At 41.0% G+C, this 72,089-nt stretch overlaps 3 protein-coding genes and 1 non-coding gene across 7 annotated transcripts in view; 3 read left to right on the top strand and 1 right to left on the bottom strand.

Annotated features, from left to right (window-relative positions):
* The first annotated feature begins 14,104 nt into the window (after window positions 1–14,104).
* LOC135676616 (probable E3 ubiquitin-protein ligase ARI7) lies at window positions 14,105–53,915 on the top strand. Of its 3 annotated transcripts, none has more exons than XM_065187987.1 (15): window positions 14,105–14,392; window positions 43,936–44,060; window positions 44,707–44,809; window positions 44,951–45,041; window positions 46,753–46,925; window positions 47,488–47,592; window positions 47,689–47,777; window positions 49,297–49,404; window positions 49,510–49,600; window positions 49,729–49,818; window positions 50,079–50,126; window positions 52,123–52,194; window positions 52,293–52,392; window positions 52,476–52,602; window positions 53,282–53,300. In XM_065187987.1, exons 1-15 carry the CDS (start codon window positions 14,258–14,260, stop codon window positions 53,283–53,285), a joined length of 1,461 nt encoding a protein of 486 aa, XP_065044059.1. In that variant the 5' UTR covers window positions 14,105–14,257; the 3' UTR covers window positions 53,286–53,300. The 3 variants fall into 3 exon arrangements, with proteins under 3 accessions (XP_065044059.1, XP_065044057.1, XP_065044056.1); XM_065187984.1 differs by lacking the exon at window positions 53,282–53,300 and adding an exon at window positions 53,335–53,915 and having other exon boundaries at window positions 14,106–14,392; XM_065187985.1 differs by lacking the exons at window positions 49,729–49,818; window positions 53,282–53,300 and adding an exon at window positions 53,335–53,915.
* Window positions 53,916–54,443: 528 nt separating this feature from the next.
* LOC135676617 (uncharacterized) lies at window positions 54,444–63,426 on the top strand. Its single transcript, XM_065187988.1, has 9 exons — window positions 54,444–54,999; window positions 55,092–55,241; window positions 57,321–57,535; window positions 57,691–57,761; window positions 57,862–58,024; window positions 60,458–60,650; window positions 60,906–61,052; window positions 61,171–61,259; window positions 62,190–63,426. Exons 1-9 carry the CDS (start codon window positions 54,693–54,695, stop codon window positions 62,283–62,285), a joined length of 1,431 nt encoding a protein of 476 aa, XP_065044060.1. The 5' UTR covers window positions 54,444–54,692; the 3' UTR covers window positions 62,286–63,426.
* A 3,248-nt stretch (window positions 63,427–66,674) lies between these two features.
* Window positions 66,675–66,746, top strand: TRNAT-UGU (transfer RNA threonine (anticodon UGU)). Its single transcript has one exon. It is a non-coding gene; the product is annotated as a tRNA-Thr (tRNA).
* A 3,529-nt stretch (window positions 66,747–70,275) lies between these two features.
* The window catches only part of LOC135676615 (putative pentatricopeptide repeat-containing protein At5g59200, chloroplastic), a 2,976-nt gene continuing 1,162 nt past the window's right edge, over window positions 70,276–72,089 (bottom strand). For both annotated transcript variants that reach the window (XM_065187982.1, XM_065187983.1), the window contains exon 2: window positions 70,276–72,089. This exon is cut by the window's right edge. In XM_065187982.1, coding sequence (XP_065044054.1) covers window positions 70,907–72,089 — 1,183 coding nt within the window. In that variant the 3' untranslated portion in view covers window positions 70,276–70,906.

The raw sequence follows: 72,089 nt of genomic DNA, 5'->3' as shown, positions 1-72,089 counted from the left end.
ACCGACTTAATATTATCGAGAGATGTTTCTATGATTTGGTCTCCTAATATGACATGTCACACATATACATATTTAATATATATCTGCATCACATGCAAATATATATACATATCTAGTATGTGTATAAATAATCACACCAGATGATCATGGACCACAACCTAATGTGATTAGGCCCGAGCCAGTAGGCCTAATCACTCACATCAAGATCTATGTGTGCAACGGTGCATCTCCATGCCCTGTGATCGTCCATCTCGTGGGTCCCGCTATCGCATCCATGCTCCCGCTGCTCCTCCTCATGTGATTACAACTTAATCATAGGCATGCAGGCCCGACAATAATCGAGAAATATAATGGAGGCTCGCAGACCTCAATAATAATAATCACAAGTACACACATCACACGGTCCATGATCATCCGTCCACACATCATACATCACATGTATAAATAATCATCATCATGTAGGACTACTAGATAATAATAAAAAATAATAATCAACTAAACCTTTTAATTAATTAGTATTTTATGAAATCAGGGACATAAAGGAAATTTCTCAATTCCTAAGGGTATTTTCATAATTTGGACAAAAGACAGAAATTGGAATTTCTCAAATTCATAAGGGCAAAACTATCTTTTTGCCCAAAACCCTAATTCCCTCTTACTGCTACCGCCGCTGCCACCTTGCTGGCGGCGGCCTGTGTGGCGGGGCGAGGGCGCTGCCCTCGCCTGCAGGCGGTGCTGCCGCTGCAGGTGGGCGCCCCCGTGGGCGGTTCTGCCAGCGGGGCAACGCTCGCAGGCGATGCTGTCCCGCTGGGCGGTCGCCCCTATGGGGGGGGGTTTCGCCAGCTGGAGCCGCTGCCTTGCGGCGCCTCACCCCGCGGGAGAAGCGGCCACAGGCGCCTCTGCCCGCGGGCTGCCAGCCCCGCCGGACGCAAGCCTGCTGCAAGCAAGCCGTCGGCCGACTGCTGCAGACGCAGCCCTTGTGCTGCCCGCCTTCGGCTGCGCTGCACGCACGTAGATCGAGGGCAGCAACTGTTGCTGCCCTTCCGTGTTTTTGCGTCAACAATTTTGACGTAAAAATTCTTCCTAAACACAACACACGCAGTTCAAAACCAATCATTCGCACGAACAACCAGGCTTTGATACCACTGTTGGGAAATCTTGGGGGCGACATCATATGCGCAATGGAAGAACAAGAAAATAAAATCCCCGATTCCCAATGAGATGTTCGTCGTCGTACGAAGATTGGTGCGCAAAATCCGCGAAACTTAAAACTGTGTATAGAGTAGATTGTGTTACCTAGGGAGATCGTATATCCATGTTTCCTTGCAGATCCTTAGGAGAGGGTGAAGGAGGTCAAGCGTCCTCCTCTCTAGCGTGATCCACACAGCAGGGTTGCGACGACGCTCCTCAAAACTCCAGGCCTGCTCTGAGATGGAGAGGGAGAGGAGAATAGGAAAGGCAAGCAAAGGCTCTAGCCTATGAGGCTCTGAATCCCTCCTATTTATAGAGGTCCCCTATCAAACCCTAATGGGTCCTCCCATAGTGGGTATTGGATCTGCATCCAATAAGACAAGGGCTCCGTCGGATTTCTCATATCCGAACCTCTACTCATCGCAATGCCTACTATATGTGTGTGACCCTCTAGGCCCAATATCGAGCTGGCCGTGAGTCATACCTGTCAGAACTCCTTCTAACTCAGTGAATTATTATCTATGTAATAATTCACTTGACTCATCGACTACGGACGTGCTATGCCACTATGTCGTAGTCCCCAGACGATACAGGGGAATCTAATCTATTGGACCTGTCTGTCCTCAGTTACCGTGTACCTATAGTCCCTCATCCATCTAATATCCCAAAGAGCGTATATCGAGCATGGTGCTGTCAGACCCATACGGTTTCTACTCGAGTCTCGCTCTAATCAGATTCTCCCGGAGAACTCTTTCTCTCTCAACCCGAATGACCATGGCTAGGGATTTGTCTGAGCAAGAACACATGGGATATTCCTCTCATGATGCCGAGAGTGGATGATCCTCCATCGACACTCAATAGCCCTCGTAAGGTCGATTACCACTCCCAATGACCAACTGTACTAGATCTGGGATAGCCAAACCTAAGTTTGGTATCAAAGAGTGGAGCACTCATATAGGACATCCTTGGTGTCTCAAGTCTAAGGACCAGATACACCACTAGGACTACGGAATCGCTGTCTGACAATAAGGCATCATCAACCATCCAGCATTCCGTAAGCGGATTAATTAGTGAACTCATTCTCCAATGAGCACCTGTACTGTATCCCTAGTGTCCCTACACGAGCAGCTTTGAGACCAGCTGCATCCATCATATGGACGGGTATACAGCACACCAGTCTGTCCGGTTATCACGATGTCCCTCCCGAGTAACCTGTGACCAGGATTATTTAGGATCTGTGTTTAAAGGAGAATCGATCTCATTATCGTGATCTTATCACGATCTGATTCTCATTGCACAAATCCAAGGATATCACAATATATATGTGCATATATGCAATAGTTATAAAGTGATATACGCCAAAATATAATAAGCAAAAAGATTCTGTATCAAGTCACACGTGCCATCACTCACGTGATTGGCTTGCTGGGCACCTATGACTTGTAGGTACTGTAATATCCCATTAGTCCCACATCGGCAGTGGGCAATGTGTATGATTGACTTATAAGGGCCTGATGAGTGTACTATGTTAACTCCCGCTTAAGCATTTTGGTCCGCGGTTGAAGGACCAAAATAGAGTTATTGGCCAGTTAGCTCATTAGACTCGGGTCGTGACATTTGGTATCAGAGCCGACCTAGCATTTGGGCAGGGTGAGAGGGCTCGAGTAGGAAAGGGCTACTCGTGGATGGAGTTAGAGAACTCATCACGGCGTGGAGCCACCACTGAGTTAATCCTCACATGCATTATACTAGGGTTCGATCTGGGCATTTCGGTCCGCGGTTGAAGGACCAAAATGAAGTTATTGGCCAGTTAGCTCATCAGACTCGGGTCGTGACAGGTACTGCCAGGACCCGGGATAAGACATTTTTAGGCTCTAAGTTTGAATCAATTTGAGGCATATAAATACCCCTCTCACCCCTAGTTAATTTACATAAGCACAAAGAGCTTAAAAGTAGAAAAACGCTATTGCAATCACTTGAGAGATCCCCTCCTCTAGTCTAAGTTTAGAATTCTGTTTAGGAGGAGTGAGTGCTTGTAAAGGTTGTTTCTTGGTCTTCGCCTATTGAAGGAAGACCGATAGTGGATGCCGGTGGCCTTGAAGGAAGAGGAATCTGCAGAGTGGATGTAGGTCACGACGACCAAACCACTATAAACTCGGTTTACATTTCTATTTATGTAATTTACCTTTACTGCAAACTTACTTGCTTTACATCCATTACGCTCTTCCATACGCTTTCAATTCTAAGTATCTTTCCAAAATCGACTTTAATCAAATGAGAGATTTCGAACCGACGTAATTTGTACTATTGCACTAATTCACCTCCCCCCCCTCCTCCTCCCCTCTCTTAGTGCCGACTCGTTCCTAACAGTTGGTATCAAAGCCACATTTTTCTCATTTGATTTAACACCCAAGAGAAATGACTCTTTTCGGGTTTCAAGAGGGTCACTCTCTCATTCGTCCTCCCAGTAATTTAAAAAGCGCTAGGCGCCAAAAGGCGCCAAGGTCCAAAAACGCCCGAGGCGCTAGGCGCTCGCCCGAGCGAAGTGAGGCGCTAAAATATTAAAATATATAATATAATTAATAAATATAATTATTTAAAATTTTAAATAAAAATATGCTATTAAATTAAGAAAATCTAAGATACAAAATCACAATGTCACATTAACAAAAAGTTTCAAAATTCAAAACATTAAAATTTTACATCAAAGTCATTCATCATAATCAACATTATCGTCATTTTCACACAAATCATCTTCATTGAATTCGTCTTCTTCCTCTTGTTCTTCGATTCCTTCCTCTTCATCAAGATATGTTTCATTCTCTATGTCTTCAACAATAGCAGGAGCCGAGCTTGATGCTTTTGCACTCATTTTTCTCTTTGACATCTGTCTTGTATATGTTTGTAATTCTCCAGCACCTGAAGCTCTTGCCACGTCTCCCCACGTCAATCTATCATCTTCAAATACAAGCTCGTCTTCAGCATCTTGCAAGTTAGCACCCATTTCTCCTACTAACCACTCATTTGAGTCATCAATATCTTGCAATGAGATTGAATCAAATCTATTTTTCAAATCATGACGAGTCTTCAAAGCTTGATTATACTTTATGTAAACAAGATCATGCAATCGTTGATGTTCTAACCGATTTCTTCTCTTCGAGTGAATCTGTCATGTCATATAATTTAAAAATATATTAATACATATATCTAAATAAATAAATAAATTAAAATAAAAATATTTAGTAATACTTACATGCTCAAAGACACTCCAGTTTCGCTCACAATCCGAAGCACTACATGTCAAACTAAGTACTTTGACAGCAAATTTCTGTAAGTTCGGGGTGGAATTTCCAAATAGACTCCACCATTCAGCTGCAAAATTTATGTTATTATTAGCAATAACATAGTAACATAATATATATAATTAATTATATCAAATTATTAATACTTGGAGAGGTAGTTGTCCTGGATCGAACAGCAATTGGAATTCCAAAAAGACCTTCAGCATTTTTATATAAAGATAATTCATGAATAATCTTATCTTGAACCTCAATGCTGGGAACTAATCTTACAACACACTGATATAACCCACCCAAAACTTCTGCATCAAATCCAACAGATTTAATCTTATAAAAGAATTCAGGGTTCAAATAATATCCTGCTGCATGTAAGGGACGATGAAGTTGACAATTCCATCTTTCGTCAATGATTGTAAAAATTTTCTCATATTTTTCTTCATTTTCATTAAAGGATCTTTTAATCGTCTCCTTTGCTCTATCCATAGCCTCATAAATATATCCCATTGCAGGCTTATTTTCATTATCCACCAACCGAAGAACTCGAACAAGAGGGCCCATTACCTTTAATATATAAACTACATGATTCCAAAAGGATGGCATTAAGATGATATCAGCAGCCCTCTTGCCTTTTGCTTCTTTTGCCCATTTGCTTGTCACCCATTTCTCAGAGGTAAACATATTTCTCAGAGTATGTTTTTGACGATGCACGCTCTGTAATATCAAGAATGAAGTAGCAAATCGGGTAACACCATGTCTCACTAATTCTTTATTCCCTGTAAATTCTCTTATCATATTCAAAGCTCCAATGTGATTATAAAGAAATCCAACAACAAAAATTACCCTTTCTAAGGTTTTCTTGATTTCTAAAATCTTTCCAATATCTTCCAACATTAAATCAATACAATGTGCTGCACATGGAGTCCAATACAAGTGTTGTCTTTTTGATTCAAGCAATTTACCTGAGACAAAGGATAACAAAAATGATAAGACTTAAGAGTTTAACACACTTAATTGAAGATAAAATAATTAACAAAATCAAAAGATGAATATTACCAGCTAAAACATAGTTGCTTCCATTGTCGGTTATGATTTGAACGATATTTTGTTCTCCAATTTCTTCCACGAAGTTATCAAGTAAATCATATATCTTGTCTCCAGATTTTACAAAAGATGAAGCATCTATTGACTTCACAAACATAGTCCCTAAAGAACAATTAACCATAAAATTAATTATACTCCTGTGCCTCCTGTCAGTCCAAACATCTGACATAATAGAGCAACAATGTGTTGCCCATGATTCTTTATGACCCTTTAGTAAGTCATTTGTATAATTCAACTCGTTTTGCAGCAATGGAACTCGCATCTCATAATAACTTGGAGGTTTTAATCCTGCACCATATCTTCCAATAGCTTCAATCATATCCTTAAAACTGTCTAAACGAGTTGTACTAAGGGGAAGACCAGCTTGATAGAAGAAGCGAGTAATGTGCTGAATTGTTCTTCCTCTTATTTCTTTATCACAAGCATCACTTATATTTGTTTGTCTCAATTTTGAGCCTCCTGCTTGCCCTTGTTGTTTCTGGGATCCTTGAAGCATATATAGATCCATCGGTCCTTTTCTACCTTTCTTAGTACTCATAACTTCTTTTCCCTTTTTGTCCTATACTCTTTTTTCACTTGGGTTAATACTCGTAGAATAATCTTCTTCATCTCTGATATGTTCAACATTGTCTTCTGGTAAATTCCCATAAGATTCATTCTTTTGTGTCTTCTTTTCATTCATATAATTCAGCAACTCTTCTTTTACCTCAGGTGGACATTTTTTGCAAGCTGCTGCATTCTTGAAATTTCCTACTAGATGTTGTTTTGCACGAAAAATAGCACCTCTGGTAGTCTTATCACAGAATATGCAAGTCACTACATTAGGATCTTTCGGATCCTTCAAATAATTATACTTCCATGCAGGATCTTTTTTTGATACCATTGGAGACTCTATTGAGTTGCTTTCTGCACTTGCCATTTATGTTGAAACCTAACAATAATTTTAAATAAATAAAAATTAATAACATTAAAATCAAAATAATAAATAATTAATCTATTAACAAAAAATTAATCATTTCAAAATTCAAATAAACTTAATATTAAGAGTATACTAAGCCTGATGGAGAAACGAGGAAGCAGCGGCGGCGAGCGGCGGCAGCGGCAGCAGCAGCAGCGGCGGCGGCGAGCGGCGGCAGCAGCAGCGGCTAGCGGCGGCAGCGGCTAGCGACGGCGAGCGGCAGCGGGAAAGGGAGCGGAAGGCGCGAGCAGCGGGAGGCCTCGAGGGAGGCGCGAGCAGCGGGAAGGCTCGCGGGAGGGCTCGCAGGAGGCGAGAGGGCTCGCGGGAGGCGCGAGCAGCGGGAGGGCTCGCGAGAGGGCTCGCGGGAGGCGCGAGTAGTGAGAGGGCTCACGGGAGGCGCGAGCAGCGGGAAGGCTCGCGGGAGGGCTCGCAGGAGGCGTGAGCAGCGACAGCGGCGAGCAGCGGCAGCGGGAGCAGCGGCAGCGAGCGACGAGATCGCGATCGGGATCGAGATCAGGATCGAGAGCGGCAGCGACAGCAGGTTAGTGTTGGGTTAGGGTTAGGGTTAGGGTTGGGGTTATATCGGTTTAGTTGGTTCGATTGAACCAACTAACAACCGAACCAGGACCGAACCAGACCTAAAATTCTGGTTCGGTCGCCTTGGTTTACCCAGGCGCTCGCCCGAAGCGCCCAGCGCCTGGGCTCGGGCGAGCGCCCAGGCGGCGCCTGTTTGAAGCACGCCGCCTGGGACATTAGCGAGGCGCTCGGGCCTCGCCTCGCCTCGCCCGAGCGCCTAGGCGAGCGCCCGAGCGCCTTTTGCAATCACTGCGTCCTCCTATGTTCAATGAGACAGACTACACTTATTGAAAAACTAGAATAAGAGTTTTCTTGCTTTCCTTAGATTTGAATTTGTGGAATATTATCGAAAGTGGTTTTCAAAAGTCTTGTACTCCAATAAAAGAATGGAATGATTTGGAGAAGAAAATTTTTTCCTTAAATGCTAGAGCTATGAACGCTCTATTTTGTGCTTTGGATAAAATTGAGTTTCTACTTGTGAAACGGCTTTCGATATATGGCACACTCTCGAAATCACACACGAAGGCATTAGTGGAGTAAAAGATTCTAAGATAAATCTTTTAATGCATGATTTTAAACTTTTTCGAATAAAGCTAAGTGAAACCATTATTGACATGTACACCCATTTTACGGATATCGTCAATGGTTTAAAAGCTCTTGGCAAATGCTTTTCGAACCTTAAACTTGTGAACAAAATTTTACAATCTCTTTTTAAAACTTGGGATCCTAAAGTAATGGTCATTCAAGAGGCTAAAGATTTGAATACTTTTTCGATCGAAGAACTTATCGGGTCTTTGATGACCTAGAAATGACCAATGTGGCACAAAACAAATATAAAAATAATCTTCTAAAGAATAGAAAAGATTTGACACTTAGAACAAATGAAGACCACTCAAGCGAAAGCTCAAGTGATGATGAACTTGAACTTCTCATTATAAAACTTAAAAAGTTCATTAAATAAGAATTAAAAAATAAAAATAAACTTAAAATGAAGTTACTAAAGAAGAAGAGAGCACTCAAAGTAACTTGGGATGAAATAAGTGCATCCGAAGACGAGGAACCAACCAATAAATGTGAGGTGACAAACTACGCCTTAACGGCTTTTGACAATGAGGTAACCAAAACCCCTTTGTCTTATTTCGAAATTACTTGATGCTTTTTCATGAGTCATTTTTAAATTAGTTAGTAAAAAAATAAAAAATATAAAAATATAAAAATGTTATATCATGCTTCATTTTATTTTGAGAAAATGATCATAAAAATTGCATGCTTTATGATAAATAAACAAAATGTTAATCTAATACTTGTAGACCTAGTAAGATTAACCTTATGTATAGATTAACCTTATATATGTGTTTAAGAAGCATGAATGTGTATCTAAATTGATGATTTCCGAATGTGATTAAAAATGCTTCATGTTTAATGAAATCATGCTTGATGATTTAATAATGCATAATGATCATGCTTAATAAGTTTATATTTTAAAATTATGCATGATAATTCTTGTAATTTATGACTTATCGATTTTTACCGTAATGAAAGTTACTTTTTCGATTTTAAAAATGATGCATGTTTTGATTTAGCATAAATGAAAAAAGCATGCTTATATGAAATAATATAAATATCATGTTTAATGATTTTATATTTAATTATGTATGATGATTTGAAGTAATGATGATTTTTGGGTAATTTATGGCTTATTGATCTTGATGATTTCTATGATGAGATTTGCTTTTTCGATTCTAAACTATGATGTATGGTTTTCATACAAAAATACTTGAGCATACTTATATGAAATCAATCGCTTAAAATAAAACACATAAAAAAAAAATATTATCATTGAAATTAAAGTGATGAATCAAATCTCTTGTTTGAAGAAGCCTTATTTAATGTGTTATACTTTTTGGTCTTAATGATTTTTATGACAAAATTTACTTTTCGATCCTAAACATTGATGCATATTTTTATTTGACATAAAAAGACAAAGACAAGCTTGTATGAAACAAACAACTTCAAATGAAACACACAAAAAAGGAATATATTTTACATTTCTATCTTATTGATTTTTCGATAAAAGATTAATGAATCCATGTATATTATGCTTTTGTGAATCTCTTCAAAATAATTTTGATTTCACGATTTGAATGAGTTTTATCTTTTATGATATGATTTTTAAATATAATTTCTTGTGTTCTAAGTGATTATCTCATCACCCAATTAATTCTTCTTGATATTCTTCATGTGATGATATGAATGCATGAAATACTCATGATATTATTTTGATGCATACAAATGAAAAGTTATGATCATGGTAGGATATAATTTGATGTTCTAATACCATCATGATATGAAATATTTTTGATTTGGAATGATGCATGCAATACTCATGATTTTCTTATAATGTATATGATGTATTGCATATGATGTGAATCATGAGTAAAATTACCTTGATTTAAATTCAAGGTTTATCTCGATTATGACATATTGAAAAAGGATTAATACTTTATTTTTGTCATGATTTGAAAATTGATGTAAAGGGTCTTCCCTTCTTTTTGACAATGACAAAGGGGGAGATAAAAGATGCTAGCTTGCACAATTCAAGAAGAAAGCAAAAATTGCTAACTTATGCATCGTAAAGAAAGTAAAAATTAGCAATTCTCAAAAGAGAAGAATGAATTTGCAATCTTGAACATCACCAAAAATTGATAGATTGCCTATCTTAAGAAGCAAAAATGTAAACTTGCAAAATTTACAATCTTACACATCTTTAAAATTAATGATGATTTGGTGATTATGTATGTTGTAAGTTGGTGAACAAATGTGCTAGCTTATATGATGATAAAACTAGATATTATATTTATTTTGCAATGATTTGAACTTGTATGTCTAAAAACTTGATAGTTGTATTTCTCTTTTTTGTTGATGACAAAGGGGGAGAAGTATGATGTTATGCATAAGTTTATGATAACATGTTGCTTAGATTTTTGAATCCAAGAGTTCTATCAATATGACATATTGATAGGGGGAGTTTGTTTAAACTTCGGGAGTTTGTTTAAACTCCGTCATCAATTAGTTGTCATCATAAAAAATGGGTAAATTGTTGAATCTCGGATTTTGATGATGAAACCAATTGTAGTGTTGTTCTAATATACGTTTGAGTGATGCAAGGCTAACATCGATCATGAGAGGCAAATTGATTGAAGTAGGAGGAATCAGATGTTGAGCCGGAGTAAACATGTTAGAATATTAGATGTCGGGCCGGAAGAACGGTCGTCGACGTGTCGATAGAAGGCTTCGGGCCGAGAATTCAGGCATCAGGCCTAGAAGAGCAGACATTGCGTCAAGAAGATCAGAGATGTGCAGGTTAACATGTCGATTGGGCAAAGACCGCAAAAAAGGATGATGCACCGAAGGATTGGAGAAAGCGCCGGAAGAACCAATGACATGTCGGACAATATAGGATTTGCTTGTAATCAATTATATCTAGATTAAGTTAGTTTAGAGTCTAATTGAGTCGGTATAGAATGTAATTAGACCAACTCAATTAGGGGCCAACTGGGCCTAAAATAAGATTGGTTTGGGCCAAGAGAAAGACCCATTTTAGTGACTCAAGTTTGGGCTGTGTTGGCCAAGTGGAAGGCCCAAACAATGACCCAACATATGGCACCGTCGTAGCACAGTCTCCAAGATTATGTCAGGCGGTGGTACCGTCCAAACACAATCTCCAAAGCGATGGTACCATCAGACTGGGTGGTGGTACCGCCTATTGATAGTGCTGCAGACGGTGGTACCGCCCAGCACAAGCAGTGGTACCGCTAGGACCCGGGAAACCCGGGATGAGACATTTTTAAGCTCTAAGTTTGAATTACCTTGAGGCCTATAAATATCACTCTCATCCCTGGTTAACTTATACAAGCATAGAGAGCTTAAAAGTGAGAAAATACTATTGTAATCACTTGAGAGATTTCCTCCTCTAGTCTAAGTTTAGAATTCTGTTTAGGAGGAGTGAGTGCTTGTAAAGGTTTTCTCCTAAACCTGTGAAAATGAAAAGAGGGGTGTAAAAGGTGGTTGGTCTTTGTCTATTGAAGGAAGACTGATAGTGAATGTCAGTGGCCTCGACGGAAGAGGAATCGATGATGTAATAAAGTATATGAAAGAGTAATAAAATGCATGAAAGGGTAATAAAGTGCATGAAAGGGTAATATTTTTCTACACTTTGATTGCACTTTATTACCCTTTTATCCATGAAAGGGTAATAAAGTACAATCAAAGTGTAAAAAAATATTTAAGTGTTGGGGTGTAAAAGTATTGTAAAAGTACAAACAGTCATCCTCCTCTCTCTCTTTAGTTTTACAATCATTCAAGAAGAGGTGTGAGACTCGTAAGGATTATCTCCCAAATACGTGAAAAGAAAAAAGTATCGTAAAGAGATGGTTGGTCTTTGCCTATTGAAGGAAGACCATTAATGAACGCCGGTGACATCGACGGAGGAGGAATCAGACGTGGATGTAGGTCGGACGACCGAACCACTACAAAATTGGTGTGCTCTTGGTGTACTTTACTTTTGCTGCATTACTTCATTGCAAACTGTCCAATCCCCTCTTCTATACTCACAAGTTTATTCAAGTTAAACATATTCTCAAAACGATTTTTCATAGAACTAAGAGTTTCATCGTATGAAGTTTTCTGAAATTATTTAAATTGATCAATTTTATCCGCTGCACTAATTCACCCCTCTCATCTCTTAATGTCATTCTTGATCCTAACAATTATATTACTTCAAGTGAAGCATCGATATCATTTCCAATACAAGCTTTATCAAAACGATTTTTCTAAATCGTCGATATTTTTCAATAGCACTAATTCAACCTCCCCTCTTAATGTTGATTTCGATCCTAATACTATTAAGTAAGGTTATGGAACACTTATGTAGATATGATGACAGATGGGGTAAGCGAAACAATAGGTTTGACGAGTGATAAAGCCTATGTGACAAGAAGAGTCTTTGTTAGTTTTGAGAAAAAAAAAAAAAAATCTATGTGACAAGAATAGTCTTTGTACGTTTTGAAAAAAAAGTACTTAAAAGAGTCGAATAGTTATACTATTTCTATAATAACTTATGGAAACTTCACTTAATGAGTCTTTAATTTGTTGATAAGTTTACCCTTTACTTAGTTAGTGGATAAAAATTTTGAGGAATCATTATAATAATATCCACCTAGTTCAAATTCTATCATTATCAAAAGAAAAAAAAATACCCAAAAATAATAACTGTTACATTGTTTCCAATAAAAAGTCTTAATTGTCAGGGAACCCTTTGTGATAGGGAGGTTTGGGTATATTTTGGACCAAAATATCCAATAATGGGGCAATTATATTATTTCCAAACAACCTTACAACCGGTTAAATCTTCATTTATTAATGTCTAATTTTTGCACATCTCTAAAGAACCGTTCAGATTCATCAAAAAATCTTTGTGATAAGAAGGTTTCTTTGGGTCTATTTCAAGAAAAAAGAAATCAAAATATGATGCTACGAGGAACCTCACTCGTTAGCATCTATCAATTGTAGTGTGGCTCATCTTCATTCAAGTAAGTCGTAGCTTGATTTACTCAATCTTTTTTTTATTATTTTAATTCAATGGTATCAAATTTGTCCGCTTGGCTTTGGTACTATTTCAAAAATCAAATGATTATTGGTTTAAGTCAAACCGATCAATGTTAACGTATAATAGGTTAAACATCAATTCAATCCCAAAGCTTAAAGCTTAAGCAACTGAGTTATGATAAAAACCTAGTATATGTAAATTGATGTTTTTGATTCTTAACGATATGAGAACATTCTTTCAGTCAACCACTCTTTGTTTTATATACATGAATATCTTTGATAAAATATTCTCAAAATATCTTTGATAAAATTCTATTATATTAACGATGTATAAGACTCTCACATATGGAGATGAAACCCATCAACTATATAACTATGCACTAATAATTAGGATATCTTAACAAAAAAAAAAAAAAAAAAACAATGTAACTACTCCAATCTTGAGAAATGATATAGTGAGGTTGTCATATTATTTTTAAAATATCTTATAATTGGCTATAACTTACTAAATTATATCTAAATTTGTTGAGGTCTTCATGATAAGGAAGTTTTGTAGGTATATTTTAGGCTCCCAAAAACTCAAGATTAGATGTCTAGGGAGTTTACTATATAGAGCTCCCTTCTTACCATTCATAATCTCTTACTATTTATAATATTTTTTTTTTAATTAATAAAATAAATATTTTACTATTCATAATACTGTTAATTCTATTTTTACTCTTCTCTCTCTTTTTTTTTTTCCTTTTTCCCCTTTCTCATAACCTTACTTGAACACACATAATACTATTCTATTGGGCAGTTTGTAAAGATTCGAAATATGATATTTTTTAGGTTAATACAACTGACCTAAAAGATAATATTTTTTGGGCTATTATAGAATGTATATAACTCTAAGAATTTTAAATAATTATAACAGACATTTCAGGAGGAGGAGAAGAAGAAGAAGAAAGAAAAAAAGAAAAGAAAAGAGAATTATAGATAAGAAATGAAAAGATTTAATTGGAGTTAAGTTATAAATTTTATATATATATATATATATATATATATATATAATTTTGTTTATTTCTTTCGGCGAAGATCCTGGTGATGAGGAGGTTGCATTCGGGATTTGAAAGCAGTCAGACAGCAAAGCATCGCAAAACGGCGTGAGACCCACATGGTTGGCGAATGATGCCAATCCCAAGTGGTGGGCGCACCAACCCTACGGTGGAGAGATAGGGATTCCGCTGTTCCCTACCTAGGTTCATGTATACGAACGAGAACCCCGACACGTGGGACCTGGTTTCCACGGACCGTTCAGATCAGAGGCCAAGAGAGGTTTAGAGTTGGTGTTGGATAGGATCCTTCGCGGCATGGGAAAGGAACTTCCTTGCTGGTTAGCAGAACCCAAACTCTAATTGCTCCGCCGAGTTGGTCGTCCCGCCCCATCGAACCTTGATCTCTCGTCGCTACGTGCTCTTCGAGGGCCGTGCGATTCAGGGTTTCTCGGTGAGGACAGGCGCGATTAGGTTCGGGGACCGAGGAGATGGATCCCGAGGACGAGCCGCGAGACAACGAGTCCGCCGGGGATGGCGACTTCTGCAGCGACGATGGGATCGCCGACTGCGACTACGGGGACGCCGATTTCCCCGAGTCTCAGGAGATTGTCTCCCCTCTTAAGGTGCGCAAAGAAGAGATTTTTTTTGCCTTCCGATTAGGTGTGATCGAAGGATAGGCAAGGGATCCGCCGCCTTGTCGCGGAGCTTAATTAAGCTAGTTGCATAGAAATTTTGGTTTCTTGTGAAGACCTAGATCACTGTTTATTCTAAAAAAAACGTTTATTTTGGTTTGAATTTACTGTTGCAAGTAGTGGCGATACTTGAAACTGTGATCAGTATAAATACACGTAAATACCATGTGCAGTGTTCATGAAACAACGAAAACAAAGAAATTATAAAGAATTTCATCCTGAGTCAATTATAAGTGAAATCAACCAAGCCCATCCTGCTAAATGTTAATGTTGTATTCACATTCTTATTTAGCCAAAGTTATGGATAAGTTGCTATGCAGTAAGCTTGGGAGTTCTAAATTTTAAATACAATTCTATACTATGGTTCTATGTTGCAGCTTGACCACTTCATTCCACTGCCCACCTTTCTCAAGTTTGGTCTTATAATGGAGAAGTATTCCTTTGGGTTGAGTGATCAGGGACAATACAGCAGAGTTTTAGTCAAACTTCATTTTGGCCCAACTGGAATTCTAGTCGAACTCCAATTTGATCCTGGTCAATCCAAAACAAGACAAGTCCAATCTCGAGACCGGATTTAAGTCAGCTCCAAGTCCTAAATACATTAGGACCCTCCAGGTCCTAATCTAGCTATGACTCCATCCCTACCTCAGCTATAAAAGAGGGAGGAGAGCCCCATTTAAAGCATCCCCAAGTCAACTCAATCCCGATCCTACTAAGTCTAGGATTGGGGAAACCCTCCAACAAAAGACTCCTGCAGTTGCAAGGAACTGAGGAGAAGGTGTGCCTCCTCTTGAGTCTCCTCTTGAGCAAGGAGTTTGGAAGTTCATCAACCCTTCTTCCTCCCTGCAGTCACCTTACTGCAGAGATCTTTTTTGAATTGCTACAAGCCTTAATAGCTTCCAAAAAAGCCTTTGGCAGCAACAAGAAGAAGATGAAAAACAACCAAAGGCAGCCAAGAAGCAGCCCTAGCCTTCTAGCTTGCGCCAAGAGCCAAAAGAAGAGGGGTTCAGAAAAAGATTTTGCCCTTCAGTCATAGCCCCTTCTTCCTCAAGTTCCAATAGCCAAAGTCCTTCATCCAAAATTCGTCTAGTTGTTGCGAGAAGTTCCAAAGCCTTGCTATTTGCTGCTAAAACCTTAGAAGGAGGTTCCAGCAGCAAGAGAGATAGAGGAGACTGAAACCGACAGCAATCTCCAATCTGCCAAGAGCACCCAGGTGTTGTCCAAAGACAACTGGCATCCTTACCTATATATAAGTCTTACATCACACTTTTATTCTGTTGCTTAGTCCTTGTAGTTGCCATTTTACTTTTACAAGCAATAGAGGTTGTTTTCCTTTCGTTTTTACGCATGTTTCTAGTAATAACTCTCCATCAAAACTTTTATCTGAGAGGTGATATCGGATCGTCAAACTTGAACCCCACATGGATCAGGTGGTCTTAGAGCAATGATCCCTCTATTATGGATGGTTACCACTAGGCACGAATACAAAGCCTCTAGAGAAAAACTATGGGAGTTGGAGTTTTAATGATGCTCACCTGGTGGAAGAACCATCGATAGGATGACAGTCAACACTCCGACAGCCTTGGCTGACCTTACTCCCTAGATGGCATTATTAACCCAAGAGATGGAGATCGTGATGGGCTATATGCAAGCCCAAGCCAACAGAACAAAGAAGAATAATCGATCAAAGAATGTGGCAACAAAGGAGAGGGTGTCGTCTCCATTCGAGATATACAGCCATGAAGATGTTGTCGAGCAAAACGTCATAGCAAAAGCTCAACCCATTCAAGTTGAGGCCTACATTGACATACCCTCTTATGACGGCTCGATTAACACTAAGGTATGAAACTCTGGATAAATCAACTTGACACTTATTTTGATTTATATGATTCGAATAGTGAGGATAAGGTGATGCTTACGCAATCAAAGTTATCTAGACATGTGCTCGCATGGTGGAAAGCCTATTTTCGAACCAACGACAATAAAGATGTGTCATAGACATAATTTAAAAGGCTTATACAAGAAGAATTCTACCTTATGGGGTGTCTTGAAGAAGGATTGAGGAAGTGGCACTACCTATGCCAAGGAAAGGATTAGTCTGTGCAAGAATATACCACTAAGTTTCGACGATAAGCGGTGACGCTCAGAATCTCTCTCAACGATCACTTGACAATGATGAAATACAATACTGGCCTCCATGCACAAATTCATACATAGTTGAGTTTCTTCAAAGTATATGATATTTTGATCGCTAGCAGCATGGCATTGGCGATCGAGAGAACGAATCACACCAATAGCGAGAAGCCTATAGAAAAGGCCAAAGGGAGCCACCTGAAGGCCCAAGAGAATTTTAGGGATGGTAAAACCTCATCTTCTTCGAAAAGAAATGAATTATTTTGTGATCACTATAAAATTGCAAGTCATACATGGGAGAAGTGTTGGAAGGTTCATCCCAAACTCTTCCCGAAGAAGTGGTTGAAGAACGATCAAAGTCAATGAGCCATGTCCATGACCATGATCACGGACGATGACTCCATCGAGCTCTTACATGCGAATCTGAGTCTATCGCTGATGGCTAAACCAAAGGTTATAGACTCGAATCTGACCCTCGGTCCAAAGGTTTGAGAAGAGCCATTTAATGTAAATATCTAAGTAAAGCAAGAAGTCATTGACATGATTTTCGATACCGTGCCAAAAGAACCTCATCTCAATGAGCTTGGTCAAGAAGCTCGACGTAGAGACGACACTACATCCATTCCCTATTTTCTTGGATGGCTTCATGATGATGTGAAGATAAAGATTGACCAATAATGCAAGATACGCTTCACCATCACAAAGGAATTCATTGACAAGGTGACGTGCGAGGTGGTTCCACTTGACAAATTCCAAGTCATACTTGGGAACCCCTATTTTATAGGGTTGAGATGTTTACTTTTGTTGACCCCAAAAGTATCACTCCAAAAGGATGGAAGGAAGTTCCTTGTCACCCAAGATCTGATTAGATCGATGGAAGATTTGACATTCGTTGGCCAAGCAAAAAGGATGGTGATGGCGTGTCAAAAACTCATGACTCTCACTTTGGCATGCAGAAAACCAAAGTCTACCTCTAACATAAGAAAAGTAACCTCAAAGCCTTGAAAAGAAAAAGAAAGCTCTCGAGTCGATGGAGATCGACAACAAGGATAGCCCAATCAAAATGACATGCAAAGACAGCACGATGATGCCAACCACATGTTAGAATCCTTTTTATTTTATGAGCTTTTGAATAATGTTTATTGAGTCTGCTTAATTCAGTTAGAGTCAGATAGATGTTTATTTAATATTTATTTATTATTAAGAGTCCAAGTCCTGGTAGACTCTAGGTGGAACTCTATAAATAGTGATGTAACCATTTCTTTTTGGTAGACAATGAAATATTATTCAGTCTTTTGACTGATTCCAGGAGGCCGACCTATCACGGACTTAGCTGGTTTTACCTAAGTCGTGCGGCACCCTTGCGTGTCCGTCCGCAAAGGTCAGCCTCCTCGAAGCCTCCCATGGTCCCTTAGGACCCACAAAAGAGAGAAGAGGATAGAGAAAACGCCTCACTCGGGATCCACAAGCAAACATATCCGAAAAACACTTTATAGACAATGCAAATTACAAACAGACTTTACAAGCTCTGAACAGTTGCACAATAAAGGGTAAAATGGTCCATTATAGATCGAAAATCTCTCGCACGTGTCCACATGACACAACCTTTATTTACAAGCCTAAAGCGGCCACCAACCTAACTAAAATGAGACTATTAAGCCTTCGGTCGTCCCTCTACATGTTGTACAAAGCATGAACATACCAAAAGACACAGACATACATAAGCATTACATCAAACATCCTGTTTAGAAGTTTGTCCGTGACATTCTCCCCCACTTATTCCTTCGACGTTCTCGTCGAAGCCTTTGTCGACACTGCAACTCCTCGCCTTTGCTGAGTCTTCAATCTTCTGCTCCAGCTGCAATGCGCCTCTTGGCTCCCAGCTGCTCTCCGTTGCTGTTTTTGAGTAGTCAAACCTTTGATCCGCCATGCTGCTTCAACTCACCATTCACTCTGACTCTGGTGTGGGGTTTGCTGAGTTGTGTTGATCCTTGTTGATTCCTGCGGATCCTCCAAATGAAGGAAAAGACCATCCTTACTGCGGCAGTCTCTCAAATGCCTCATGTTGTTTGAATTGGGTGGATGCTTGTTGGAGCTTTTAACGAGCATCGTCTCGCAAACTTCTGAAGTTTTGGGTCCTTCCTCCATAAAATTTGCCCATTGACTCTTCTTTCACTTAGTTGTCACTTCCAAGTAGGTTCGCATCACTCCCGCTTTCGTTTGGCATTTCGTTGGGAAATGAAGCGGACAATCTACTCTCAGTAGTACTGATCACCGTTGGTGAGGATTTGACAACTATTGTCTTCCATTATCTTCGAAGAGTCTTTGAACTTGTGCAGAGCTCCTCTGCTGGATAGATAAGAGAATTGGGGTACTCGGTTTCGCCCATTCTCTTAAGGATTGAGAAGGCAAAGGTTACTTGACTTCGCCCGCCTCCTCGAGGTTGTACTCCATGCATCGAGCTGGTTACTAGCCTTCACATGCTCTTTGCTCACACTTCTGAAGCACTTGAAGTGTTTGCACTCCTTGCGTTGAGTTAGCTACTGTGATTCACCTTCTCAATACTATCGAACTTCTGGAATGCAGGAAGTTTTCACCCCAACTTGAAGTAATTCTCTAATAGATTTGGTCGCCTCTGAGATTGTACAATATTCTCCATCAACCCTGCCGCCTACTCCCTTGAGTAGCGAAGGTACAACACCACGTACTGCCTGCTTCGTTCCTTGGTCGTGCACTCTTGCACGACCCGAAGTCCTTCATTTTCGGCTATCTTGATGAGAAACTCATTGACACCGGTCTTACGAAGTTCATTGGCCTCTATCCTTCAGCCTTGTCTCGGTACTTAGAGTTTGCCTCTGCATGCTCCACCTCCTCGGCCCCTTTCACGGCCAAGCGCTCTCCCTCCATGAGAGCAAAGGATCAATGACTTTCACGGAAGTCCTGCCTCTGCGGTACCATGGCGCTGCCATGCCCATGGGACTACTATCCGTCACCTCGTATCTGAATCCCTTTTCTTCACAATCAGTAGATATGCCTCTGTGGCACTCCTTCGAGTCCACCTCCATTCTAACTGATGCTTGATTTTGGGTAGCTAAGTCCCTCTGGACTCGTCGTCGCTTCCTCGCCCCTTTCGACCCCCTGCTTCAACACCTCTGTGTTCTCCAAGCAGTTCCCTTTGGTCGATGAACAGACAGACTACAACTCCCATGCATGGCTTCTGTCATCACGTTGTAAAGTTTGCACCGATTCTGTTCTCCTTAACTTCCTTGGTAGCAACGTTCGCTTACTCGACCTAGTCCTCTGACTTGCCGGGCTCCCTTAAGCGAATATGAGCTCTAGAGCAGTCCAACTCTCCAGCTGCTTCAATCATACCTCTGTATGATCAAGTCCCTCCCATGGGACTCACTAGTACTTGCATTTGAACTTTTCCCTTGGTGGAACCCAACCCCCATATGCTGATGACCAAGGTTTTCATCCGATGCAAAATTCGATGCACGCACGGAAGACCCGCCTCTGCGGTACCATGGCCTTCACTCCTTGAATCCATAGCCTATCTTACCGTCGTGTTGTTCACCGAAGTGGAGCTTCCAGTAGCTCTCGATTATACCTCCGTATGATCTAGTCCCTCATGGAACTAGATTGTGTGTATCGCATTGCCACGAACTGTTCCACCACGATCCGCTGCACCATGTCGCCTCCTGGTGACATCTCTATTACATTCTGATCCTTGTGGGATGAACTCTAATTGTGAGCCCTTCATGTGTGGCCTCTGCCAATACATCGCAGGGTCTCTTCCACCTTCGATTTTGTTCGCTCCTTTGGCAATCGACCTTCATCCACCCACTCTTGGGTCACACCTAGATGAAGCACCGTTCTAGGACAGTCCGTCGCCTAGTAGCTCCCGAAGTCCCCCGACTTCGCTGCAATTAGTGCACCATTGTCTGGATCCTGGGCCTCTACCCCTACCAGCACAATCTTCGCTGCGTACCACTTCCTTCATAGCAACTTGAATGGCAACACTGTGGCATATTCTTCAAGAGTACCCGCCTCTACGTCCTCTTGCCCTGTGCTAAAGCCTTTTGAACCCAACTTCGCCTCCGCAAATTGAGTCGCCTTAGTTCCTCCATCAAATGCTTTTCCGAGATAAGGTTCATGTGCCCAGAAGCTCCCTTCGTCTTTGGCACAATGCAAGATGAGTTCGCTCCGTCAGAATGAAGGACCCATGGAACAACATGATCCTACTCTTGCCTCTGCAAGAGTTCATGTCCTTGACCTCTGTCTAAGGAAAGCACTGTGCCTCCGCTCCATGTTCCAACTTCTATGCTGGCTCCCTTCATGCGGCTTGGGTACTTCGCCAAGTTACACCCAAGTTGCTCCGCTCCTTGTTTTTGCATTGAGTTGATGGTGGCCCTCGCGCCCACCATTCCACGGGTCAGCCCTCCCTTGAGTCTGATCTCCATATCGACTCCAAGTGTGCCTTCATTTGTGTTGTTATGGGTCGCTCCCCAACTTGATCTCGCAATGCATCCACCAATGCATTCTCTCGAACGAGATCATGCGACGACTCCTCGCCGCTTGCTCAGTCCATTGAGCTTCGTGGAGTTGTTGTTTGTTGAGGTACTCCTCAACATGTGAGGTTCGTCCCACATGATTCTCCCTCTGGAGAGCCGGGACTTATCCCTCCTGGATAACTGACCCGTTGGAGCAACATCTCTCTTCGTTTCGAAGACCACCATCCCCTTGGACTACTTCGATCTGCTGAACAAACTGTGCATTATTCTGCCTCCTGCAAACACACTTGCTAGATTGCGACTCCACGTCAATACAACCCTCGTTGCACCACTCAAGGCCTAGCCACATGCTGAACTCGTTGCACACTTCAGCCTCCTACGGACGTATCCTTCACATGCCGAAGAGAAAGTTTCAATGCTCCATGGCGCCGAGTTTCGAACGCCTTGGGATGGCCGCGAACATTCTATCGTCCGCATACAAGCCCATGCATGAGTACCTAATTATTTGAGTTAGCAATTCCCCTCACCTTTGTGAGCTTTGCACAACTCTTTCGGTCGCTGAGCAACTCATTCCACCTTGGATGGTCTCATCCTTTACCAAGCGCCTCGCTTGCCTTGAGCACCATCAAGTATAGTTGTCAACGTTGAGCCGTAGCTCAAACTCAGCCATCCCAACCTTTGTGCGCTCCGCATTCTTCCAAGCTTGTCTGTTCTCGTGGTGCCTCTTGCGCGAAGGGTTGGCCATTCCTCTGAATGCCAATCTCAGATGCCCGCTCCTCCGAGCGACTCCTTTTCCCTACATCTCCATGCCCGTTTTCCCCCAAACGGTCGCGTGTGTGCTGACTGCCCTCAACGCAGCCTCGCTAGGTCCCCCACGTTTGCATGCTAAGTGTTTCTATGAGTGTTTGTCCCGCTCTGATACCATCTGTCACGGACTTAGCTGGTTTTGCCTTAGTCGTGCGGCACCCTTGCGTGTCCGTCTGCAAAGGTCAGCCTCCCCGAAGCCTCCCATGGTCCCTTAGGACCCACAAAAGAGAGAACAGGATAGAGAAAACGCCTCACTCGGGATCCACAAGCAAACATCTCTGAAAAACACTTCATAGACAATGCAAATTATAAGCAGACTTTACAAGCTCTGAACAGTTGCACAACAAAGGGTAAAATGGTTCATTATAGACCGAAAATCTCTCGCACGTGTCCACATGACACAACCTTTATTTACAAGCCTAAAGAGGCCACCAACCTAACTAAAATGAGACTATTAAGCCTTTGGCTGTCCCTCTACATGTTGTACAAAGCATGAACATACCAAAAGATACGGACATACATAAGCATTATATCAAACATCCTGTTTATAAGTTTGTCCGTGACAGATCGCCTCGTAGTGATCATCCCTTTTCCCCTCTTTCTTCTACGATAAAACCCTAGGGTCTTATCATTTCGTATTAGAGCAGCGTTCCTCAGCGTTCTCGTTGTAGTTATCATCGACTAAAAAAAAAACGAGAGAGAGAGAGTGAAAAGGCCGGTAGCCCGCACCCCTGCTCCCCTTCTCCACCACCGTCGCTCGTTTCGCCATCGCCGCTATTGCTCCCCGGCTAGCAACCTCCCCCTCTCCATTACCGCCGCAGCTTCTCGGACAGGGCGACTCATCTCCCCACCACCGCCCTGCTCCCTGGCCAACAACCCTCCCTCCTCGCTGCCCAACCCTACTCGAGCGAGAAGGGCTGCGACCACTGTTTCCCGACCAGCGGACCACCCCCCTTCGTCGCTTCTACCGACGACGACACTGCCCCCCTAACCGCACCACCACTACTGCCTCTTGACCTCAGCAGCAACCCTCCCTCCTTGCGGCGATCGAAATAGGGCAACCCTGCATCTTCTAACGCAGCCGCCGGTCACCGCAGTTTCCCGGCCAACAATCACTGTTGCCACTGCTCCCGACCAGTGACCAACCTCCCTCGTTCCGTCGCAACCGCCCTCCAGCAGCGCATGCAGCAAGTCCTTGCGCGGCCCTGCCTCAACCCCGGCAACGCACACACCACCAACTCCTCTTCTCAACCTCAGCCGCTTCAATGCCGCCCTCCCCTCGCCGCTGCCCATGGCCAGCGACCAACCTCCCTCGTTCCGCCGTAGTCGCCCTCTAGCAACACACGCAGCAACCGCAGTAAGTTCTTGTGCTGCCCTGCCACAACCTTAACAGCGCACGCATCGATTCCTATTCTCAACCCCGGTTGCTTTAACATCGCCTCTCCCTTGCTCTGCATCCTCTCTCGCAGCCGCCGGTAGCCATCACCGCAGCCTCAACCCCGGCTGCTCGGCGATCGCTCCCTTGGCTCGCAGCAGCTGCAGCCACATCGACGTCGTTGCCTTCCATCCCCCGACACTCTCACCCCACGCAGTGGCAAAAGCAGGGTAGCAACTCTTCCTCCTCGCAGCAACTGTAGCATTGCCCTCGGTATCCGCTTCCTCGGCAGCTTCACGTCGATCGTGCTGATGCCCTTGACCAGAATGCTCAAATGGAAGCATTGGAAACCAGAATTGAGAATCAGCTACAAGAAATCCTTCACGATTTCAAAAAGAGCTTATTGGAGTACTTTAGCAGGTTTCAACGTGATGGAAGCTCAAGTTCTACGTTGAACAGATCCGAAGATACAAGAAAAGGGCCCCAAGATTGTGACACAAACTATCCATGCATTAAGGTAGAATTTCCGAGATGGGAAGATGGGGATCTGACCAGTTGGATCTCAAGGGCAGAAATTTTTTTTTGTTTTAACAGGACCCCAGAAGAATCCAAGGTAGAAATAGCCTCAATCCAGCTAGACGGTGATGCAATCCAGTAGTATGATTGGCATGAAACTTGCCATGAAGTTCCTTCGTGGGAGCAGCTCAAGAGAGGGCTTCTTGTTCGTTTTGGCTCATCTGAATATGAGAATGTTGATGGACAGCTCGTCAAAATTCGTCAGACTTCTACAGTGTTGGAATATCAGAACAGGTTTGAAAGATTATTAAATCAAGCCAGAGATTGGTCTGAACGACAACTGGTGGGCACATTTATCGAAGGACGTAATCCATATATTCGGTGTGAAGTTAAAGCTCGTTAACCCCGCACTATGATTGTTCCGATATCATTTGCACGTTTACATGAGGAAAAAATCAGTAGGAAAAATCGTCGGAATAGAAGTGACAACAAACATATGATCAGCAAACCACCCGCCCCATCTATTCCCAGTCGGAACCCTAACACTTGAAGACTATCCCGAGAAGAACTTAAGGAAAGATCAACGAAGGGTTTGTGCTGGCACTGTGATGGAAAGTGAAGTAGGGAGCACCGATGTAAACAAGGGCAACTTATGATTGAACCAATTGAGGCGGAACCAGAAGCTAATAATGTAGACTCCGATCATAAAGGGATGGATTCTGATGGCGATGTTGGACCTATCATACATACAGCGCATGCATTAATCGGCTACTCCAACCCCAAATTATGAAAGTTGGAGGAACTTTGAAACATCAACATGTTACAGTTTTGATTGATACTGGTAGCACTAACAATTTTATGGACAGTAAGGTTGTCGACCGATTAGCCTACCACATTAAAGACTGTAACAAATTCGAAGTAAAGGTCGTCAATGGACGGATTTTAACCTGTGATAGCAAGTGCTCAAAGATTAAACTAATTTTACAGGGCCAAGAGTTGCTTGTGGACTTCTTTTTGCTATTCTTAGAAGACTTCGAAGTGGTGCTCGAAATTGAATGGCTATCAATCTTGGGTGATGTTTCGTGAAATTTTTCTAAACTAATCATGATGCTTTTTATTAACGGAAAGCAGGTGATCCTAAAGCGAAGACGTCGAAGTATGGTCATAACTGCCACTAGCCATCAGATGGAGAGGGTTTTTCAGAAGACTGCAACACCAAAAGGCCAACCTATTGTTTACACTATCAAGAAGTGGAGACCGTACTTACTCGATCAATGGGTTGTGGTGCACCGCAGATACCCTGTGACTGAAGTACTGAAAGAGGAACTCCCCGAGTTTGATGCTGCTTAGCCTTGAGAATAAGGCTAATTTGAAGAGGAAGGAATTGTTAGGATCCTTTTTATTTTATGAGCTTTTGAATAATGTTTATTGAGTCTGTTTAGTTCAGTTAGAATCGGATAGAGATTTATTTAATATTTATTTATTATTAAGAGTCCAAGTCCTGGTGGACTATAGGTGGAACTCTATAAATAGTGATGTAACAATTTCTTTTTGGCAGATAATGAAATATTATTCAGTCTTTTGACTGACCCTAGGAGGCCGATCCCTTCGAAGTGATAATCCTTTTTCCCCTCTTTCTTCTACAATAAAACCCTAGGGTCTTATCACCACATCGATAGACCAAAGCAAAACCTCCAACCTATAGATGGAGAGATAAATAAGTCCCAATGCAAGCTTCAACAAGTCGTGAATATCCTAACTGGGGGAGCCGTGATCAAAGACAATCAAGTAGAGTTCAAGCCAAACTCCAATTTGGCCCAATTGGAGTTCCAATCGAACTCCAATTCAATCTTGATTGAAGCAAACCAAGACCAAGCCTAATCTCGAGCTCAAAAATCAAATTCAAGTCAACTCTAAGTCTTAAAGGCAATAGGACTCTCTAAGTCCTAATTGCATTTGAATTGTCCAAGTCCTAACCTTGTTAAGACTCCACCCCTACCTTAGCTATAAAAGAGGGAGGAGAGTCTCATCTAAAGTATCCCAAGTTAGCTCAATCCCAATCCTAGTAAGACTAGGATTAGGGCAGCCCCTAGCCACCTAGGGTAGTCCCCAACATAAGACTCCTGCGACTATAAGGAACTGAAGAGAAGTCTTAATCAGATTAGGACCTTGGACGTTGTCAATCCTATAAATCTAAGGGATTGCAGCCCCTTGAAGCAATCCAAGTCATGCCACCTCTTTGAGAAGCTAGTTGACCCTAAGCTAAGAAGAGAGGAGAGAAAAAGAGTAAGGAGTCGGCAAGTTCAACAGCCCTTCATTTTGCTTGCAACCACCTTATTACGGTGGTCTTTTTCAAGTTGCTGCGAGCTTTAATAACTTCCAAAGAGGTCTTTGGTAACAATAAGAAGGAGAAAAGCAACTAAAGGTAGCCAAGAAACAGCCCCAGCTAGCCCTAGCCTTCCAGCTTTTACCGAGAGCCAAAAGAAGAGGAGATCAGAACGAGGATTGAAATATCGTACCGTACCGGAGTTTCGACCTTCTCTCGGTACTGTATGATACTGTATATCGAGCGGTATACCGTTCGATGTATATATGTATATAAGCAGCAATCAATAGGATTTCCCTAATCCTCCCTTCTCGAAAGGAAGAACGTGAAATTCTTTTTCCTTTCCGCAGGGACCAGGAGATTGGATCTAGCCATAAGAAGAATGCATGGTATAAATAACTCACTTCTTGGTCTTCGACCCCCTCAGTCACTACGAGCACCCCCCGATCAGTGCAATGGGATATGTATATTTATCTATTTCTTGACTCGAAATGGGAGAAGGTTTGAAAAAGGATCTTAGAGTGTCTAGGGTTGGGCCGAGAGGGTCTCTTAATGCCTTCTTTTTTCTTCCCATCGGAGTTATTTTATAAGGACTTGTCATGGTAAGGGAGAAGGCGGAACAAGCACACTTGAAGAGCGCAGTACAACGGAGAGTTGTATGCTGCATTCGGGAAGGATGAATCGCTCCCGAAAAAGAATCTATTGATTCTCTCTCAATTGGTTGGATCGTAGGTACAATGATTTACTTCACGGACGAGGTCTCTGGTTCAAGTCCAGGATGGCCCAGCTACGTTAGGGAAAAGAATAGAAGAAGCATCTAACTCTTTCATGCATACTCCACTTGGCTCGACGGGATATATCTCAGTTGGTAGAGCTTCGCTCTTGCAATTGGGTTGTTGCGATTACGGGTTGGATGTCTAATTGTCCAGGTAGTAATGATAGTATCTTTTACCTGAATCGGTGGCTCACTTTTTCTAAGTAATGGGGAAGAGGACCGAAACATGCCACTGAAAGACTCTACTGAGACAAAAGGATGGGCTGTCAAGAACGTAGAGGAGGTAGGATGGGCAATTGGTCAGATCTAGTATGGATCGTACATGGATGATAGTTGGAGTCGGTGGCTCTCCTAGGGTTCCCTCATCTGGGATCCTTGGGGAAGAGGATCAAGTTGGCCCTTGCGAATATCTTGATGCACTATCTCCCTTCAACCCTTTGAGTGAAATGTGGCAAAAGGAAGGAAAATCCATGGACCGACCCCATCGTCTCCAACCCGTAGGAACTACGAGATCACCCCAAGGACGCCTTCGGCATCCAGGGGTCACAGACCGACCATAGACCCTGTTCAATAAGTGGAACGCATTAGCTGTCCGCTCTCCAGTTGGGTAGTAAGGGTCGGTGAAGGGAACTCACTCGTTCTTAAAACCAGCATTCTTAAGACCAAATTGTCGAGCGGAAAAAGGGGGAGAGCTCTCCGTTCCTGGTTCTCCTATAGCTGGATTATCTGAAACCACAAGAATCCTTAGAATGGGATTCCAACTCAACACCTTTTGAGATTTTGAGAAGAGTTGCCCTTTGGAGAGCACAGTACAATGAAAGTTGTAAGCTGTGTTCGGGGGGGGGGGGGGGGGGGGGAGTTATTGTCTATCGTTGGCCTCTATGATAGAATTAGTTGTGGAGGCTTGAGAAGCGGTGGTTTACCCTTGTGGCGGATGTCAGCGGTTCGAGTCTGCTTATCTCCAGCCCATGAACTTAGCTGATACTATGATAGCACCCAATTCGACAGTTCGATTTATGATTTATCATTCATGGACGTTGATAAGATCCTTCTATTTAGCAGCACCTAAGGATGGCAGAGCCTTAACGTTAATGGCGAGGTTCAAACGAGGAAAGGCTTACGGTGGATACCTAGGCACCCAAAGACGAGGAAGGGCGTAGCAAACGACGAAATGCTTCGGGGAGTTGAAACTAAGCATAGATCCGGAGATTCCTGAATAGGTCAACCTTTCGAACTGCTGCTGAATCCATGGGCAGGCAAGAGACAACCTGGCGAACTGAAACATCTTAAGAGCCAGAGGAAAAGAAAGCAAAAGCGATTCCCATAGTAGCAGCGAGCGAAATAGGAGCAACCTAAATCGTGAAAACGAGGTTGTGGGAGAGCAATACAAGCATCGTGCTGCCAGGCGAAGCGGTGGAATGAATGCTGCACCCTAGATGGCGAAAGTCCAGTAGCCGAAAGCATTACTAGCTTATGCTCTGACCCAAGTAGCATGGGGCACATGGAATCGTGTGTGAATCAACAAGGACCACCTTGCAAGGCTAAATACTCTTGGGTGATCGATAGCGAAGTAGTACCGTGAGGGAAAGGTGAAAAGAACCCCCATTGGGGAGTGAAATAGAACATGAAACCGTGAGCTCCCAAGCAGTGGGAGGAGAATGTGATTTCTGATCGTGTGCCTATTGAAGAATGAGCCGAAGACTCATAGGCAGTGGCTTGGTTAAGAGAACCCACCGGAGCTGTAGCCAAAGTGAGTCTTCATAGGGCGATTGTTACTGCTTATGGACCCGAACTTGGGTGATCTATCCATGACTAGGATGAAGCTTGGGTGAAAATAAGTGGAGGTTCGAACCGACTGATGTTGAAGAATCAGTGGATGAGTTGTGGTTAGGGGTAAAATGCCACTCGAACCCAGAGCTAGCTGGTTCTTCCCGAAATGCATTGAGGCGCAGTAGTTGACCGGACATCTAAGGGTAAAGCACTGTTTCGATGCGGGCCGCGAGAGCGGTATCAAATCGAGGCATACTCTGAATACTAGATATGACCCAAAAATAAGAGGGATCAAGGTCGGCCAGTGAGACGATGGGGAATAAGTTTCATCGTTGACAGGGAAACAACCCAGATCACTAGCTAAGGCCCCTAAATGACCGCTTAGTGATAAAGGAGGTAGGGGTGTAGAGATAGCCAAGAGGTTTGCCTAAAAGCAGCCACCCTTGAAAGAGTGTGTAATAGCTCACTGATCGAGCGCTCTTATGCCGAAGATGAACGAGGCTAAGCGATCTGCCGAAGCTATGGGATGTAAAATGCATCGGTAGGGGAGCATTCCGCCTTCGAGCGAAGCACCCGCGCAAGCAGGTGTGGACGAAGCGGAAGTGAGTGTCAGCTTGAGTAACGCAAACATTGGTGAGAATCCAATGCCCCGAAAACCTAGAGTTCCTCCGCAAGGTTCGTCCACGGAGGGTGAGTCAAGGCCTAAAATCAGGCCGAAAGGCGTAGTCGATGGACAATAGGTGAATATTCCTGTACTACCCCTTGTTGGTCCCGAGGGACGGAGGAGGCTAGGTTAGCCAAAGGATGGTTATTGGTTCAAGGACACAAGGTGACCTTGCTTTTTCAAGGTAAGAAGGGGTAGAGGAAATGCCTCGAGCCAATGTCCGAGTACTAGGCACTACGACGCAGAAGTAAGCCATGCCATACTCCCAGGAAAAGCTCGAACGACCTTCAACAAAAGGGTACCTGTACCCGAAACCGACATAGGTGGGTAGGTAGAGAATACCTAGGGGTGCGAGACAACTCTCTCTAAGGAACTCGGCAAAATAGCCTTGTAACTTCGGGAGAAGGGGTGCCTCCTCAAAAAGGGGTCGTAGTGACCAGGCCCGGGCGACTGTTTACCAAAAACACAGGTCTACGCAAAGTCGTAAGACCATGTATGGGGGCTGATACCTGCCTAGTGTCGGAAGGTCAAGGAAGTTGGTGACCTGATGACAGGGGAGCCAGCGACCGAAGCCCCGGTGAACGGCGGCTGTAACTATAATGGTCCTAAGGTAGCGAAATTCCTTGTCGGGTAAGTTCCGACCCGCACGAAAGGCGTAATGATCTGGACACTGTCTCGGAGAGAGGCTCGGTGAAATAGACATGTTTGTGAAGATGCAGACTACCCGCACCTAGACAGAAAGACCCTATAAAGCTTTACTATTCCCTGGGATTGGCTTTGGGCCTTTCCTGTGCAGCTTAGGTGGAAGGCGAAGAAGGCCTCCTTCTGTCGAGGCCTGAGCCATCAATGAGATACCACTCCGGAAGAGCTAGAATTCTAACCTTGTGTCAGGACCTACTGGCCAAGGGACAGTTTCTATGGGGCATAGGCCTCCCAAAAGGTAACAGAGGCGTGCAAAGGTTTCCTCGGGCCGGACGGAGATTGGCCCTCGAGTGCAAAGGCAGAAGGGAGCTTGACTACAAGACCCACCCGTCGAGCAGGGACGAAAGTCGGCTTTAGTGATCCGACGGTGCTGAGTGGAAGGGTCGTCGCTCAACGGATAAAAATTTACGTTCTTCCTTTCGGGAAGGGAGGATTAGGGAAATCCTATTGATTGCTGGTTATATATATATATATATATATATATATATAATTTATAAATAAAAAATTACTGCCTAGTAGCGAGCGGTCCATGTATCGGTTTCCTGTCGAATTGGTACGTACCGCCCGTACTGGACGGTATCATTCGAAACTGTATACCTTGGTTCAGAAAAGGATTCTGCCCTCCTATCGTAGCCCCTACTTTCTCAAGCTCCAACAGCCGAAGTTCTTCGTCGAACTTCGTCCAGTTGTTGTGAGACGTTCTAAAGCCCTGCTGCTTACTGTCCAAACCTCAGAGGAGGCTCCAGTAGTAAGAGAGAAGGTGACCGAAACCGGAAGTGATCCCCAACCTGCTGAGAGCACCTAGGTGCTGTCCTAAGACAACCTACGTTCTTATGTATCTATAATTCTTCTATCATGCTTTTATTCTGTTGCTTAGCCCTTGTAGTTAGCACTTAAAATTTACAAGCAACAGAGGTTGTTTTTCTTTCGATTTTATGCTTGTTATAAATGATAATTCTCTTCCACACCAAAACATCTATCCGAGAGGTGGTATTGGATCGACAGATCCATCAAACCCGAACCCCATTCGGATCATGGGCCTTTTGTTGTAGACTCTTATAATACACATGCATATGGAACCTCTTAATTATTGCAAGGAAATCTTGTATTAATAAGATATGTTTTATCTGTAGAGGGAAATCCAGACAACCGACTTCCGATCCCAATATGAGTCGAATTAAATGTATGAAACATAAGAGATTTTAAGATGTGAATTGTTTACATTCAACATAAAGTTTTGTTAGATGAGTGAAAGAATCATGTGGTTAACACTGTGTTAGGACTCTAGCTAGGAGAGTCCTAATAGAATTTTATTGAAAGGGGCATTCATGTAAAACTTACTTAGCCGACCCCTAGGTGAAGAGGCCGGATAGGGTTAGGGTTAGTGGGAGGTTGCTTCTTAGAGTAGGAGTCTTATTAGGAGTTGGTTAGAAGTAGGAGTCTTGAGTAGGAGTCCAATTAGGAGTTAGGGTTTAGAAGCCCTATAAATAGTCATGTATTCATCCTCTTTTAACAAGCAATAGATGAATCTTCTTAGCAGCTTTTGAGCAGCAACTTGGAGGAAGGAACCCCTATAGAGTTCCAAGGAGGCCGATTCCCTAAAGAGATCAACCCCAAGTTTAGAATCCGCAAGGGTTCTAACACTTGGTATCAGAACAACGTTCTTGGCGTCTCGCTGCCCTTCCACAGCCATCCATCAGCCCTCCACAGCCGTCCAAAGCAATTCCTACAATTGCTTAAAAGATCGTCGTCAAATTCCGCCGTCATCTCCACCATCACGGAACATCCTTTGATCTCCACGTGAATTGCATCAGGTTCTAGTTTCCTACCTTATTGCTGCTGCAATTTAGTTATCCTTATTCAAAAATAAAAAAAAATCGTTCCTATATTGCTGCATAAACTTTTCGTCGCAAAGTTTTTATCTCTACGACGAAAGATGCACTGCAGAATTCCAGCCGCATAACACAGTTGGTTTGATCTTGCTATTGTGTTTTTTCTGTCCAAATTTCTATGAAATTTTTATGATACCTTTGACATTTCCTAACAGCGGATTTCCCTTTGATTTCGTCAAAAAGTTCCTAATATAAACCATTGATCTTTTACGTCCAAACTGCTAGATGCACTGTAGAATTCCAACCGCATAGCACAGTTTGTTTGAGCTTGCTATTGCGTTTTTTCTGTCCAAATCTCTACGAAATTTTTACGATAGCTTTGACACTTCCTAATAGCGGATTTCCATTTGGTTTTGCCAAAAAATTCTCAATATAAACCACTGACTTTTTATGTTCAAACTGCTACACTTTAGACGTAAAAATCTGCTACAGTACCTTTCCGTGATCCTAAATTTTTTCGAACCTTCTACCATCCCATGCCATTAACTCGTCAACAGAAAAAAGACAGGGACATCTCTGATCTACAAGCATATGCTATGGCTTCTCAAGATCCAATTGATGCCAAATTTGAAGCATAGAAATCTCAGATTGAATCGCGGCTTGAATCGCGCTTGGAGGACAAATTACGCGTTTTGTTTGCAGAATTCAGAATTGGACAATCGTCGAGTCCAACCAAATTTCAGCAAGGAGAGAGTTTAGAGAGGCCTCCAGAGAAGGTGGGACAGCCCTCGGACATGCTTTAGCCACGCATGTGGGTGGACTTCCTGCAATGGGAAGAACGAGACCTGGCGGGGTGGATTTCGCTCGCCGAACGTTACTTTTGCTACTACCGAACGTCGGATGATGCTATGATGGAAATTGTTGTCATCCACCTTGAAGGAGATGCTATTCAATGGTATAATTGGCTAGAATACAATCATGGGGCTCCGACGTGGAATCAATTTAAGAATGCACTACTGAATCGTTTCGGACCTACGGAGTATGAAAATATCAATGGTCAACTCGCAAAGATTCGACAAACCTCTACGATTCAAGAGTACCAAACCAGGTTTGAGAAGCTATCCTACCTTGCTCGTGATTGGACTGATCGTCAATTGTTAGGAACATTCATCGAAGGACTCAAGCTAGAGATAAAAGGGGAGGTTAAGGCGCGGCTGCCCCGTACCGTGACAATTGCGATTTCTTTCGCCCGAATACAAGAACGGCTCAACCAAGATGCTCAAAGGATGAGAACCTCTTATAGGCCTGCGGTATATAAACCTCCTTCTGCTCCCACTCATCCTTTGCTGCCAAAAAAATTGACAAGAGAAGAATTACGTGACCGATCAGCAAAGGGTCTTTGTTGGCATTGCGACGAGTCGTGGAACCGCGATCATTGCTACAAAAGGGGTCGCCTCCTACTGATTGAACCTCTTGAAGACATGGAGGAGGTCCAGGAGCATGAGGAAGAGGTCACGGATAAAGAACAACAGCCGGTCGATATTACGATGTGTGCCCTTGCCGGTTACACGAATCCACAAACGATGAAAGTGGGAGGACTTCTGAAGCAACAACCTATCACCGTTCTTATTGACACCGGGAGCACTAATAATTTTATGAACAACAAGGTTGCTATCCGGATGGCCTTACCTATCGGGAACTGCAGCAGGTTTGACGTTAAGGTCGCCGACGGACAAATTTTGAAGTGTGATCATAGGTTCCCGCGGGTGAAACTATTGTTGCAGGATCAAGAGATAATTGCATATTTCTTCCTCCTCCCTCTTGATGATTATGAGGCCGTGCTCGGTATTGAATGACTGACGACATTAGTTGATATTTCCTGGAATTTTATGAAACTAATTATGAAATTTTATAGTAAGGGGAAACAAGTGATACTGCACGGGAAACGTGGGGACGACGTAACGACGATTTGCACACAACGAATGGAGAAGGTTTTGCACAAAGCATGCAGCGGCTTTTTGGTACAACTTGAGCAACAAACTAAGGGAGAGCTAATATAATTTGAAGATCCAAACCTACTTCCTTTGCTTGCTGAATTTTCAGATATATTTGACGAACTGCGTAACCTACCTCTTACTCGTCGGCATGATTATTGTATACCGATTCTTCTGGGCAAACCTCCAACAAATACTCGTCCATATCGGTATCTACATCTCCAGATTGATGAAATAGAAATGATTATAAAAGAGATGCTCAAAACATGAGTTATTCGGCCAAGTTGTAGCCCTTACTCTTCACTGGTGCTCCTTGCACGAAAGGACAGAATATGGCGAATGTGCGTTGATTACCGAGCTCTCAACGGCATAACCGTCAAGGAAAAATATCCTATTCCAGTAGTAGATGAATTGCTTGATGAATTAAAGGGAGCACGAGTCTTCACAAAGTTGGACCTTCGATCCGAGTATCATCAAGTATGAGTGTGCGAAGAAGACATACCGAAAACTGCCTTTCGAACACACAACGACCACTACGAATTTTTGGTAATGCCCTTTGGTCTCACCAATGCTCCGTCCACCTTCCAGAGCCTTATGAATGATATTTTCCGGAATTATCTTTGTAAGTTTGTGCTGGTTTTCTTTGACGATATCTTTATTTACAGTCGTAAGTGACGATTTTGTGAGAACATGTTCTTTTTGTCAAAAAATCGAAGTGCAGTTTTCTTTAACAGAAGGTGGAATATCTTGGACATATCATATTAGAGGAAGGTGTGGCGGTGGACCCCTCCAAAATTGAAGCAATGCAGAACTGGCCGACCCCGAGGTACATAAAATTGCTACGCGGCTTTCTCGATTTAACAGGTTACTACCGCAAGTTCGTGAAAAACTATGGAAAGATCAGCGCACCCCTTACTTCCGTGTTGAAAAAAGATGCTTTCCAATGGTCGGACAAAGCCACCACCGCCTTCGACGAACTTCAAGCTGCAATGACGACAACGCCCATACTAGCGCTACCCGACTTGGGCAAGACTTTTGTTATTGAAGCTGATGCCTCCAGAGTTAGAATTGGTGTTGTACTAATGTAAGATAGCAGCCCCCTCGCTTATACTAGTAAGACAATATTTCCTTCCCATCTCAAGATAACTATTTACGACAAGGAGATACTTGCGATTGTGCATGCGGTGACCAAATGGAGACCATACTTGATCGGGCGACACTTTCAAATCAAGACCGACCATAAAAGCCTAAAATATTTCTTGGAGCAGAAGATATCTTCCCCCGAGCAATAAAAATGGGTAACAAAGCTTCTTGGATATGATTATGAAATAACTTACAAAAAGAGGAAAGAGAATGTTATTGCAGATGCGCTTTCGTGACTACCTGAGCAAGCTGAATTTTCGACCGTTTCACTTTCGACCAGCGACTTTCTTGAGGATATTAAGAGGGAATGGCAAGAAGATCTGGAGACCGGTAAGATCATAAAAAAATTGGAGGAAGCACCAAACTCCGTTGCTCATTATAGATTGTCACGGCCTTAGCTGGAATTGCCTAAGGCGTGAGGCACCCTTGCGGCCAAGACGCGAACTTAGCTTGCGTTGCCTAAGTCGCGCTTCGCCCTTGTGATATTGCTCCGCAAAGATCAGCCCACTTGCAACCTCTCGCAGGTCCCGAAGGACCTGTAAAAGAGAAAGTTGATTAGTTCGAAAGAACGAGCGACGGACAAGTCCCGACGTCTCGCGAAAAGAGGGGAAGCTTTACAAGCAATTCAGCGAGCACCTTGCGTGCACAAGAGAAAAGAGGGAGAGGGGGAAAACAAGGGCTTTAGAAGGTTGAACGAACAGCTGCAAGCCCACAAACAGCTGCTCACCGAGTCCCGGGCGTGACAACAAGTTCCCGTCAAGGCAACGTGCGAACTTGCGAAGGAGTGTTCAACGCCCGGTACTATACCGAAGCCCCATCCAGCCCTGTGCCACCCGGGGGGTTCTAAGGGGCTAAGATGGCTGACGTTTTGGTGAGCGGAGGCAGATTCCAGAAATCAGCCCGCGGCACACGAAAACGGAGCTGCTTTGGGGTTGTTTTGCTCGGTTCGATGAGCGGTCACTTTGTAACGCTGCAGCTTGTTCGAACTTACATTTTTACAAGCAAAATGACCCAAAACTAAGAGAAAACATGCTGTCAAGCAGCTATACATGTAGGTGTGAGCAACGAACGGTTCGTTGAACGGAGTTGTTGCGAGTGCACGACGACCGTTCATGACATTCTCCCCCACTTAAACTGTCGACGCCCTCGTCGACGCTTGTTGGTAGTTGTTGATGATTGCTTCTTCATGTCGTAGGGCGTCTTCAGGCTCCCAACTGGCTTCAGTTCAGGAAAGCTTTCGCCATTTCACCAAGTACTCTGTCTGCTCAGCTCCATTGGGTAGCTTTATCTTACGGTCCGTCGGAATGGTTTCAACTTGCTTCTCGTAGGAGGCAGTGGTGGGAGGTAGCCGAGTTGGAACACTTCGGGAAGCATCTTGCGGATCCGAGTGGTAGGCTTTTAGGTTGCTGGCATGAAGAACGTTGTGAATTTTGAACCACGCCGGCAGCTGCAACTTATAGGAGACGTTGCCTACCCTGCTGACAATTGGGAAGGGCCCTTCATACTTGCGCACCAATCCTTTTTGGATTTTGTTCCTGAAGAATTGGAGTGATGCTGGTTGGAGCTTTACCAACACCAAATCGCCGACCTTGAACTCTTGCGGTCGCCTTCCCAAGTCTGCCCACTTCTTCATTCTTCTTGCCGCCTTCTCCAAGTAAGCCCGTGCAATATCTGCATTTCGGTGCCACTCCTTTGCGAAGTGGTAAGCTGATGGACTACTCCCAGTATACCCAATCGCCATGGTGGGAGGAGTTGACGGTTGTTGTCCTATAATAATCTCGAAGGGGCTCTTGTTGGACGCAGAGCTCCGCTGCAAGTTGTAGGAGAATTGGGCAATGTCCAACAACTTCACCCAATCTCGTTGGTTGGCACTCATGTAGTGCCGAAGATATTGCTCCAAGAGCGAGTTTATTCTTTCAGTCTGGCCATCCGTCTGGGGGTGGAGGCTTGTGGAGAAGTATAACTTTGACCCCAACAATTTGAATAGCTCGGTCCAGAATCGTCCCAGGAACTGAGCGTCTCGATCATTGATGATATTGTGCGGGACTCCCCAATACTTCACCACATCCTTCATCATCAGCTTGACCGCCTCTTCTGCTGAACAGTGTAGGGGAGCAGCTATGAAAGTTGCATACTTTGAAAACCGATCGACCATCACGAGTATCGATCCGAGTCTCCCTACAAGTGGCAAGCTTGATATGAAGTCCAAGGAAATGCTCTCCCACGGCCTTTCTAGTACGAGCAACGACTCCAAAAGTCCCACTGGCTTCCGTTGTTCCGCCTTGTCTTGTTGGCAAGTGAGGCACGTTCGAACATATTCCTCCACATCAATCCCCATCTTCGGCTAGTAGAAGGCCCTCTCCACGAGAGCCAACGTTCGGTGAATTCTTGGGTGTCCAGCCCAAAGGGAATCGTGACACTCTTTTAGGAGTTCACGCCTCAAATTGTCCACCCGAGGAACATAAACCCTATTCCCTTTTGTGTACACGAGTCCCTCCTAGACCCAAAATCGTCGGGCCTTGCCTTCTTTGATGAGCTGTATCAGGATGACTCCCTAGGGGTCACTATACAGTCCATCCTTGAACCTGAAAAGGAAGTTGGAGTGCAACTGACTTGCTTGGCCTCTGCCCTCCAGTTGTACGGCATTCACGCGTTCCACTTTCCAACTCAGCGCATCGGCCACAATATTCACCTTCCCGGGCTTATACTCCATTGCCATATCAAATTCAGCCAAAAAGTCCTGCCATCGCGCCTGCTTTGGGGAGTGCTTCTTCTGAGTTTGGAAATAACTCAGAGCGATGTTGTTCGTGCTCAGCACAAATCGCGACCCGAGGAGATAGTGTCGCCAAACTCATAGATAGTGGATCACTACTGTCATCTCCTTCTCATGCATCGGATACCGCCGCTCGGTTTCGTTGAGTTTGCGGCTCTCGTAGGCCACCGGATGACCCTCCTGCATGAGTACTCCCCCAATAGCGAAGTCTGAAGCGTCTGTATGGACTTCAAAGGGCTCTCCATAGTCCGGCAATTTGAGCACCGGTTCTTCCAAAACAGGAGCCTTCAGATCTTGGAATGCTATTTCACATTTGTCAGACTACTTCCAAGGCTGCTCCTTCTTCAGCAACTCCGTTAGTGGAGTTGCACGCTTCGAATATCCCGCTATGAAGCGTCGATAGTAGTTGACGAAACCAAGGAAGGATCTCAACTCTGGCACCTTCTTTGGAGTTCTCACCATTCCGCAACCGCTTGCACCTTTGACTTATCCATCCGAATGGAACCATCACCGATTCGATGCCCCAAGAATAAGATCTCCGTTTGGGCGAAGTAGCATTTCTCCCTTTTTACGAACAAAGTGTTCTCCCTGAGAACCTTGAAAATTATCCGAAGGTGCTGAACATGCTCCTCGAGCATTTGGCTGTATATGACGATATCGTCTAAGTAGACGACCACGAACTTGTCCAAATACTCCTTGAATAGTTGGTTCATGAGAGTGCAGAATGTGGCCGGAGCGTTGGTTAAGCCGAAAGGCATCACCAAGAACTCAAACGCTCCATACCTGGTCATATAGGTAGTCTTCGCTTCGTCGCCTTCAGCAATGCGCACCTGCCAATACCTCGACCGAAGGTCGAGTTTTGAGAAATACTTAGCTTTGCCCAATTGGTCGAACAAGTCCGCGATGAGCGGGATGGGATACTTGTTCTTCACTGTCACTTTGTTAAGGGCTCGGTAATCGACGCATAGTCGGAGGCTCCCATCTTGTTTCTTCTGGAAGAGAACTAGAGCTCCGAAAGGTGCTTTAGAGCTGCGGATGAGACCACCGCTTAGTAGTTCACCTAATTGCTTCCTGAGTTCTGCCAACTCTGGCGGGGGCATATGGTAGGGTGGTCTCGTTGGAGGCTTCACTCCTGGCTCCAGCTCGATGTTGTGATCCACGCCCCTGCATGGTGGAAGAGTCTTCGCCAACTCAGGTGACATAACGTCATTGAACTCTTTCAAGACGTTCGCCACCACAGCAGGTTCTTGAATGGCCTTCTCGTCAAGTGGCTCTAGCTTCATCGCAGCCACGAAGGTTAATTCACCTTTTCGCACCCCTTTCTTTAGTTGCAACGACGATATATGTTGTAGTTCCTTGGTTCCTCTCCGAGAGACAGGAACCACGCAGGGATCGTCGCCTCCCATCATACACAGGGAGTTCAAGAACGACATTGGCACTAACTTCGCCGCATGCATAAACTCCATTCCAAGAATCACTTGGAAGTCATCCAATGGCACTGCCATCATATTGGTGTTCCCGCTCCATGTCCCGATTTTGATGGGAACTCCCTTCGCCAACCCGGAGATTCGCCTGGCCTCCGAGTTCACCGCCTCATTCGACTTGGGCTCTTATCCAAGATCAACCCAAGTCGCTTTGCTTCTCGATCGGCTTTAAAGTTGTGGGTAGCACCCGTGTCCACCATTGCACGAGTCGTTTGGCCATTGAGCTTTATGTCTACATACATTAGCTCGCCACTTCCTGCTTTTTGTTGCATTGTCTTCGGGTTCTCCCCCACTTGACCTCGCATGGCGTTCAACAAACGCATGGCTCCCATCCGGGGTCCTTGCGACTCCTCATCGTCGCTGTTGGCTTCAGAACTACTCGAACTAAGAGCGACAGCCTTGCCCTTGTCTGATTTGGGAGGGTGGATGGAAGCTGTTAACGCATTGAGTGCCCGTTTTTGTGGACACTCCCTTACCATGTGTGGCCCTCCGCACAAGAAGCATCCGCCAGGTTTCGGGGCCTTGCCTTTCGGTCTTGGCCCTTTGTGGGAACTCTTCTTCTTTTGTTCGCCCCCGAGCTCCTTCCCTCGAGAATGTTTTGGAGGGCGATTGCCCGAAGATTGTTTCCTTCTCCCTGGGTCTTCGGAGGAAACAAAGTCGGTGAGCCTTTCTACAGCAGCAATTGCCCCGACCACATCGGTGATATTCCTTTGATTTAGTTCCTGTTGAGCCCATGGCTTCAAACCATCGAGGAAGCTGAACAACTTGTCCTTCTCGGATGTGTCCTGTATGTCCAGCATTAGTGCAGAAAATTGTTTCACATAGTCTCGAATGGTGGTACTCTGACGGAGTTGTCTCAACTTCCTTCTTGCGACGAACTCTGTGTTCTCCGGTAGGAACTGAGTTCTCAACTCCCGCTTCGAGTCCTCCCATGTGTCAACCCGACACGGACCTTGTTGGATCTCCTCCCAACGAGTTTGCCACCAAAGTTTCGCATCTCCGTTCAGATACATTGTTGCTATAGAAACTTTGGTATCTTCAGAATCGGGCCTCGTAGCTCGAAAGTATTGTTCCATGTCGAACAGAAAATTCTCGAGCTCTTTGGCATCTCTGGCCCCTCCATAACCATGAGGCTCGGGTGCCCTCAAGTTTTGTGGTGGTGCAACGCGGGTGTTGCTTCCTCCCGCATTTAGTACTCTTGTGAGCATAGCCACCTTTGAAGTGAGTTCCGCCACAACATCCTGTAAGTGTTGCACGGAGTCTTTGGTGTCATCAGACAGTCGGTCGATTAGGGCTTCAACCTTGTCGATCCTTGACTCCGCTTCCTCTTGCGAGCTCTCTACCCCAACAAGCCTTTGTTGGCCATGGTAGAGTTCCTCCATGCTCGCTTCAAGAACATCCAAGCGGTTTCCGCCGTTGTGAGTCTCTCCTTGTGACTCTTTTTCCCAGTTGGCGCTCCAGATTGTGCCTCCTCCGCTCGCGGAGAGTAGCCAACTTCTCGCTCATCATGTTCGCTGCCGCGCTCCTCTTGAGCAACTCCAACAGCTTGAGAGCGAGTGTTCACATGCAGCCCACCTGCGGCTGCTTGGGGCAAGGGTCCGGCTTGCCCTGTCTTGCTTGATTCGCCACGATGCTTTGCCATGGCGAAGTTGCGAAGTTCCTTCGCTGCTCGCTCGAAGTGCTTGCCCGCTCTGATACCACAATGTCACGGCCTTACTTGGAATTGCCTAAGGCGTGAGGCACCCTTGCGGCCAAGACGCGAACTTAGCTTGCGTTGCCTAAGTCACGCTTTGCCCTTGCGATATTGCTCCGCAAAGATCAACCCACTTGCAACCTCTCGCAGGTCCCGAAGGACCTGTAAAAGAGAAAGTTGATTAGTTCGAAAGAACGAACGATTGACAAGTCCCGACGTCTCGCGAAAAGAGGGGAAGCTTTACAAGCAATTCAACGAGCACCTTGCGTACACAAGAGAAAAGAGGGAGAGGGGGAAAACAAAGGCTTTAGAAGGTTGAACGAACAGCTGCAAGCCCACAAACAACTGCTCACCGAGTCCCGGGCGTGACAACAAGTTCCCGTCAAGGCAACGTGCGAACTTGCGTAGGAGTGTTCAATGCCCGGTACTATACCGAAGCCCCATCCAGCCCTGTGCCACCCGGGGGTTTCCAAGGGGCTGAGATGGCTGACGTTTTGGTGAGCAGAGGCAGATTCCAGAAATCAGCTCGCGGCACACGAAAATGGAGCTGTTTTGGGCTGATTTGGGGCTATTTTGCTCGGTTCGATGAGCGGTCGCTTTGTAACGCTGCAGCTTGTTCGAACTTACATTTTTACAAGCAAAATGATCCAAAACTAAAAGAAAACATGCTGTCAAGCAGCTATACATGTAGGTGTGAGCGACGAACGGTTCGTTGAACGGAGTTGTTGCGAGTGCGCGACGACCATTCGTGACAAGATGAGACTCAAAAGAATTGCGCTATAAGGGACGTATTTTGTTTGTGCCAAATTCTACTTGCATAAAGACCATCTTTTAAGAGATGCATTCCACACCTACGGCTAGGCACTCTGGGTTCCTTAGAACCTATAAGAGAATTAAGCAAAATTTTTATTTGGTAGGAATGAAAAATATTGTTGCTAAATTTGTGGTACAATGTAATGTATGTCAACGACATAAAGGTGAGACAGTGGCAAGCCCCGGAAAGCTGCAACCCTTACCCGTTCCAGACTTAATATAGACTGATATATCAATGGACTTCATCGAAGGGCTTCCCTCATCACAAGGAAAAGCTCAAGTAAGGATGAAACAACAATATGATCAACACAAAGGCGAAAGAGAATTTTCAGTAGGAGATTGGGTCTTCCTACGGCTCCAGCCATACAAGCAAACATCAATCCAGACCAGAGAATCGATGAAGCTTTCACCTCGGTTCTATGGACCCTACCAAATTTTAGAGTGCATCGGAGCGGTAGCATATAGATTGGACTTACCCGCCAGCTCTCAAATCCATCTAGTCTTCCATGTGTCATGTTGAAAGCTCAAGCTGGGACAAAACGAGACAGCCCAAAGCCATCTACCAAATATGACTACCCAAGGAGAACTCCAGACCCAGCCGAGTGCCATTATTGATCAACGGATCATGACTCAACGACGACAATCTACTACTGAAGTGCTAATATAGTGGACGAACCTACTAGCAGAAGATGCCACTTGGGAGAACTATGACGACTTGAAGATCAAATTTCCAGAATTCATGGATCGTCAGCCTCGAGGACAAGACTGATTTGAATGGGGTGGGTCTGTTATGACTCTAGCTAGGAGAGTCATAATAGAATTTTATTGAAAGGGGCATTCATGTAAAACCTACCTAGCCAACCCCTATTAAAGAGGTGAAGCGGCTGGCTAGGGTTAGGGTTCGTGGGAGGTTGCTTCTTAGAGTAGGAGTCTTATTAGGAGTTGGTTAGAAGTAGGAGTCTTGAGTAGGAGTCCTATTAGGAGTTAGGGTTTAGAAGCCCTATAAATAGTCATGTATTATCCTCTTTTAACAAGCAATAGATGAATTTTCTTAGCAGCCTTTGAGCAGCAACCTGGAGGAAGGAACCCCTATAGAGTTCCAAGGAGGTCGATCCCCTAAAGAGATCAACCCCAAGCTTAGAATCCGCAAGGGTTTTAACCAAGGTATGCAATTTCGTATCGTACCAGAGTTTTATATATATATATATATATATAATTTTTTATATATTTTTTAGTTTTGCTCGGTAACAGACGGCCTGTGTACCGGTAAGCTGACGGACCGTTATGTACTGTCCGTATCGGGCGGTATTATTCGAAATTACATACCTTGGTTCTAACACACTGCTATTCCTTGCTTACGATTAATCTTTTTCATTGCTAGTCCCAAGCCCTGAAAAGGGAAAACATAACATTGTTAATGGTATTATTATAGGTAAAGAGTCTAAAGAAAATGATATAGAGGTAAAACAAAGTTGGTGATATAATTTCACTATCGAAATTTTTGTTTGCAAAAGAGGTGCTGATTGTTCTAGGGTCGAGATGTTCAAATCGATAAGGAACTTTATGAAAGTTTAAGTTGGAGCTCTGAAGGATCTCTCTAGTAAGTGAAAAACTCTCAACCAAAGAGGAACACAATGGTCACATGAACAGTTTCAAAATGTCTAAGGAGGCTGTGAATATATGGGAAGCAACAAAACCAAAATCATAATATTAGATTTAGCTATATCATATGATTTTATAGAAGAGATGAACATTGGATTACTTATAAATGTGTATAAATTCCTTATCTGCTTAAAACCAGTAAAGGTGTTTAAAAAGGCAATCTTTTCTTAGTTTGTTGGTTTTATTTTGGGTTATATATTCATTGATTCATATACACATTGCAAAATTGGTTAGGAGACTTGATCAAAAGCTATTTGTCTTTATTGGTTTTCACCGAAATTAAGGTGAGTTTTGTTGAATTCCATGTAGTCGCCTTGTAGAGTTTATATATTATAAGCCAAGTACATAAATGACTGGATCATTGTTTAAATTAATCTATTTATTTAATATGACTTTTGTAACTCGGAAACATTTTCAGTAGTTTAATTTTTGTGGTCTCTCCTTTGGTATAGTTTGTTCACTTTCATTCTTCTTCTTAAAACCTAACTGCCTCTTTTTCAGCAAAATTATACCATTTTAAGTGAAGCTGATATCCGCCAGCGACAAGAGGAGGACATAACCCAGATATGTGCTATACTATCTGTTTCACGGAGTGCAGCGTGCAACCTTCTTTGTCACTATAAGTGGTAACAAAGATAATATCCAGCACTCATTAGAATTGCATGCTTTTGATTGATACTGTAGATTGCTGTGGTCCCAGTTCTTTTTGGCATCTTTGTTACAAACTTTTCTTTGTGTATGAGTGAGTTAACTCAAAACCACACAATATTTAGTAATATTTCCATTTCTAAGTGTTTTCCATTGATAAATTTCAACTTGTTCATGAATGTAGTAATCTGTTTCAATTATTCTTTTAGATTATTTAATATGAATTTTGTCATCATTGTTAACGAGGCAATATTTGATGATTTAGCAAGTGATTTCTTCGGATATCTGTGCTTACATCTTCAGATGTCATTTTTGCAGCATTTTTTTCACCTGTGCCATCAGTTATCTGTTCAAGCTGCATAATATTTTGCATACATCAATATGGGGATATGTTAAACCCTTCCAATTTGGCAAGTGATATATGGCTATTGATTTGATAAGTTGATAGCCAAAATTGCATCTCTGCCAACTGTTGCAGAGTTATATCAGTTTTCCTGATTTAAAATCTCTATTTGTTGTTGAAGCATCATACTATTTGTCTATATACTTGCAACATATGTGAATGATTGGATTTTTTTGTTTCAGTTTTGAATTTCTTTCATGCTTCTTTTATTGATTATGCAGGAATGTCAGTAAGGTGCAGGATGAGTGGTTTGCAAATGAAGAAAATGTATGCAAGGTCGTTGGCTTGTTGCACAATCCTGTCAATACTTCAAATAGTAGAAAAGTATGCATCTTTTTTACTTTTGATGTTCTTAAGGTTCCATACACGGAATGCATAATCATTATCTGCGTAGCAATAGGATCAACCTTTTCCCACTTTTTCTTTTGTAAAATTCAGTATGCTAATGCTATTGTTTTGTGGCAGCTAAATTGTGGTATATGCTTTGAAAGCTATGATCGTTCTAAGATGAGTGCAGCTTCTTGTGGGCATTATTTCTGCAATGCATGCTGGAAAGGTTGGTTCATCTACAAATGGTTCAATTTCAGTTAGCTGTCATCTTGGATTTTTTTTTGTCCACAAAATTCTGTTATTTTAATTTATTTTGTTCATGATTTGCTCTTTTTGTATTATTTGATCTCACATATCCTAGTTGGTTTGCAAAATGTTCCTAGAACTACCATCATTAATTGCTCAAGTCACTAGTAAGTAGTAAACACTATTGTTATAAATTCAGCTCCAAATTGGGGTTTTTAATGCTTTGATTTATTTTTTGGCACCCTGCTTTGGTTCAACATCTGTCGTGAGAGGAAAATTAGGAACATTAAGTTGGTTTATAAGGTTGGAATGGTCTACTACTATAAACTTAAATATTTTAGACTAGTAGTTCAGGCTATCAAGTTAATGGATCGGTTCTCTCATCAGGATGGGTTGTGATAAATTGTTTTAGAGCTGCCCTAGTACTATGCAAGCTGAGTGGCTTAAGTAGAAAAATATATATATTTGTGGATGGAACTAGAGCAACATGACAGTGAAGTCATCATTGGGTTGGGCATTCTACTAGATATTTCTAGTCTATCTTTAGGTCTTGACTAGAAAGTCAGGCCTCAAGGGAGATTGTGACACCCCAGTTCAGTCCCACGTTTTGGGTGAGAGGGGAGTTAGTTTATGACACCTGATGGTGTACTGCAATTAACATAGGACCAATCATTTTGGGCTAGTAGTTCATACTTACCAAGACAGTGGATCAGTTTTCTCAATGGGTTGGCAGTGACATGTTTTTATTTTCTCTTACCTTATTTTGAGTCACTGCTCTATAATGCAAGTGCTTCAACTGCCAGATCCATACAGCTTATGCTGAACATACATTGCAGGATATTTTCTTTCTATTTGATACTACAAGAATTTTGCATTTAATAATAGGAGAAATAGTTAGCTCAGTTTCCTCGAGTCTTATTGTATATTTACATCGAAAACTTATCAATGGGCAAGTAATCAAATAATGACCTCCTTTATGTATAGCGTACATGCCTTGTGATATCATATATATCTGTGTTAACAAATTTATAATCCAATATGTATTTTGAAGTTTCTAAAGTTGACTTAGGTACTGATTTTAGTTGCATATATTTTGGTGTAAGAAAATCAACTATATGCCTTTTCTGTTTAATCTAAATCATCTGAACAGGGTGCAAAGTTTTAGAAGTTTTATAAAGAATTTAAGATAAAAGAGGTGAGAAGAGTAACTGAAGATATGAGAATGTGTCAGGCTCTAGTGAGGCAGAATTGAAACATATTAGAGATAACTTTGTTAAGTTAACATTTGATCTCTAATTTGAAGATTAAACTGACTAAGGACACAACACGGGAAGGGATGTACTTATATTATATAATGTTAGTATATTAAGTGTTTTGTGGCATTTAGGTGAACTATTATGTTCATCTGGATACTTCATTAGTTAATTTACTGGTCACTAGGCAATTCTAAAGTGGCATCTAAGTTTTGGTCCTTTGTTAAAGCATATCTTTGTTACTGCATCACAAGCAGACAATATTTTAATTTTATTGCAGTTTCTTTTTCCCGTGATATTCATCCTCTTTATTTGGACCCAGTAGCCCTTCCTGGCTCTCAACATCTAGATGAATGTACTTGGTCAAATCATTCTTCTACTGGTTGCTTAATTAAACAACCATTCTTAGAAGTCTGATCCTGTAGTATTTGTCCCTAGGTTACATTTCCACATCAATAAATGAGGGCCCTGGATGCTTGATGCTGCGTTGTCCTGACCCATCTTGCAATGCTGCTGTTGACTGGGACATGATTGATAGACTTGCTGGATTTGAAGAGAAAGAAAAGTATGCACGTCATCTTCTTCGTTCATATGTTGAGGACAGTAAAAAGGTGCATCTATATTCCTTGAATTGTTTATGACTAGTATAAGAATCCTTGATAGCAACGTTGATGCAAAAAATTGCTATTGGCAATTACATCCTGAATTCCTAGGCATTCTTCTTGAGAAAGCTAAAACTGTAGTTTCTTTTTTGTATTTCACAAGTGTCAGATGCAACATGATTGGTTTCGTTTGTGCTGTAGGGTCATTTTAATTTCTTAGATATTTTTCATGGAAAGTACATGGAAAAACAGTTACTGACTCCATAGTCCCATCGTTCCATATTCATGTTAACTTTCTTCCTTGAGATATATCAAGTTTCTAGGAAGAAAGATTTCATTTGTAATACAGCAAACTAGTTTATATCTATTGGCAGATAGTATGCATTTTGGAATGTTCATGATCCATGTTTATTAATTTTCCTGGAAGCACATGAGATTTGTAGATGTAGCAGTTTTTGTAATTGATCTTTGACATCTTCCTCATCCATGCATACTGATTTTGCTGGAAGGATACAAGGTTTTGCCATCTTTAATAATTGGATCTTCCTCCTCGTTTTATTATTGTTTATAGATAAAGTGGTGCCCTTCTCCTGGATGTGAGTTTGCGGTAGACTTTGATATCAACAGTATTAGCTACGATGTTTGTTGCTATTGTTCCCATAGCTTTTGTTGGAATGTGAGTATCTCCCAAGGATGTGTCTGTTGTTCGTCTATTACTTTTATTATGTTTCTTTTCTTTCACCTTTATCTGAGACCTCTGTATGGTATGCAGTGCATTGAGGAAGTTCACCGTCCAGTGGACTGTGGTACGGTGGCCAAGTGGATTATAAAAAACAATGCAGAGTCGGAGAATACAAATTGGTAGGTTGTTGAAAGTTGCTAATGTTTTGGGCCCTTGTTTTACACAATCCACTACGTTTAAGATCCTGCTAAATTCATTGGTGTATTTGTCTTTCTTTGCTTTTGTCCATTTATGTAAATACATGTTTTAGCATATATTGGCATATTTACAAATATCTAGAGCTGATCAAAATTTCAAAACTATTGCAAAGTTGCCTTCTTTCTTGCAAAACAGCCAAATATATATTGTCTATCATTTTGTATCAAATTTGAGTCTTATTTACCTTGTTGAACTATATTTTTTTGGAAGGAAATGCTGTACTTGAATGCTGCATCTTTAAGATATGATTGTGTCATAATATTTTTTTAGACACACAAACATGTGAAAGTTTTGTTATCTTTGTTTGATTTTGACATTGAAATCAAATCCTGATTAGCTGGAACTACTACCAACTTTGTTTCTTTTTTCTTTCAAGAATGTCTTTCGATGATTAGATTTATGGATTAGTATCTTGATAAATTAGTTTTGTTTTAATATGTCATGTCTATTTTATATGATTTTATTATGGGTCTGACACTCTTTTATGCATACCTGAGAAGAAACCGTTACCAGAGGGATCTGAAACATGAGTGAGGACTACATCATCAGAAGTCATATGTGTTATATTCTATGCCCAACCTAGTAATGTTTGAAACTTTAGATTGGCAGGAAGGCTTTGATTGTAAGAGAAAAAAGCAGTTGTAATTATTTCATCAAGAACAAGCAGAGATTGTCAGTATATGCAACTTAATTGGTATTGCTTAATGGATTCATGTCAATTACAACATAAAAAATCTGTAAACATTTAGCAAATATCATCCTTTGTTTCTTCTGGTGTATGGGAAATGTATCCAGGAAGAGATGAGTCTTCAAGATATATAACATATATGGTTTACAAATTTTTTTGTACAGGATTTTAGTGGGTTGTGTATAATGACTTATTTACATATAACTATTGTTTATTTAGGTTAGAGTGGTAAGATTCAATTTTCTTTTGCTTCTTTATAAAAAAGGATATACTCAATGCATGACGCTCCCATCAATGCGGAGTCAGGCCAATGTATGCAGTCTTACTTCAAATTCATATGTTTGCTTTTTTTGTTGTTTATTGTATCGCTTGTCCTTTTGAATGATGAACTGCTGCAGATTTCTTCATGACTGATGTTCTACTTTACATGACAAAATTGCTTCAGTTAGTTCATCTGGTTCTCATTCTATTTTTATTGTTGTGGTAAAGTTAGTAGAAAAAACCATGTTTTCCCCTCAAAGAATTCTTCTGTATATTTTGATATTATTTATATTTAATGATTCAGTAAACAATCTTTTGCTGTCCAAAATGTTTAAGGTCCATTGTATCTCATTATCGCTTATGTCTAGCAAATACCTATTTTTAGCAGTTTTTAATATTCTATATTATTTGATATCCTGATCTTGATGAAATTTCACTTCGTGACACTGTACCCCATGTCGATACATTATGATGTGGGTTTCTTTTTTCAGGATACTGGTTAATTCCAAGCCCTGTCCAAAGTGCAAGAGGCCAATTGAGAAAAACCAGGGCTGTATGCATATGACATGTAGAGCCCCTTGTAAATTTGAATTTTGCTGGTAGAACTTTTTGCTCCAGCATCTTGACTACTTTGATTTTGCTCTTGCTCCAACATTATTATCTTTCAATGATCCAGTCTGATGTGCATCATATTGCGCTCTTAGGTTATGCCTTGGTGCATGGTCAGAGCATGGGGCTATAACTGGTGGTTTCTATTCTTGTAATGGCTATGAAACAGCAAGGCGTGATGGGATGGTTGGTTATCTATTATTATCATCTAATTTTGTTTCATAATTGTTGTTTGTATATGCAACTCAACATTTATTGTGTAAGTCTGTTTGGAGAATCCTTGACTATCATTTTCACATCCAATCTGACTTCAGTATGATGAATCTGAAAAGAGGAGAAAGAGGGCGAAACTTTCTCTTGAGAGATACACTCATTATTATGAACGCTGGGTGACCAATGAATCAGTATGTTTAATTTGTGACCATTATTCTTGTTTCTTCATATGAATGTGTGTATGATTATACTATTCAATGAGTGGGTATGTAGAGGTTGTGACCAGTGAACATAGCAACAATGTTGGACTCTTTTTCATTGAATCAACATCTCACTCTCTCCCTCCCATAGCACCTCTCTACACTAACCTGTATCTAAGTTATTTAGTCCTGGTTCCGTATTGTTCTATAAATTTCTTTCTTTCTGATTGCATATTATATTTTATCTGCAGTCAAGAAAGAAGGCACTTGAAGATCTTCACATTATGCAAACTAACAAGGTAAGCGTCATCGCACCATTGGTTTCTCATTTCCCAGTACAAAAAATGATTTACCTTCATTGAGAACATAATTGTGGATATAAGATCAGTAATTGTTTAGGAAATAACATCTTTTGTAGAATGGCCATGTAAATGCAAAAGCTGATACATCTTTGTGCGTATTTCTTAAAAGGATTTTAATACTGTGGAACTATTCCTCATCCTTCATTACCAGTAGTGCATGTCAAGATCACTTACAGTTCCACAAAAATTATATAATAATAAGCATGTCTTCATGATTTATTACTCACTACATGTCTATCATATTTTTGTGCTTTGTACTTTCTTTTGGACATCATTTTTATCCTTAAAAGAGTATTTGTGGTTTAGGACATGCTAGGATTAAGGTTATGCTATAATCTAAGATGCCAAAATTTCAAATTAGTTATCTGATTTAGGATTTATGGAGATTGTGTTTGAAAAAAAGCTTTTAATCAGGATGAAATCAAAATTGTCCATCCATCTTTAGGAAAATATTTTTTTTTCCAGAAATTCATTTTTGTGTTGTCCTAGAACTGGTTTCTGTTGAACTGTACACCACTTTACTCGTTGTGATCTCAAGGGTCTAGACCAATTTCTAGAAAATCTTACATATGTTTTTCAGATGTAAGTCTTTCTAGAAAACATACATATGAAACCTAACCTTTCTAAATCTTACGATTTAGATTTTTACTGTGTTGTTTTGCAGTGAAGCAATTTTATCAGTTGGGTTATATATGCACCTCAAAATATCCTTGCCATATTCGTATCAATCTATTAGATATATATGTTGAGTTGGCCAACTGCCTCAACAGTTTCTTGAAAAGATATATATATATATATTATGTTTCATTGTTTTCCATTCTACAGGATATAGAAGTAATAATTTATCATCATATAACTGTGTATATTCTTTTCTTCTTGCCAAATCTGACACATGAAATTTAATAGAATACTCTTCTGAAACAAATTGGAGATTATTTATCATCGTCAGTCTCATGTCTTGGTAATGCCTATAAGCCACAATCTAGAAAGGTTAATCTCATCGAAGCATTATAGATATTCATTACCCAGTATACATTTAATCTACAAAGTTTAGCAGTTGATAGTGAATGAGCAAAGGGGAATAAAGAACAGTGAATTAGTTCTTTGTGCAGAAACAATGAGTTTCTTCTTTAGTAATTGAAGTCTGAAGAAGCCATTTTTTGGCCAACAATGCAATTTTTCTTGTCCTTTTCTGGAAAGAACAAAGACATGAACAAGAGGAATACAGATACAGGGCCTGATAATCGTGTTTCATATCTATGCTGATGTGATACTGTTGTAGCCTTGTAGGTGTACCATTCTTTTGTCAGAATGTTAAGTTTCAATAATGTAAGCCTGGTGGCACAATACGAATCTTGAATCATGGGTAGAGGCACAATTGATGTCATTAAGCTTTGGTTTCCATCTGGCTTCAAAAGAAATCCATAAAAAACTGTGTTCATTATTGATGTTACCTTTTCTTTTGGTCAAGCTGATCCCTGAAATTCTACCTCATCATTGTTTCCTTAAGGTGAAGAAATATGCGCTGGTGCAGATAAACTAGTGCTATGAAATCATAGCCAAAGTATCCAACAATGGGGTGCAATATGAAAATAAAATTTTTTTCACATGTTAGCATGCACTCAAGAAATAGGTTCTTCATTGCTCATTGTAGTACACAAGATGATATGATCTACTAACACATCAATTTTTTTAAAGAGCACAGATTATATGATTGTTAATGGAAAATCTTATATGAAAGAGTGACATCAGAATTGAACTTCCTTTAGTTCATGGTCGATAATATAACAGTGAACTCTATGATCACTGGTTTTCCTTCAAATGTGAATACTGGCTGTAATATAGTAATTCCGATTTATTGGTCTTGTTAGTTTATAATTTAATTTTTCTTAGTTCTCCAATTGTAAATGCTTGTGATTTTTGGTATGCACAGCTTGAGAAACTGAGTATTAGACAAGGCCAGTCAGAGGCCCAGCTCAAGTTCATAATTGATGCCTGGTTACAGGTAAGATAAAAGATATGGAATTATCCTTTGATACTTTGAGTTCCTTGTAATTCTGTTCTGTTATCTTGGGACTTTTTTTTTTTCACTCCATTTTGTAGATAGTGGAGTGCAGGCGAGTGCTGAAATGGACATATGCATATGGGTATTACCTGCCCGAGCATGACAATACTAAGAGGCAATTTTTTGAGTATCTTCAAGGTTTATAAACTTCTCTTTTTAATTGCATCAACTGATAAGCTTATTCTTTCACATAGAGTTACCATGATGGTAGTCTTGTGCAGGTGAAGCTGAATTTGGCTTAGAACGGCTTCATCAATGTGCAGAGAAGGAACTCCAAGAATTTCTTGATGCAGATACCCCTATGAAAGGATTTGATAATTTCCGTGTGAAACTTACAAGACTAACTAGGTATGTATGTTCACCTTGTATTGTAGCCAATCTATGATTGTTTGAATCTTATGCTTTGACCTAATGGTTTCTTGGTTTCTTTTTAGGTTAATTTAAAAAAAAAAACAAGTTACCTTGTTTAGCTTCGTATGATTCTTTGTCAAAATATTGCAAGAAGCTATTTCTTTTATGACTAAGCTCCTGTATTTATTTTTAAGGCCCTTATCGTCTGGCGTTTGCTCTTATCATCATTTGTGATGCTTGCTTTTAAAGGTTTCTTCTGCATGCATTTGTTCTTAGATATTAATTTTACTTGATGCCCAATGTGCAACATGTGAATTGTATTAACTCAGGTTTATGGCTCAATAATCTATACTGTTTTTAGTTGTTAGCCTTACGTGATAGAATGCAAATAGTAGATGCTTTCGAGTTAAATTGTCTTTGTTAGTAATAGAATGCCAAATGTAAATTTCTGTTTGTCTGTAACATGGGTAGAAAGATCCTCAAGTTTGATTTTAACTGACGTTCAGAGAGAAACAGTAAGAAATATTGATGTGTTTGCCAGTCAATCTAATTCCTGATTTTAAGCTATAAATGTCATGAAATCGAAGCATGGCATTTCAAAGCTTTTCTACTAATATATTGTTGCTTTTAATAAAACTGCATCTGTAACTGGTTTTTTTTTTATTCTGTTACTCAGTTAGCAGCAAACTTGAACTGTATACCTTCATTTTGTGTTTGTGCACCAAACAGTGTGACTCATAACTACTTTGAGAACCTTGTTCAAGCGCTAGAAAGAGGGCTGATGGATGTAGATTGTTCGGACCCTCAGACCAGCAGCAAAAGTTGTTGTTCCAGCAGTCCTGGCAACATGCCTGGGAAAATGAAAAGTAGCAAAGCAACTGAAGCAGATGATCCCAGCTAGATATGGATCCCTCATTACATCACTATCATATCTTTCTGGCCCTGCTTTGCACTCGTCATGATGCCAGTTCTTTGATCACATACTAAAAATAAAACAAATTCTTCGGATCATTTTGTGCATCACCGTCTTTTGTGTGCACAATAAACAGCCCCTGTTGTAATGTGGAAAATTGTACATGATGTGGAACCGAAAAGGCTATATATTCAACCTGAGGTCCCAAAGCATGAAGTATTGGGGAGTAGGGAGAGAAATAAGTTGCGTATGAACAGTAGAGACATCTTAGTTATCAGGTGATTTCTGTATATATCTGTATATACATTCTTGAGTGTTTAGATACACAGTTTTACTTTTATTTTGTAGTACAATCTAATTTTAAATATGGTTTCAGCAATTACTCTGTGGGTTTTTAGATTTGTGTATTATTTTGTATGGTGATGCAGATTCCCCCTGTGGGGAAAATTTTACTACTTGCATTATTTGTTTGGGTTAAATCTTCCAAGCTTGTAATTCTGGATCATTGGTCGATCCAAAACAACCTTTTTTTGATCATTGGGTCAGATTGCATGTTTAATTAAAAAAAATTTAAGATATATAAAATAAGTTAAAATTATAGACCTTATTGAAAATTGTTTTTTCTTAAAATATCAATATTACTAAAAATAGAAAAAGGGGCATGTGACTGGTGTTCTTATCAAGAATAGATTCGACGACATTAGGAAAATAAGAGGGTGATGCTAGGAAAATGTGAAAATGTGAGGCATCGTTCGAAAAATCGCCCTGTAAAGTTTATCAGCGGTTCTTCCCAATCTCTTGGACATAAAACCAATCAGATTAGTGGATTGTTTGGTCAGTCAATGCTTTGATTTCTATCCGGTTCTGTCACCCCGTATACGGAGGCCATATATAGATGCAATCTTAAGTGACAAGACAGATCATCATCATCATCATCAAACCCCGTCGTCGTCCCCAGGTGTTGCAACTCGTGGTTGCTCCTTCAGGAGGGGATCCTCTCCGATTATTGTTCGGATCCAACGATGATCGCTGAACCGTGGAGATGTGCACACCAGAGGCGTCCAACTAAAAGTGGCATTGCAGCGGATCCTCACCCTTCTGCCGATTCTATAAACTTCGGTCAGCCCACTTCCCCCCCGTCGCGATTCCCTCACGAAACAGGATCGAGGCCAGTATGGAATCCGTCGCCCGCCCGTTCCCGAACCCTAACTTGAACATCCGAACCTTCTCCTCCTCCTCCCCCCGCGGATCCTTCACAGTCTCCCGCGTCCCCTTCGATCAGTGGCGAAATCGCCCCCGCCTTAGAGCCGGGCGGCACCGACCCGTCGCCGCCGTCGCGAATCCAAGGTCCGAGCACGACGTTGTTGTCGTCGGCGCCGGGATCATCGGGCTGGCCGTCGCACGCCAGCTCCTGCTCTCCTCCGACCTCTCTGTCGCCGTGGTCGATGCCGCCGTCCCCTGTTCCGGTGCCACCGGAGCCGGTGAGTATGCTGTACTTTTTTTGGACGATACTTATGTCGATGTATTCATGGATGGCAAATGTGCTTGATTTGTTTGTTTGTGGTGGCGTCAGGGCAGGGGTACATTTGGATGGCGCACAAGACGCCGGGTAGTGAGACTTGGGAGCTGGCTGCGAGAAGCAAGCAGTTGTGGGAGGAGTTGGCAGAGAGTATACGAGACCAGGGTAAAGACCCAGCAGAAGTACTGGGCTGGAAGAAGACAGGTATCTCGCTCTTAAATTTTGTATCTTGTGCTGATTTTTGTGATGCAATCTTTGGATTATGGTTATTTGTGTTAGGGTGAAAAAATGTAGGTGTTGTTGAGCCGTTATACCGATCACATTCAAAGTATAATTCTTGCTTTACCTGAGTTTCAAATCTGCAAGTTTACATGGATTGTTACACAGATAATTAAAAATGAAATTTTGATGCCGGAATTGAGCATGCTATTAATCTGGGGATCTCAAAGCTAATAATTGAATCTGATGCTGAGCTCGTGATTAAGATTTTGAACGTGGAAACTCCTCCATTGAATGTTTTGAATTATTATAGGAGTATTACTCGGTTCATTGATTATAAATTCACTCATGTATAGTGGGAGGGGAATGATAGTGTCCATTGGTTAGCTAATCAGATTAGATCTTCTAAAAATTCTGCTATCTGGAGACAGTACTGGCCTCCAAAACTATGATCTATTTTGTACTCTGAAAAAAATGGAGTTTTTTTTGTAAGAGACTTTTAAAGTTATATAGTTTCTTTCGTTTTTTGGAAAAAAAAGAAAATTTGGAACATTTTTATAAATGGAAGCTGACTATGTATGCAGATTTTCCCATATTGATTAGTGAGGAGCTAGAATTGAGCATGCTGGAATTGAGCATGCTGTTAATCTGGGGATCTCAAAGCTAATAATTGAATCTGATGCTGAGCTCATGGTTAAGATTTTGAACAAGGAGGAAACTCCTCCATGGAATGTTTTGAATTATTATAGGAGTATTACTAGGTTCATTGATTATAAATTCACTCATGTATAGTGGGAGGGTAATGATAGTGTCCATTGGTTAGCTAATCAGGCTAGATCTTCTAAAAATTCTGCTATCTGGAGACAGTACTGGCCTCCAAAACTATGATATATTTTGTGCTCCGAAAAAACTGGAGTTTTTTGTAAGAGACTTTTAAAGTAATATGGTTTCTTCTTTTTTTGGAAAAAAATGAAAATTTGGATCATTTTTATAAATGGAAGCCGATTATGTAGGCAAATTTTCCAATATTGATTAGTGAGGGGCTAGAGTTGCTTCTTGCTATTGAAGTAGACAATGGGAGGAAGTGTTTAGTCATGATGATAGACGATACATTGGCTCGAGTGGGTACATTTTCTTGCAACACTAAATGTGACTCCACTAGCTTCATAAACATGCATTGGCACAAAACTATATTTTACAAAAAAAATATATACATCAGAGTAACTCAGGTGTACATAATTATGTTTGTCTGTTTACCGCTCTACGCATACATCTGTAATGTATCAATGTGTGTGGAGATGGATGGTGGATGGGTAGGACGGCCTTGGTGGGGCTCTACACTTTTTGTGAAATCTTGACATGGAATTGATCATACTAGACGGACGAGGCATCTCTATATGGAACATCAGAACCTTCAACTATAACAATATTTTGGAGGCTTCCTCGTTAATCAAGATAATTGTCTAGGTTCCAACTTAATGTAGTGCTGATAGCTGAGCTAAAATCATTCTGTTGAGGTACAATGTTTAGAATTAAAAGAACACATCAACTGTCTTTACATTGATGAACCTGCTCTAATCTAAAATGTGTCATCACCAAGATGACTGAAGGAAAGAAAAAGACCAACAAGGAAAACACCACTGACCATCTAGCATTTATTTATTGACACTAACATCCTTTGTCATGTTTTCACACTGGAATCCGCCATTAAGATGATTGAAAAGCATACATATGTCAGCGAAATATCAGTATGGGCATAGAGCTGTTAAAATTGGCTGTCTAATGAATCACAGGAGGGAATATCTGGTTTTATTTTCCTGTTCTTTGCTTGGTTGTAAGTTCTAAACTCATATTTTCTGTACATTACTGTCCTGAGTTCTTTATGCAATTGAGCATCATATAAGAAAACCTAAATTTCATTCTTTTGACTTTAATTTTCGTCAGACATTCGGTTGCAGACTGTAGTGTTGATAATCATCTTTTTTATTTTTGTAACTAGAATGAACTGATCATCAGAAACTCATATAAGAAACATGAAAATATTTTCCATGTGTCAATTTTTAGGAAGTTTGTTAGTTGGTAGAACTTTGGAGGAGTCATACATGTTGGAAGAAAGGGTCAAGCTCCTAAATCAGGCAGGGTTGCAAGCAGAATACTTGCCTGCATCTTCTTTGCATTTGGAGGAACCAGCATTGGAAATTGGAAAGGAAGGAGGAGCTGCTCTTGTACCAGATGACTGCCAGTTGGATGCCTCTCAGACTGTTGCATTCATTGAAGAGGTTACTTTTATTTCTTATCATTTAGTCATGCATCTTCAGTTGCTAACTTTTATCCCATATGTGCTTTATCGGATAATGATCTATGTCATTCATGCTTTTTTTTTTTCCAATATGTCATTCATCCTTAGTTGTCGATGTTTTGCATTATTTTCTAGGGTAATAAGCAGTTCAATTCACAAGGCAGATATGCTGAGTTCTATAATGACCCTGCTCTTTCTTTGCTGAGGTGGACATTTTCCTTTTATAAGGATCAGATACTATTGTTCTACAATATAATTCCTTTGTACAAGAGCTGGTATACTTTTCTTAATCCTAAAACCTTGCAGGTCTTCATGCACACAAACGGTTGAAGGTGTTCAAACATCCAAGAACAGCTTGTATGCTAAAAGAGCTGTTGTGATTGCTGCAGGTGCCTGGTCTGGGCCCTTAATGCAAAGCCTCATTGTGCAACCAAATCTTTTGCCAAATATACCTGTCAAGCCTAGAAAGGTAATATTGGAGTTTCGAAGTGTTTGTTCTCGTGCATTATTTATTCTCCCCCTTTTCTACAATACAATGTGGTCACAATACCAAAACTGAGTTAACACATAATGGTAATATTAGTTTATTTATGATGCAATTTGAAGTAGCCTCAGTTCTTGTTCATTTGCATATGTTGCCCTCACTTATATGTGCCATGAACATCTGCATAACTATCATCATTTGGGTATTTGTGGAATCTTTATTGGTAGTAACCAATATAATACATGAGATGCATAAAGTAGTCTTGGATACGGCCTACAGCCCTTCACAATGATGGACCTTAAGTAAATTTGGCTCCAATCTGTTCTTACTAGTGTATCAAAGAACAATTCATTTGATATCATGCAATATAGGGATAGTGTAATGAGCATCAAACAACTTATAAGCTGTTAATCCTCAACCTAGCTATGTGAAGTAAACTTCCATCGCAACCCATTTATCATTTATTATTTTGTTCTTATACACATGAAAATTGTACAATACATACAGTGGTTATAAGTTTTGATTGGGCAATTTGGTGAGTATTCAGTGAGGCCTAAGCAAAATTACATGCCAGAGCTTGTGCTTGCCGTTGCTTTCAGTTGGGTTTGTTGAAACATCGCTTCGTCCAGCTTTCCCTTTTTCAATTAACAAAGTCATTATTAGAAGAATTGCAAAGAGCTCCCCCTTCTAAACCTTCTTCCTCTCATCCATTTTTCCTCAAAGCTCAAGAAAATAGGAATCTTTTTCATGATCAATTTAACATTTGTAGTTTAACTCAGCAATAACAACAAGAAGCCCAATATTGTCTCCAAGGAGGCACCTTGGGAGATAAAGTGTTGTGCATGAAGTCAAGAAGTGGATTCTGAATTTCACGGCCTTTAGTGCACATGTTTTATAGTGTAATATCTATATATGGAGTGAATTAGTGAAAAATAAAAGAAAAAGAAATTCAGTGTTCAATTGTTTATGAAGAACGTGATCGTTTCTGCAATTACACATATAAGGTTTCACTCGATTATTTATCAAATCTAACAGTTAATTTTTTTTCTTCCCTTTTTTTGGTTTCTTATATTTAATTAGAGTGAGGTTATCCTGAAGAAAAAAAACTTTTTATTTGCTTCATATTTTCGTTACTTATTTTTATTTTTCAATCAAAATTTCATGTAAAAGGTATTGAAATTTTAGCTTCTGTGGTCGTTTGTGCAAATGTTAGAGTCAACCTGACCTAGGATTATCTTGACATCATGTTAAATTAGACATTAGGAAAGGCCCATCCAGACATGCATTAGATGCTGATGTACACGCCATATGATTTTGGGTTTTTGGAGATTATTATTATTCATTAATTTGGTGAAAGTAGTTTCGTTTTAACTAAACCATTTTTCACTCCTATAGCTAAACTTGATTCAAGTACCCACTTATTACCCAAGTAATTGGTAAATGGCCATTGAAGGAGGTACAAATGGATGCCCACGTTATCTACAAAAATGGTTGAGATGAGCAATACACCAAAAGAACATTAAAATGCACTCTGATTCAAATACTTCTATACATGTAGTATGTGCTCAAGCAATACACCAAAGAACATTCCAATATACACTTGGATTCAAATACTTGTGTATATTCACATGTGCTCAAATCAAGACCAGACAGATTCACAAGTAAGCGGTTGAGTTAGATAGAATTATTCCAATGACCAAACATCTTCATTGACACTCAATTGAATCACTCGAAGGTGAACAGAAGTCACCAAAAACTGCTCATATTTGTATTTCTGTATATTAAGAGAGGTAAGCTTATCTCTTGGGTTGAGACTTATACTGATTAAATCAATGTTTAAAATCTTGGTACTACGCTGGTTTTGACACCTTGTTGAATTAGTTACGTTACCATTACACCGGATGGAATACTGACTTGTATCATCTGATATTACTGAAAAAAAACAATGAAAATGAAAATACCAATTGGTACCGAGCTATATAGTCCATTACCAATTTTTGGTTGGAGCCATAAATATCGGTTGGTATGTACCAGGGACTAATAGATACTGGCTAATAATTAGAAGTCTGACCAGTATTTGGAATCTTAAATTGAATACTTCTCTGCTGCAGTGATTTATTGGACACATATGTGAGACAGCATAACCTATGACTCAAGAGGTTGGGGTTGTCAACCTTGTCATGCTTCGGACTTGGTAGCTTTGCAGTTTCATCGCTGTTGCTCTACTCTTAATTAGTCCATTAGACAGTTCTTATGAAACATGCATGATGAGTCTTACCTACATTTTTCTTATTGATACTGATGAACTTCATTTAGTTGGACATAACGTTGCCTCATCTTTTTCTGATTAAATTAATTAGTTGCTAGAACTAATTCTTTGGATATCTAGTGGCTAAATGTTTACCTTTGCATAATTAGGGCCATCTTCTTTTATTGGAGAATTTCAACGACTTACAACTAAACCATGGTGTGATGGAGGTTGGATATATCGATCATCAGGTTTTTACCTCGTCCGCCAGGTCTTTTACTCCAGGAGCAGTTGAGGATGATGATAATTTGTCATCTATATCAATGACAGCCACTTTAGACGTCAAGAGGAATCTTCTACTAGGTAGCTGTCACAACTTTGACTTCTTCTAAACCCTTAAACAGCAAGCATCTTACTTTAATGTGATTCCTTAATGTTCGAGTTTGTGCCCCATTCTGTTAATTCTCCTGAAGTTGTTGCTTTTCTCCATGGAGATTATAAAAGCACTTGCTGATGGAATTTGACTGCTGTATTCATCCACATAAAGTTGGCTAAGCTTGCCCATCAATATCAATGTTGATTATTACTGGCTTACACTCCCTTTCTTGGTCATTTCAGGGAGCAGTCGCCAATTTGTTGGATTCAGTAGAGAAATGGATGAATCTATTGTTAAACGGATATGGGATCGGGCCGGGGAGTTCTTTCCTGCTCTAAAGTCTCTTGATAATAAAATAGACAAGATACGAATAGGACACCGCCCTTATAGTAAGTCCAATTTTCTTCCTTGGTCTTGTGTAACATCTTGTGACATTATGCCTCGAAGGCCTATTTCCTGAAGAGCACTTGTAGCTAAAAAGCATTAACAAAAAATTACTTCTTTCAGTGCCTGATGGGAAGCCTGTCATTGGGCCAGTTCCTAGTTTACCAAATGTTTTTCTTGCGGCTGGGCACGAAGGAAGTGGTCTTTGCCTGGTAATTTTCATCAAACCACATATGGCATTTATTTTTGTGTTAAGGAGTATTTTACAAGTGTTTTTACCCTTTTTATTCACAAGATAATATACTATGATCCATATTATCTTGTTTATTTGAATTTTTCTGCTGTCCATTTTGCAATTCAGTTTTGGGTCTCTGAAATACATGGTCATCACTGCCAAAGGAGTTAACTTACCGTGTGAAATTTAAGACGCTTAATTGAACACATTGAAAAGAAGGGTTCATCATGTCTTAATACTAGAACCTTCGCTGTAACAGTAGTCTTGAAGAACCGCTTGGAAGCAGCAGTTCTTCTACATAATGTAGATATAGAAAGGCATGTATCCTGTGCTTGCTCATAAAATTATCTGGCAAAAATTGCAATCCAAATATATCCCAGAAGCCTTTCCCCAGGTGCAGAGTTAGAAATGCCTCTGCAGTGGCTAGTGTTCAAGAACTTGAATGTTTTGAAATCTATAAGCTGGCTTCTGATTCATGACTGTCAAACAATTGAGAGTTAAAGTAATTAAGGCATATCGTAACTGGTAATTAAAGTAACTATTCAAATTGGCAAGTGGCTTATGCTGAATTTTTTTTATTTATTAATAATTTTGATGATCATTGCTCAGTCTGCTTTCAGAAACTGTGTAGCCGAATAGTAGAAGCTCTTGTTTTCTGTGTCGGACCCCAGGTCTTTTTCAACATTTTGGAGTGAATTTTGGCATATCTTTTTTCCTCTATGTCATGATGGTTTACTTTGCTTCAAGTTTTTTATCTTTTTTCTGTCTGTGCTACATTAATGTTATTTGGCGCAACTGTTAAAAGATGGCATTTGACTTGTTAGTTAGGTTTCCATATCAATGTTTATACCCTGATGGTCGAAAGAAAATGCTAATTGGTACTGGGTTTTCATCATTATTCTTTTAGGCATTGGGCACTGCAGAAATGGTTGCTGATATGATACTAGGGAACCCGATAACAATAGATCATACACCATACAGTGTGGAAGGCAGATTCTGCTGATATTTTATTAGCTGCCAATGAATCCTTTATCATAGCTAATAAGGCTGGCAGATTTTGCTGATAGCTGCTTACGCACTCCCAAAATCTTATTTTCTGAATTGATAAGGTGCAATTTATCAACTTAATTAAATCTGCTCATTCTTGAAAACTTGCTTGTAATAATAAATGAAGGGCCACGATATCAGCAGAAGCATGTTTCATGTCTGATGTTTCAAAAGCCTGTATATTATGGTTGTTTCTGGTAGGACTTTGTACAACTTTCATGATCATATTTCCCATCAAGAATCTGCTTTTGATTACAAGAGGGGATTGTTTTGAGTACATATCAAAGACAAAGACTGCTCGACCAAGATGAATGGGTTTTAAACTCTGTATTTGCCGAAGCCTTTGATTCGACATTTAATTTTCTGCAAGCTACGACAGTGTGTCTATTGCTGAAGATTAGGGAATAATGAAACCAAGATTGCTCATCTGAAGGCTCTACAAAGGGAGGTGTGAACATGGCCAGTAAAGTCAGGCCTGAGCCACGATATGATGCACGCAATTTGTACAGAATAAAGAAAGTCGGCTCAGATTTGTTTACATCACAAGGGTTAGCGTCTGAAAATGATCATGCTATATGGTCCATTTTGTTGGTGGTTGACTGTGAGCACAAATCTACTGAATCATCAGAAATGTTCCTGGTATCAGGATGCCACTGGATATGTGCAGTGCCATGTGAGTAGTAATGTTACTGGGGATGACACCAGCTCATGTGAATCAAGTTTGAATCGTTTCTCCAATGATTAATGTTCAGTATGTATCTGTAAGAGTGTCAGATGAAGTGAATTCCAAGCACCAATACATTCACTGTATCTTGTAACATTTTGGTATGGAGCAAGATCTTCCACCTGCATTTGGTTAGCTTCTCCAATGATTGAAGTGACTTGCATGTTGATCAAGTGCCATTCCTAGGCTTAAACAACTTGCTCTCAGGGCTATCTTAGTGGAGTGGTTCATGCATGACTCACATTTGCTGCAATCAGAGCAGCTCTGACAGTGTCTCATGTGAAATATTCTAAATCATGTTAGAATTCTGAAGCCAAAGGATGTTGTTTGGGATAAAAGAGGAAATAATTGCATATCTCAGTTCACAATCTGATGTCTAAGATTTGTATGCATGCCTGCCATTGAAGATCTGGATCGAAAAGGCTATGAATGATTTTGCCAGAGCTAATCTCACTACTCCCAAATTTCTCATCTCATCCAGTGAGCTATCAAATTATTACTAGAGAACACTGCTCGCCAAATGCACCATCAAATTGTTCTCAAGCTTCATCAAAAAGAAATCAGGGATGAGATAACAAGAAGGTAAGTTGGTTGCAGGGAGAAAATTTTGCTCTCGATTGCCACTCTATTTCTACCTTGATGGTTGAGGAAATATAGGGGGGAAAATAGTGACACATAATTGCATCACATAGGTCAGTCTTCAGACTGCATTAACACACGCATAATATTGGAATAACTTCATACAGAATGAAATCAAGATAAACAAATAAACACATAATATTTGTTTTGTTGGAGTCCATCCGTTCATAGTCAATGGATTTTTGCTGCACTAAGTAATCCTCTCATCCCGAAGCTAAAGCCAATCTCTCACCAGATAGATAGCAGGCAGAGGGAGTCCATTTCTGTCCATTCTACGGCACCTGTTGCATGAACGGAAGAACTAACAAAAATAGACACCATCTGAACCTGCAAGCACGAAGCCTTTTGCGTGCAGACCATCACCGTTGCCGTCCACGGCGAGGAGATGCTGCGTGGGGAAGCAGCAGTAGTCTGGGAGCAGCTGCGCGGTTCTGCTGCTCTCCACTGCTTCGATGACCATCACCACCACGTAAACCAACCCCACGGCGGCGATCCCCATCACCAGGCACGCCTTCTGTGTTGGACTAACCATGACCATCCACAGACAGAGGAAGAAGGAGATGACACTACGACTCATGGATGGAAAAGGAGGATTCATAGGCGTACCGCATATATATGAAGCGAAGGGAGAGTTGTGCGGTGCATCGAATTCAGGGGGTTCGTGTAGGACTGGAACTGCTGGCTGTGGCGATCGCGTTCGATGGATGATGCTGAGGATGGGGTCAGAATCCACCATGCACAGTGACCGGGTTCATGGGATGGGATGGGAAAGAATGCTGAAGCTGCAAGGCTCGATATGATTTGATAAGATGCCTCACCGATTCGATTCAATGAACCTAAATTGTTCCTAAACCTTCACGTGCTCAATATCCAACGTGACATATTGACGTGGGGTTTTCCTGTCTCGGCTGCGGGAATGATGTCGCGGTCGGACGCGGATGGGATTAGCACTCAGATTCCATGTGTTTATTATAGATCTGAGATGAAAATCTTATCTGAGTTTGAGAATATTAACGGATGTAAAATGATTAGCACTTGAATTTCATGAGTTTATATTATGGATCCGAAATGAGAATCTTATCATCTTTAAGAACATTAACTGATGCAAAATTACTTATAGATTCGAAACGAGAATCTTATTGGGTTTGAGAACATTAATCACTAGTACACGGATTTCATGAGTTTATTATAGATCCAAAAAGAGAATCTTATTGGGTTTGAGAACATTAATCACTAGTACACGGATTTCATGAGTTTATTATAGATCCAAAAAGAGAATCTTATTGGGTTTGAGAACATTAACGGATGCAACATGACTAGCACTCGGATTCCATAAACTATCCTGATGAGACATATTTTGGGTCTTAGCCATGTTGCAATCCACGCGCATCACGCCCTCGCTAAGTGAGCACAAGGAGTATTGGTCCGTACCAAGGTACTACTTGGCACATCCCATCCTGGAAAGTTCGGGGGCGACGTCGTATGGCCCCGTTCCGTGCATTTCGGGATAGCGGCCACTCGAAGGTACCACCTCGCCCCTTGAGGATAGGTCGTCCCGCCAAACCCACGTACGGTCAACCCTCGTACAATAGTATAAAAACCCTTGATTGACATCTGACCAATGGGAGGCAAAAAAAGAGAGAAGAAGAACAATCGTTAACTTAATCGTCGAGGGGCCAAAGTCGGGAACCACCCGACGAGGGCCTTGTGTGCAGGAGCGCGGTCGCCTTCAGATGTCCGACCGCCCCGACCGAGAGATGTACTCTCCGAAGACAATGTCAGCATCCCAACCGAGAAGCACCCCACTCAGACAGCATCGGCACCCCGACATGCGGACGAGATCAATCCCGGCGCCTAGCCCCCCCCTCCCCCCCATCGCGAGCTCCCGACATCGACCCGTGGATCAGGCTGTGCTGACTCACCAGCTACGATACATCAGTTCACCAACAAATCTGAAATGAGAATCTCGTTGGATTTGAGAACATGCAAAATGAGGATGAATATGCATTGGACTTCGGATCGGGTTTGGGATGTTGTCGAGCTCCTTTTAGATCGATGATTAATTGATCATCACTGAAACATAATGTTATGATGGTAGTTGCACTATGTAGTAATCTAAACATTTGTATGTATACTTGCATTATTTATAGGAAGATGATAAAGAAAAAAAAAACTTGTATTTGATTATATTGGGTAAATCCCTAAAAGAAATCTAATTTTTTATCTTTTTTTTTTCCACATAGCATTTTTTTTTTTATTCCTGCAAAGTACCCTTTATTTTTTTAAGATGAGATTATCTATGATCTTCGCCCCTCATTTGTTGTTACCACTACGATCATATCCATTATTATTATCGCTAAAACGCTTGTTTGTTGTTTATACCCTCACTCTCACCTTTACTTTTATCGGTCTATGACCTCTAAGAACTCATCCATGACCACGCCCCTCCGCTATCTTCTTATTCACTCTCTTCTGTGCTTTCGCATAGTCATCCCATCCTAAGCTTACCTCATCTCCTTACCCATTTTACTCATAGCCAATTTGGTACCCATCGTTCCATTTTTAAGGTTCTTTTTCATTTCTTCTATTCTAATGATGGCTTGGTCATCTTTGCCTCTTTCTCTATCATCGCCAACTCGCTCCTTAACCATACTTTTTTCTTTTCTCTCCACCTCTCTCATCATTATTCAATTGTCCACCAACGATCGTTTCGTTCCCCTATGTCGAGGTTGACGATCACTGCATAAGGATGACTTGACGATTGATTGATATAACACAAGGTAATGGGGCTAAAGGTAGTGCTCATACATAATCTCTCATCTTTTAGAAAATAAAAGTCACCGTACAAGAATAAAATAAAAAGAGAGTATTACGTGAAAAAAAAAAAAAAAAGTGAAAACTCGGGTTTTTTTTTCTTTTTCGAAAAATGTGCCCAATTATATTTTACAATTTTAATGATGTAATAACATGATTATCGTAATAGCCCTTATAGCTCAGTGGTAGAGCGTCAGTCTTGTAAACTGAAGGTCCGCAGTTCGATCCTGCGTGAGGGCAATGCAATTAATTGTCTTATTTTTACAGGATTATTTTTCAGACAAACTAATATTTTAATATTTTAATAATTAATCAATAATGTAAAGTTTTCCAATTAGAACATCTTTTAATAAATTGTCATATTTTACAGGATTATTTTTCAAACAAACTAATATTTTAATAATTTAATAATTAATCAATAATGTAAAATTTTCCAATTAGAACATCGTTTAATAAATTGTCTTATTTTACAGGATTATTTTTCAAACAAACTAATATTTTAATAATTTAATAATTAGTTTAACGAAATAATTAGTCTGAATCATTGATTTAAAATATTCACAGCCAAGATTAAGAAGAACGCATGTCATGTGGCTGCAGCATCCATACTCAACAACTGCATTCCATGTATGTAACATTGAGCACCCATTCCATTCCATTCCATTTCATGCCAATGCCACCGACGCTGCAACGTTAACCTTCCATGACGTACTAAAAATGTAATATACATTTCGATGTGATTCATATTGGTTGGCAAACTTCCTTGTCAGTAATACGACGTTACCGAGAAAGACATGAAAGAGCCAGCCATCATCCATCGATCAACGAGAACCAATGTTCCACATATGTTTCATTCCTATCGACATACAATGAAAGAGCATCACACATCTGATAGATGTTGTTGGATCATTCTCTAATCCCACCTGGTCCCAAGTTGACAATAATTCGATGAGGATTACTACTTATTTCAAGCATCGGTTTCCTATGATCTGACCCACAGCGGATGCAAATCCACTTTCTGTGGAGTGCTCACGAGACAGCAGCCAACAACAGCTTTCGATCGAAGAAGCAAAACGAGATAAATTAGACAGAAACCAGAAGATCACATGAAAGATCGAAGCTGTTGATATTGGGATTGTGAAGAAATTTTCTAGACTAATTTTCTAGTTTGTAATGAGAAAGAATTGAATGATTATGTAATCTCTTTTCTTCTTTTCTTTCTCTTTGAGATTAAATCTAACAGTCAGTCATACAAATATCATAATCTCCATGATATGAATGATATGATTGATATGAGAGTCAATCCTGTTTTGATCATTCTTGGAGCCACGAGTTGTAATTTTCAAAAATCAATCATCACAAGTGGTAGCGATTCAAATCTCAACCCTACGACATGTAAGTATTTCAATTTTTAATAGTGAAAATTTTGATTTCTGTTTTGTTTCTTTCACTTGATGTATGAGGCTTTGGTTAAGAATTGTTATGATGATTATGATATTATAGGAATAATGAATGAATGATAGGAGATCAAACGATTAGATAAAAAAAAATAATCCTAAAAATATTCAATAAAGTATTTCAAATGCGATTATCCCGAGGATCATAAGGGCTACAAAAGCAAAGGATGCATGAGATTTTTTGTAAGAAGAATTTCAAGCAGATATGAAAGCAAACTTCAAACGCTAAGAAGAAAAAGAACTTGAAAATAAAGGAGAGAAGTTGATCAACAAATAAAGACTTATAGTGAAGATATCAATGGCAAGAGAGTTTTGGAGAAGATTATAATCATTAGCCCAAAAACGTTTGATAGCCACTATGATGATTATTGAAGAACAAAAGAATTTTTCTATATTGTTGTGTTAAGCAACTTATATGTTCTTTGAAAGGAAGGATGTGAACAAGTATTGATTGGATATGGAAAATGCATTTCAATCTGAACTTAATATTGCTTCCGAGAATAGCGAAAAGAAATCAAACAACCAATCACAAAGAACGAGGTGGAAGGGAAGCCAATCAAGACGAAAAGATACAAGTTCATTAAGAAAGCATGAATAACAAACTATGATAAAAAAAAATTTCAACAAAAGACCATAAAGAGGATGAGAAATATACAACGGAACTAACCATGAAGAGAAGAAGAATTACTATCACAAAGACAGGACACAATACTACAAGTGCAACAAGTTTTGTCACGACCACAAAGATTGCTATTTCAACACAAATCAACAAACAAACTTTTCATAAGAAAAAGAATATGAGGTGAACTTATATAATGCATGTTAAAGTGTTCAAGAACAGAAGGTGTATGTTGATAGTGCTTGTACTAATCACATGAGAGTAAAAAGAAGATTTTTTTTTTAATTTCCTGACATAACACCTCATTGCAATATAAAATTAGAATGAACAATGGTACACTTATAGAAATGAAAGGAAAGAGCACAATTGATGTTCAAACAAAAAATAGGAGTTAAAAATTTTCATAATGTATTATTTATAGCTCAAAACCTATTGAGTGCTGGACAACTTATGGATAATGAGTATTTTCTATATTTTGAAGGTGATATATGTACCATCTTTGATTCAAAAAAAAAAAAAAAAAGATAGAAGACAAATATTGACACAAGTAATAATAGTGAATAGGAGGAGCTTTCCAATCTCAAATATATAAATGATATTGGTAGGATAGCAAATGTGATGAATGATTCATGGTTGTGACACAAGAGGTTTAGTCACTTGAATTTTGATAACCTTTAGTTTCTTTATCTTTATGGCGGAAGGACTAGGAAGAAAAGTAAGGCATTTGTGAAGGATATATATACTTGGAAAGCATCAAAGGCAATTTAATAATTCCCTAAAGCAAGAAAAATTTTATAACTAGTGCATGCAGATATATTTGCAAACCCAAGAAGACTCTTTCTCATGCAGATAATAGATATTTCATTGATGATTCAATACACACGTATAACTTGGGTTTATTTTATGAGACAAAAAAATACAAAGTTTTTACTATTATCAAAAAGTTTAAATATCTTGTTAAGAAAGAAAAGTGGTCATTATTATATTGTAACTTCCCCTCACCCCTTCTTTTACCTGAAGCACTACAGGGAAAGAATATTATCAAAAAATGATTCAAACCAATTAAAAGATTATATCACCATTATTGATTGCTTCTAGAAGATACTAAAGGATTGGATCAAAAAAGTTGCCAATGCGTGAGGGGACGGAATGCTCAAGTCCGGCAACTGGATTTGAGGAAGGCCCATCTTAATTAATACTGCAAGTAAAGAGACTGGTTCCATGATTCAAACCCAAGTAAGTCACTCAGGTTGGTTGTATAAGAGGGCAGCCAGCCTTACACGATGCGAGGACTCACCCCTCCCTTGATGGAATGCTCAACTGACAGTTAAAAATTGATTGATAGGGAGGGCAAAGCGACTTGAAGCATAGTGGCTGTAGGATGGTTTGGTTGAAAGCTCAACACGGTTTAAAAGAATGCTGTAACTTGGCCAGATCATCAATGGGAGTGAGAGGAGCAACAATGGCGGAGGCTCATGGTGTCGTAGGGGACATAAGAAAATGTCAGTACGCATATTGACGAGGAAGGTTAAATGAGCGAAGGGAAAGTAGATCCGACACTTGGATTCTCATCTACTAGCTGCATGTTTGAGCTGTCGACCAGTTAAGACTGTTGTGGGGATGTTGGGCATGTCCCTATGCTTCTCTCTATGTTCTGCTATTACAGAAAACTAAAGTTCTTTTCCCATCAACATCACTGCAACAATTTAATATATTTCAAGTGTTGAAAGGACATCAATGTTAAAAGGGCATTTGTCTATCGGTCACAGTCTAAACTATACACAATATTGAATACAAATCCTTACTGAAATATCAAGTTGATGAAGTTTGGTGAGAATGACTACAAACGTCTATTTACTTTTTTCCTTCATTGATTTTGCGTTAGAGGAATAAGCAATGACTCAGAGGGCTAAACATTGCTAACCTCATTATATAAGGCCAGTGTTCTTCTCGAGTGACATGGTCTAAATCATGCTCTCCAATGCAGTGTCTTACCGTACGGTTCATAACTTTATAGTCCCCATAATGGCCAACTGGTATCCGGTTCCTTTTGATATATAATAAATCTTTGTCAAACGAGTCTCTGTAGAAGTTGTAGTACAGCTTGAACAGTAAGTATCATCGGCCACAGAATTCAGAAGCATACTGTTTGATCTCTAATTCTTCTCAAGCAGTCAGCCACAGCTTAATTTCTTCCACTAATGCTTTGCTCCGTAAGCTTCAAGAGTCCTTCGAAAAAGGCACAAGAATTTTGAGTTCATTTCTTCACTAATCCGTTCCTTCTCGCCGTGAGATCAACAAAAACAAGTACAGCTGACTTGTGTTCACCAGTAATCCCCACAAGAACAGGATCCATCTTCAAAATGGTGGAACCGGTTCCTGTCCCTCACCACGATCCTCCTCCCTGTTACCTTTGCAATGATCTTAATCATGGAATGGCAGTCACTGCACACTCTGAGGTTCTTCACAATTCGCAGTGTCGTACCTGGCTCGGTCGCGATCAACCCGAAGCATATCGCCAGCCTCTCACTGTGGATAGCCAAAGCCCATTCCTTCTCTTCCTCCTCTATGTCTTGCAACACAACATCCTTGGCTGGGACAAATCCTTCTTGCCTCAGCACACCGTTCAAATCCTCTAGCTTCGTGTAGATCTCTTTCCGCCGAGGGTGTCGAATGTCCCCCAGTAGGAACTCATGGATCTCGTTATCTACTTGAATGGAGCTACACCCTGGTTCTTTCAGTATTCCCTTTCCTCTCATATTCGCCCTGATCCTTGCAGCCTCTTTCCATTTCCCGAACGACGAGTAGACGTTGGAGAGGAGAACAAAGGTTCCAGAGTCAGCAGCTTCACTATCGATCAGAATCTGAGCTACCTTTTCGCCTAGGCTGAGGTGGCCATGGATCTTACAAGCACTTAGCAAAGCGCTCCATATAACATGATCAGGCTCGACTCTCATCCCTTTGGCAAACTCGTATGCTTCCTCTAGGCGTCCGACACGGGCAAGAAGGTCCACCACACAGCCATAATGTTCGATCCGTGGTTCTAACTCATAGTCCTTGGCCATAGATTCGAAGACCTCGAACCCCACGTCCACAAGCCCGCTGTGGCTGCAAGCATTCAGAACACCGACAAATGTTAGGTGTGTTGGTCTCACACCGTCTCTGACCATTTGCTCGTAGACCTTTAATGCTTCGTTGCTCCTTCCATGCATTGCTAGGCCAGCAATCGTCGAATTGTATGTCACTACATCCTTCTCTTCCATTTCATCAAACACCACAAGTGCTTCCTCCAGGCTTCCACATTTCGCGTACATGTCGACGAGTGCAGAACCCACGAAAGCGTTCAACCTAACATTGTTCTTTCCCACGTACGAATGAACCCATCTTCCCAGCTCCAGTGCTCCCAACTGAGAACAAGCCGATAAGATGCAAACGACAGTGAATTCGTTGGGTCGGACGCACTCCCTCTGCATCTCTCTGAACAAATCCAACGCTGCATTCGCCAGC

Source organism: Musa acuminata, chromosome BXJ1-6 (genome assembly GCF_036884655.1).
Source record: "Musa acuminata AAA Group cultivar baxijiao chromosome BXJ1-6, Cavendish_Baxijiao_AAA, whole genome shotgun sequence".
In the NCBI taxonomy this organism is placed as follows: domain Eukaryota; kingdom Viridiplantae; phylum Streptophyta; class Magnoliopsida; order Zingiberales; family Musaceae; genus Musa; species Musa acuminata.
Note: the sequence above shows the minus strand (reverse complement) of the source record. Positions and strands in the feature narration are given on the sequence as shown.

Coding starts and splice junctions, on each gene's coding strand:
- LOC135676616 (XM_065187984.1), top strand. CDS start 14,258: ATGGATCCCGAGGACGAGCCGCGAGACAACGAGTCCGCCGGGGATGGC. Junction 45,042..46,752: donor CTGCAATGCATGCTGGAAAG/GTTGGTTCATCT, acceptor ATTTGTCCCTAG/GTTACATTTCCACATCAATA. Junction 49,819..50,078: donor GCTGGGTGACCAATGAATCA/GTATGTTTAATT, acceptor TTTTATCTGCAG/TCAAGAAAGAAGGCACTTGA.
- LOC135676617 (XM_065187988.1), top strand. CDS start 54,693: ATGGAATCCGTCGCCCGCCCGTTCCCGAACCCTAACTTGAACATCCGA. Junction 55,242..57,320: donor ACTGGGCTGGAAGAAGACAG/GTATCTCGCTCT, acceptor GTCAATTTTTAG/GAAGTTTGTTAGTTGGTAGA. Junction 61,053..61,170: donor AATAGGACACCGCCCTTATA/GTAAGTCCAATT, acceptor TACTTCTTTCAG/TGCCTGATGGGAAGCCTGTC.